This window comes from Pezoporus occidentalis, unplaced genomic scaffold (genome assembly GCF_034315485.1).
Source record: "Pezoporus occidentalis ecotype Australia unplaced genomic scaffold, CSIRO_AGI_Poc_V1 ctg37, whole genome shotgun sequence".
NCBI lineage: Eukaryota > Metazoa > Chordata > Aves > Psittaciformes > Psittacidae > Pezoporus > Pezoporus occidentalis.
In genome coordinates, this window is record NW_026915691.1 from 2,276,674 (window position 1) to 2,345,944 (window position 69,271).

General features: G+C 50.2%; 4 protein-coding genes across 14 annotated transcripts; 1 reads left to right on the top strand and 3 right to left on the bottom strand.

Moving 5' to 3' along the window:
• Positions 1-1,263: 1,263 nt before the first annotated feature.
• SIRT4 (sirtuin 4) lies at positions 1,264-8,842 on the top strand. 3 transcript variants are annotated; one of them, XM_062631198.1, is made up of 6 exons: positions 1,283-1,355; positions 4,157-4,379; positions 4,907-5,412; positions 6,060-6,354; positions 7,502-7,704; positions 8,079-8,842. In XM_062631198.1, the coding sequence occupies exons 3-5, from the start codon at positions 4,913-4,915 to the stop codon at positions 7,664-7,666; spliced, it is 960 nt and encodes a 319-aa protein (XP_062487182.1). In that variant the 5' UTR covers positions 1,283-1,355; positions 4,157-4,379; positions 4,907-4,912; the 3' UTR covers positions 7,667-7,704; positions 8,079-8,842. The 3 variants fall into 3 exon arrangements, with proteins under 3 accessions (XP_062487180.1, XP_062487182.1, XP_062487181.1); XM_062631196.1 differs by lacking the exon at positions 4,157-4,379 and having other exon boundaries at positions 1,264-1,355; XM_062631197.1 differs by lacking the exons at positions 1,283-1,355; positions 4,157-4,379 and adding an exon at positions 1,390-1,581.
• Positions 8,843-9,763: 921 nt separating this feature from the next.
• Positions 9,764-18,510, bottom strand: LOC134170112 (uncharacterized). The gene is made up of 6 exons (XM_062631199.1): positions 18,461-18,510; positions 17,540-17,861; positions 16,253-16,376; positions 11,447-11,589; positions 10,953-11,026; positions 9,764-9,984 (listed from the first exon to the last, which is right to left on the bottom strand). Exons 2-6 carry the CDS (start codon positions 17,756-17,758, stop codon positions 9,855-9,857), a joined length of 690 nt encoding a protein of 229 aa, XP_062487183.1. The 5' UTR covers positions 17,759-17,861; positions 18,461-18,510; the 3' UTR covers positions 9,764-9,854.
• A 300-nt stretch (positions 18,511-18,810) lies between these two features.
• On the bottom strand, positions 18,811-20,685 carry PLA2G1B (phospholipase A2 group IB). The gene is made up of 4 exons (XM_062631635.1): positions 20,563-20,685; positions 20,335-20,494; positions 19,513-19,640; positions 18,811-18,968 (listed from the first exon to the last, which is right to left on the bottom strand). Exons 1-4 carry the CDS (start codon positions 20,594-20,596, stop codon positions 18,847-18,849), a joined length of 444 nt encoding a protein of 147 aa, XP_062487619.1. The 5' UTR covers positions 20,597-20,685; the 3' UTR covers positions 18,811-18,846.
• Positions 20,686-22,873: 2,188 nt separating this feature from the next.
• On the bottom strand, positions 22,874-54,043 carry MSI1 (musashi RNA binding protein 1). Of its 9 annotated transcripts, none has more exons than XM_062631221.1 (15): positions 53,837-54,043; positions 53,534-53,574; positions 53,328-53,409; positions 53,130-53,214; positions 48,502-48,543; positions 46,703-46,795; positions 35,369-35,417; positions 33,342-33,424; positions 32,772-32,889; positions 31,167-31,247; positions 29,859-29,915; positions 26,900-26,968; positions 26,606-26,760; positions 26,104-26,169; positions 22,874-25,190 (listed from the first exon to the last, which is right to left on the bottom strand). In XM_062631221.1, the coding sequence occupies exons 1-14, from the start codon at positions 53,893-53,895 to the stop codon at positions 26,128-26,130; spliced, it is 1,056 nt and encodes a 351-aa protein (XP_062487205.1). In that variant the 5' UTR covers positions 53,896-54,043; the 3' UTR covers positions 22,874-25,190; positions 26,104-26,127. The 9 variants fall into 9 exon arrangements, with proteins under 9 accessions (XP_062487205.1, XP_062487203.1, XP_062487207.1 ...); XM_062631219.1 differs by having other exon boundaries at positions 26,606-26,778; XM_062631223.1 differs by lacking the exon at positions 29,859-29,915.
• Between the last annotated feature and the right edge of the window lie 15,228 nt (positions 54,044-69,271).

The window sequence follows — 69,271 nt, forward strand, 5'->3', positions numbered from 1 at the left end:
CATGTTGCAGTCTGGACTTCCTCCTGTTCAGATCTTCAGAAGAATAACACTCCTTTGGGAAGAAAAGGACCCCAAATCCCTTCTTGCCAAGCAATTGGTGCAGTTTATAGTGCAATTATTGAAGGCCTGCAGTTAAAAACCGTCTGTGTGGTGTCAGTGCTGGCCTGGACCACCAGTGTGTACACAGCACCATGTGGAACACGCGCACAAGGACAAAGTGAAGCCACCCCAAGCAGCCACCCCTGTGCACTTAGGAAGGAACTGGGTCAGCTGGAAAACACTGGAAGAAATCCCACCACCACCCGCTAAAGAGGCACAGAGGGGCAGGAGCAATTGGTACGGTTCTGCAAAGATGGGCTGCACTGATCCAGCAGCTCATTCCTGTGGAGAGGTGCTACCTCCACCCCACACTTCCAGTTCCCCTTCCACCCACTGTCAGGTTTCATGGGGTTGTCTCACCCAGCCAGTAGCTGCCCACCTCTAGCAGAGCAGTGATGGGTGATAGACTGAGCCTGGGAAGGAGATCGTGAACTGCACAGCCAGCACAAGCCCTTTGGGGGCAAAGAGTTGAATCCCAAAGTGGCTCAGGGTGCCTGACTGTGCCCTGGGAGAGGTACAGCCAGGCCAGAGGAACAACTGCCCTGCCGTTTTTCACCCATGCCTCCTCTGAAAGCTGGGCAGAGGTCACTTGCCCCACGCTGACCTCTCCGGTTTTGTCTGGCCACACTAACTGCAAGACCAGATTTTAATACTTGTCCATCCTTGTTGTCATGGGCCTTTTCCACATCTGTCTCCCAAATGTTTTTCCTGTCCTCCTAAATGTGCTTACCATGACCATTGAACTGCCAGACAGGTCCATCTCTCATGAGGCCAAGTGTAGGTACCACAGGAGGGCACCAGAACAGGCCAAATGTACCAGCCCAGTAACTCATATTGCCTCCAACAACTGACATCTCAGGGAATTCCTGCACAGAGAGAGATGCCCTTAACAGCCCTCGGTGGATTTTTCTCCCATTATTTGTTTAGCCACATTTTAGACCTGAAAGTGTCAGTGAAAAGGAAATGCATTTTTTACAAGGACAAAAATCTACAGTGCATTTTATCAAAGCTATCACTCGCATTTGTAACAAATCAAATCCAATCTCATCCTTGTGTCTCCTTGGTGGCAGCTGCAAAGCTCTTGGCTTCCTTTCAGCTTGGCTATCGGGTGTCAGGAACTCGTTTTTTTTTCCTTATTTGAAGCATGGGAATTGTAGTCTTTGGGCTTGCGGCTTAACTTCTTCGTGAACTACATTTCCCAGAACTCTCTGCTTCCGGCAGAGCGGCGCTTTCTGTCCGCGGCGGCGTCAGGGAAGGTAAGATTTGGGGTATTATTCCCCTACCACTCCATTCATTCCATTACACGTGCACGGGTCAGGGCCACCCCCCATCATTATTACAATACAAGAGACTGGGATGACGTGGGGTTCCTTCTGGGCTTCTGGCCTGGTACCATTGCTAGGAACATGTTTATCTCTTGCCCGGCACTTGTATGATCTCTGCCTGTGGAGCCCCTTGGATGCCAGCCTCAGATCTCGATAGGTGCGTTGGAAGAGTTTTTCTTGTTATAGAGAGCAGCTGTTATAATCTGAGCAGTTTCATTGTAAAAGCCGCTTTGCATTTCACAGGAAGCACTCTGTGTTTCCTCTCCTATCCTGCCCTGCTTCCTCACTTTACAGCAGCTCTCAAATTCATCTGTTATTTTCCTCTTCTGGGCAGACCCATGTTTTGTCTCCATTTCATTCTCTTCACAACATTTCTTTCTGAGAGATCTTTTAATGGAAAGGGACAGGAATTGAGAGTTTTCAACAGCTGAAGCAATTGAAATACTGTCAAACTGCCTTGACAGCCTCGAGAGCATCATGACAGAAGGTATTCTCAAAACAAATTAAAGGATTTGGGGGAGACTTTGTCCCTTCTAATTAACTCAGATGGAAAATTAAACCTCTTCAGAGCCTACCACAGCTCTTGCTAAACAACAAAACAAGGCAAAAATAATTGTGAACGGAATCCACTGCTTAGATTGAAAAAGTAATTCAGACTATGGAGGAAGTCAGATCTTCCCTGTAATTCAACTGATGATGACACAAAGATTTGAGAACAGGAGATTAACGGAGGCAAACCTGCTCTTTGCCACTAGCATCAATTTAGTGTCATGATACAGCTGAACACCCAGACTTTAAATGTATTTAAATATTGCTCCATTTATTGACAGAACTGGTACTGAGGGAAACTGGCAACTTGAGGCAAAGCCATTTAGACACAGCAGGAGTCTAAAAACCATCCAGGCACTGACACACACTTCATCACATGTACTTTGATGCAGCCTTTTAGACAAGTAAGTTCACCACTTGAATCCCTCCAACTTCCCAGAGCTGCCCCAGACTTCACAGGCACTGCAGGTTTCACAGAATCACAGAATCCTAAGGGTTGGAAGGGACCTCAAAAGATCATCTAGTCCAACCCTCCTGCAAGAGCAGGGTAACCTAGAGTACATCACACAGGAACTTGTCCAGGCAGGCCTTGAATATCTCCAACGTAGGAGACTCCACAACCCTCCTGGGCAACCTGTTCCAGTGATCTGTCACTCTCACAGTAAAGAAATTTTTCCTGATGTTCACATGGAACCTCCTATGCTCCAGTTTACACCCATTGCCCCTTGTCCTATCACTGGACATCACTGAAAAACACCTAGCTCCATCATCCTGACACTCACCCTTTACATATTTGTAAACATTGATGAGGTCACCCTTCAGTCTCCTCCAAGCTAAAGAGTCCCAGCTCCCTCAGCCTCTCCTCATAAGAGAGATGTTCCATTCCCTTAATCATCTTTGTAGCTCTGTGCTGGACTCTTTCAAGCAATTCCCTGTCCTTCTTGAACTGAGGGGCCCAGAACTGGACACAATATTCCAGATGCGGCCTCACCAAGGCAGAGTAGAGGGGGAGGAGGACCTCTCTTGACCTCCTAACCACACCTTTCTAATGCACCCTAGGATGCCATTGGCCTTCTTGGCCACAAGGGCACATTGTTGGCTCATGGTCATCCTCCTATCCACCAGGACCCCCAGGTCCCTTTCCCCTTCACTACTGTCCAGCAGGTCAGCCCCCAACCTGTACTGGTACATGGGGTTGTTCTTCCCCAGATGCAAGACTCTACACTTGTCCTTGTTGAATCTCATCAAGTTCCTCTCCGCCCAACTCTCCAGCCTGTCCAGGTCTCGCTGAATGGCAACACAGCCCTCTGGTGTGTCAGCCACTCCTCCCAGTTTAGTATCACCAGTGAACTTGCTGAGGGTACATTCAGTTCTGTCATCCAGGTCGTTGATGAAAATATTAAACAGCACTGGTCCCAGCACCAACTCCTGAGAGACTCCACTAGTCACAGACCTCCGGCTAGATTCTGCGCCATTGACCACAACTCTCTGTCTTCTTCCTTCCAACCAGTTCTTGATCCACCTCACTACCTGATCATCAAGCCCACACTTCCTTAGCTTTCCTGTAGGCAGCACCTATGGAACTGCCCACGTGCTTTGAGAGCTGACAAGCTGCACAGAGCCCTCCTTCAAACCACTGCCTGTGACACCTGAAGGGGACCTGAGGCTGGCTGAGGGCTCCCAGTGAGATCCAGTCCCTCAGGTGTCCTCCCTGTAATCTGTGATGAGGAGGGCAGGAGTGGCATTAATCTGCACTCAGGTGTCCCACATGACCACGCTAGCTTTAAGCACCAGACTATCAGGCATCTAAATAGCTCTGATAATTAAACTCCTTCCTCCATCTTCCAGATACCATACAAGCCCCCCGGCTAAGGGAGATGGTGGGAGGGAAAAATACCAGGCAGTCAATTCTCAGTACTGTTTCTTTCCAGACATTTTGTACTTTGTATGCAAAACCATGGAGAAGCCCAGAAAAATAGTTTTAAAAGAGTGAAAGGGAGAAAGGAGAACTGCAGACTGCTAGAAAAACCAGACAAAATCAAGCTCCAAACCAATCCACTCCTGTCACAACAGATCTTGCACACAGTTCCAGGCTACTTGTCAGCAAAGCCATCCTGCCTGTCCCCAGTAGGGCACACCAGTCCTCCCTTAAAGCAGGATATCCCTCCTTTCCTACCTGCCAGGCACATTTGGGTGATGCTCCTTTCTCAGCAAAGTCCCTGGTTTCTGCTGGAGAAGCAAAGCTCCCTCACCTTCCACTGACTCTGAGGAGGTGGCACCCACAAAGCAGGAGGTACCAGAGGCATTTAGGCAGTGTCTTAATCACCCGCAGCTCCACTTCAAGGACTGTTCTGCACCAGGAGTAACTCCAGTCAAGGTCTTTGTCCTGAAAAGCAATATTTCAAGGTTGGTTTTTGTTTTCCTTCCCACAACACGTGCAAAGGACTGAACTGGAACAAGCAGAATGTTAAAGAAGGCAGAGCAAGGGTCTTCCGGGGAGGAACCAGCCAGGGAGTGCCTCTGGGGTTGGGTGCTTGGCCTTCCTGCCATTTCTTCTCTGCCCTGTTGCACATACCTAGGAAAGACTTTGCATGCTTAGGGCTCTCTGGGCTCTTCACAAGTCCTGTTAGGCAGCTCTTCTTCACACCAGGATGCAAGACTGGGAATCCTGCGAGTCAGGGGTGCTTACTTTGTCCTTGTACCTTGAGTAGTCCTCAGTGTTGCCCTCAGTCAAAGGGACATGCAAACACTGTCCTCAGAGGTTAGGCCTTTAATTATTTAACATTTCCAAAATAAGTTGTGGTTTTTTACCAAAAAAAAGAAAAAAGCAAAGAATACTTAGCATAGTTTTCCAGAAAATCCCATGAAAATGGAATTAAGGACATGCGCTTTGCTTTCTTTTACTTGCCATGTGTTCTGTTCTTGACTTTTAGGTGAATATGTTCTCTGCTAGGAAGTTGCCTGGAATACACAGAACGATCAGCTTCCATAATTTCAGATCCCATTCTGCATCCAGAACCTCTCCAAACTTGGCTTTCGTGCCAACCTGCCTTCCCCCAGATCCTATAGAAGTAGAGAAGCTGCAGCACTTTGTTTCTAACTTCAAGAGGCTGTTTGTAATAACTGGAGCTGGGATCTCAACTGAATCAGGGATCCCAGATTACCGCTCTGAAGGCATTGGGCTCTATGCCAGGACAGACAGACGGCCCATGCAACATGCTGAGTTCATCCGGAGTGCCAGTGCCCGGCAGCGGTACTGGGCAAGGAACTTTGTGGGCTGGCCCCAGTTCTCCTCCTACCAGCCAAACATAGCACACTTGGTCCTAAGAGACTGGGAGAAGCTGGGGAAGCTGCACTGGCTGGTGACCCAGAACGTGGATGCCCTTCACACCAAGGCCGGGAGCCAGCGCCTGACAGAGCTGCACGGCTGCACGCACAGGTAATGTCTGGTGGTAGATGATGGTTGATCCTCTGGTCGCTTGTTCAGGGTGACTGTGTTAGATGCTGAGAAAGGAGGCACAATGTCAATGCTATGTTCCTGAACATGAGATGCTCAAAGGTGGTGTTTGGCTGGGGTGGAGGAAAAGATCACAGAACAGTGCTGTTCTCAGCACACTATTTAAGAAACATGACCACTACTCTGTCTTGTTAGAGCAGTGTTTGTATCATTTCCCCTGAAGCCTGAATCAGCCAGAAACTCCCCTTTCCTTGCTACAACAAACGTCCTCTTAGTGAAGAGGACAAAAGGATTATCCAGGGCTATGCAGCATGATAGTGCTAGAAAAGCACAGGATGAGTGGACTGGAGAAGGGCCACCACAGCCTGGCAGTGATCACACAGTTTCCAGATGCAAAAGCACGTCCTGAACTGGGAGAGAGGGTGCCGGTAGGGTTCAAAGTGCTTCCTTTAGAGCATTCCTACAGAGCAACAATGGGAGGTAGAAAGACAGCTGCTTGACCTGTACTATTTGGTAAATAAATGTGGATGATGACAATAGACCTTCCAGGCCTTCTAAGGAAAAAATAGCAGACTCCAGCTCTTCAGCTCACGTGGAACTCTCTGTTAAGACTTTCCTCTGAATTTCAGGGTTTTCTGTCTGGCCTGTGGAGACCAGATCTTGCGCTCTGAGCTTCAGGAGCAATTTGAAGCTCTGAATCCTACCTGGAAAGCTGAAGCATTCGGTGTGGCTCCAGATGGAGATGTCTTCCTGACGGATGAGCAAGTGTGTAATTTCCAAGTCCCAGCCTGCTGTAAATGTGGTGGAATCCTGAAGCCCGACGTAACATTCTTTGGAGACACAGTTTGCCCAGAGAAAGTGAATTTCGTGCATCAGCGCCTGGCAGAATCAGACTCCATGCTGGTGGCAGGATCCTCTATGCAGGTAAGTAGGTTTTCCTCACACACTGCATTTCCTGTTTCTGTGGTACTCTGCCTGCAACAATCCTTGCTCCCACGATTTAGGACTAGTGCTTGTGGATCCGAACAGCCTCTCCAGAGCTTCTTTGTATTTTACATTTACTCTGGTTGGGATCTGGCTTCACAGTTGGCCTGTTTGGGCTTCCCTGTCACTCTGTTGCCAGTCTACTTCATGCTGCTAGAAATAACTCCATTCAGATCTCTCTCTTGTGCCTCCTCCATCAGGAAATTGTAGGTTCACAGTTGTCCCTAAAGCCAAGATGCCTGATACAGTTCAGTCCCGCAGAGATCACCACCTCATATCTTTGTGCTTAGTTTTTTTAGCTTTTGGCAGCATTCTGGGCCTCATGGCACACTGTGTGAAATACCAGATTTTGGGTCCTCTAATTCCTAATTAAATGCTCAATAAGAGAGCAGAAATATCTCTGCTTTCTTCTTAGGATTGCCAGGATTGTCCTTTGTATCACAATGTGTTTTTTCCATTAGCCTCTTATCTATAAGGTAAGGTAGTTTAGAAACCCCTGTTGTTTAACCTGTGGAAGCTTTTGGAATAGAGTTTGTCTAAGAGCGTTTTCTTTCCAGGAACAAGTTCTACTACATTAAAAAAAAATACTCTTAACACCTCCCAGAACAAGGTAAAACCAAGGCTGCCTGATTGTTGATTCTCTTGGCTTCAGGATACTGGAGACAAATTCCTTGAACTTGCACTTCTTAAGCGTATAATCCTTTGTACAGGAATGATTGAAATGCCTTAGGTTCATTCTTGTCCTACCTAAGCTGAGCCATGTGAGAACCATCAAAGTAGAAGCGTTTAAGTGCCAGTGATAACTAATAAAAACTGCTGCAGAGATTTACTGAAAGACATTTCCCATTAATGCACTGTGAAGTTTCAATTTCTGTGAAACTGCAAATCCTGCACTGACAGAGGTTAAGAGCTTTTCTTTTCTATGCACTCCTGGATGACTTCCTGCCTGAACAACTGCCTAATACGGCATGTACATACAGCACCTTTTCCCACTGCCAACAGCAACTGGTTTTACTTTCCTTACTCCTTTCTGTAGCAGTTCTGCTGCCTAAGATGCTGGAAATTTTGTCTTCTGGTATTCCTGCAGGTATACTCTGGTTACAGGTTTGCTCTTGCTGCCCGGGATAAGCAGCTGCCAATTGCAATCCTTAACATTGGCCCCACAAGGTTAGATCACTTTGCGTCCTTAAAACTGAATGCCCGCTGTGGAGAGCTGCTGCCTTTGATTGTTGCGCCTGACCCAACAAGCTGAGCTTCAGGAGCCATCAGGGGTAAAATTATTCCTACAAGGTGAGTACCTGCCCTGGTCAGTCACCTTACAGGGTAAGAAGGTGGCTTCCCATCAAATGCTGAGACTGAGATGTGCTGATGGGCCTTGATACTGTTTCTCATGAGCTTAAACAGAAAGTGCTAACGTTATCAGAAAATAGAGCAAGAGTAGCCAGAAGACCCAGCAGCTTTGAGTTCCAATCCATTTATCTCTATCAGAAACCTTAAGGGGATCATCTGCAGATTCGGAGAACGTGATCAATACTCTTGCCTTTGCAACTGACAATTCAAAAGCTCTGCCTGGTTGAATTGATCCAGCTAATCCTCATCAAAACAATGCTGTTTAAAAGAATCAATTCCACCTATAAAGCAGCTTTTTCCCTCCTCTCCTGCAGGACTCATCGTCTTAAAAGGGGAAAACCTCAATGTAAGAGGCAGCTGAGATCCAACATACGGCCCTTGATAGCACCAGGAGAGGGCAGCAAGCCCCGCACATGTCAATCTGACCAGCTTTCTCCATTGAAGCTGTCTGCACTTACCAGGAAAAGAGGATAATAATGAAAAAACTTCTGGTTTTGAGGTTACTTTTGTTATGGTAAACAGTGCCTTTTCAATCACTGGGACAGGATAATCACACTATTGTATCTGATAACAAACTTCCTTTTTTATAACCGTCCCCAGGGAAGAACAAGGGACAGGGATTTTGACCTGGTAACTTGAGGCTATAGCACAGGCAGGCGATGTGGAAAACCACAGGCTCTGCTGAAGGATCCAGTACCACTAGTGGGAAACTGTAGAGCATGCAAAGAAAAGGAGGTAAAGGAACTGCAGTTGTCATTAAAATTAAAAAAAAGTTCAAAATAGAAGCTGAACAAGAATATTGCTCTTGTAAGATACTATTTAAAAGCACAGACTATAGCTGACATCTTTGGGAAGGAGGGGAGTCAGCATTTCTCTCCACTGGCAGTTGACAAGCTCAACTGCTTACTACCTGAACTGTTAAAAACTCGCATACTGGGGAGATGCCAGAGGAGTTACTTTAAGCTAATTTGACCAGCACTGCTTTCAGTGTGGCTGTGTCTTCCAGAATGCACTTCTTTAAAATGTTATTTAATTAATGAATATTTAAGTAGTGAATTAAAATTGTTTACAAGATTGATACTATTTGCATTGTAATTTCCTCTCCCTCCTATGATTGAAGTATAGTCTCAACAGCCAGTTCAGATTCATTTTTTCCATTGCAAAATGTAGGATGTAATTACTAACAGCTGATGAATTAAAGGCAAAATACAGCTAAATCTGTACAATAGGTCTCCCTCAGGAGGTAATCTGAAGCTATTAATAGATGTAATTTTCCACACTCCTAACAGGAGATCCCTCACTACTGAGTAACCACTTTTTGTTACTCCTTAGGGTGGTAATTTAAACCATATTAAACCATTTATGGGGTAAAAGACAGAATCTTGCTCAGACTGTAACACTTTGTGACCTGACCTTCTGCATAAATCTACCAATTCCCTCCTGGCTATGAAGGAGGATAATTGTTGGGGTCTTCCAAATGCCCCAGTCCTACTCTCCACATAACATATCCTGTATTAATATTTTGACAAGAACCATAACAAGCAATTGGAAATAAGGATGCCAGAGTCAGCTGCTGAAAGGTCAAGTAGCAAAGCAAGCACAACCGACCATGTCATGCAGAATTCTTTTTTGCTTTGCTGTTGGTTCAAATCCATGCCAGGCAGGAGGAAATAAAGCACAGAATCTGAGTGATACGGAGACACCCAGTTTCTGCAGAAGGTAGAGGGAAGTAAGATACATAATGCATTTCAAGATCTGGTTATTATGGGTCAGAGGAGAGATGGCTTCATTTAGAAGCCAAGCAAGGTAAGTTCAGAAGCCTTACTTGCATCCTGCTCTCGTTCAATGGAGATCTCACTTTCCAATGAGATGGCTATCCAGTGTTTGGTGGTGAAGAAAGCTCACAGAAATCACTCCATATTTAGCATAGTACAGCTGTCTGCTAAGCAAAGTTTTTGCAGAACCATTGCCAAGGCATAGCGGAGTCTCCACACACAGCCAGAGCACTTGCACAGAATGTTTATTCACGTATGTCTTTTCCACATAAGAAGAAACATTTATGCCTCCTTAGCAGAGGAACTGGGGCCAGGTTACTCGCTGTCTGTGTCCTCTTCTGTATCACCTTGAAACTTCCATGATGTAGATGTGTTAGAAACAGGGGCTGCAGGTTGAGTGCCAGTGGAGCCAGAAGACTGAGGTGTGGGAGCGTTTCCAGGAGGTCTAAAACAAGAAAACTTTCAGTGAGGACTTGGCATTGCCAATGTGACAGGTAACTAAACCTCCCTCAGCTCTCCCTGCCTCCAGTTCAGCAGCTGAGCCTGTAGGAGGGAGTCAGGGTCTCTTCAGCATCACTAATAAAACAGTAACATTACCCTGACCCTCCACTAATTATGCTATATACTTTTAAGTCACTAGGGCAATGACTTACAGTAAATGAACATTACAGTAAATTTCCTGTGTATGGTTTATGACTGTATGTTAATGAGCATATATACAACAAGTATATGAGGCTGAGATGAAGGAGTAAGGGGTTTTCTGCTAAGCTGATCCAGCAATATTAAAATTTACTTCTTTTAGAGCACTTCTCCCTTTAGCACGTTCTCCAAGACAACACTGAGTTTACTCAGCTGAGAAATGCCACAGAAAGCCTAAAGTTCCAAGAGCCAGATCTGCATCACTCTTAATGCTGAGTGACACCTTCCCCTGTCACTCCCTGGAGACTATCTGTGGGAAGATGCAATCCAGAGAGTTAGCAGCTATCAGAAGAGGCTACCTGCATTGCAGGTAGCTAGCAAAGACCTACCCTGAAAGTTTGTGTTTCTCAGCTTAATGGTCTACTTACTAGCCTGGAGAAAGCTATAGGTACCTCCAAGGCTGAGCGCTATAGGATGTGAATTAGCCATGCTGTGGGAAAACAACAAACTCAGTATTCAAACTAGTGTTCAGCTTTAGTCTCTCAGCCTATGGTGAATTTGGAAGGAAGACGGGGTTTTAAGGGGGGAGAAACATTGTTCCTAAAAGACAAAAGACGGTAATCTTGTTACTGGCTGAAACTGTAGAAAGATAGTGTTGCAGTGCCTGAGCAGGGTTGTCTTCCCCCATCACCCGGAAGGAAATGCAGATCCTTTCTACCTATCTTGTCTGCTTTAAGCCAGCCTTATCCTCCACATGATTCAATCCTTGCCTACCTTTTCTGGCTCACTGTTTTTAGACCAGTCCACCAGTATTTTAGATAAGGGCTTGAAGTTGAAGCTCTCTCCCCCTATGAAGAAAAGTACACATCAAACAGCACAAGGACAGGTTTTTACCATTAAATTAGTTGCATGAACAACTTATGCTCTTCCCTTTTCCTCACAGCTGTTCCTACTAGGACAAGCTCCTGAGGTTTGGATAAAGGAGCTTAGAGTGCCTTATAATGGATTTTTCTACCACTCCACTGAAAGCAGAGTTGGGTTTACCCAAAGCAAATAAAAGCTACTTCCTGTTTGGCAAATCTTGTCTCTCTGGGCAAATTCTCAGAGCAAACTGTAATCGGCTCCTGCAGCCTGAGAAGGGTATTTCACATGCTGTGCTCCAGTGAGGGCAGCATAGCCTGCAGGTGGCCCAGAGGATTTGTGCCTGGTGAGTATGGTGTAAGGGCAGCCTCCCACATCGAACAGTCAGATTGCTTCTACTGACAAACCTGCTTATTCATGACTTCTGGAAAAGGACCGAAGAACCTGGGCATGGTGAACTTGGGAGGTTCAGGAACCTTGGAATGAAGTTGATTTAATCTGTCTTGTAGAGCGTGCTTCTTCCGATGTTGCCCTCTCCCAGTCTTAGCGGCTGTGAGAAGGAAAAACAGTATTTGAAAGCAGTGCCAACTTCCTGGTTTCGTCAGGCTATTCCTTCAAAACTCATGGCTTGGGCAGGACAGATGGCGTCTTCCTCTCAACCTGTCCCAGGGCAGCCCCAGGTAAACAGCAACTGAACGCAACAGTCCTGTGAGGGTGTCCAGAGTCAATGGGGAAGGAATGAGGAGGGTCTCAGTCAAACTCAAAGTTTCTTATCACCACACCATTCTCTATGGTGTCTCAGTGCAGGGTCTTTGAGATCTGGATTAAGTTGGCCCTTCCAATTGTGGTTTTAGATTACAGAAAAGACAATAGTGGTGAGAGAGTAAATTTCCAACAGAGGACTTTACCTCCCCAGTCCTACTGGTCTGGCCATTTTCATCCCTGATAGATACTGTGAAAATACCTTTCAGATGCCAGATTCCTCCTGGCTGATGCTTTCTTTCCTGTAGGGACAGGAAATTCTGGTAAATAAGCTGTTAAACAGCTTTGATTTGGTTGGTTGGAGCCTTAAGAGATGGATGATGCGCTTGGAATAACAACACAAAGGATTTCCTCCTATCTTATTAGTTCTGTGGGCTGTTCTAACTGTTCTGTCACCTGTGCACCTAAGTCCTGATAGATACAGGAAATCATGCAGGGGATACAGATGGACAATAAGAGCTTCATACCCACTCAGGCAAAAAATAGGCTAAATATAAAAATTATAAATAAGAAATTATAAATAAAAATAGGCTAAAAATAAGGGGGAGAGCATTTTGTGTTAGAAGGCCTCACGATGTAGAGCTGTGACTTTTATACACTCCAGGGAAGCAGTTTGGAGTGAATGACCTAAGTGCTGCTTGCCCTTGTTCAGACCCAGAAACATATGCAGCTTCAGCATATGCAAATCAGAAACGATGCATTTTTGCTAATGGAAGCGGATTTCTGGGACATTCTGCTATCACTTTATCAGAAGACTCTTGCAAATAATAGTTTTTAAAAGTATAGAAAGATTTAGACACATGCTGCATCCAGACTTCCAGTGTGATCTCATAACTTCACATTGGCAAGGGCCAAGGAGAAGAAAATCCAACTGCACTCAGTAACTCTAAAGACTAAATATGTGCAACAAGTCAATCTGTGCCCCAGAATTCAGTGTCTGACACAAACTGCTGCTGGTGGGAGAGTAGCAGTGATTGGCTTCTCACTGAAGCAGGTGGCACATGACAAAAATCAGATGATACCCTCTTTAGCACTTGGCATGACAGAACTTAACTGGATTTGACAATCAGCTCCTGTGTCTGTGCACAGAACTGACCATGGCTGCAGCAAGGCTCCCACTATTTCTATAATAAAGAAGCTATGCCTGCAGGTAAGGGAAGCTAGAGGATCCTCAGGAAATTGAGGCTATCACACACGTGGGATTAAGGCTGCCTTCTCACTAAGATGACTCTCTGTTGCTTGGGGAAAAACAGCACTGGACTTGAGACAAGAAGCAAATGCTTTCTGATGTGCTTTCACAGCTTAGCATAAAGGGGAATACTAACCTCCATTTATTGGGTTGCACACAGCCAAATGGGTTGAAGACAATTCCAAAAGCTCTGACGGATTTATGGTGATTGGCCCTTTCAGTCAGAGGGAAATCTGGAGCTGTGAAAAGCCGATCAAAGAGGAAAGGTTTTAAAGGTGGTTGATGAAACATGGAGCTCACATGTCGTGAAAACCACAAAAAAAAATCCAGGAAATAAGATTTAGTGGTGCCCTGCAAAATGGAAGATAAATCAGATGTCTTGCAAAGCAAGGAAATACGTTTCTGCTGTAGAGACTTGCAATTGTAGTGTTTTCTGCTCAGGTGGTGATAAAAAAAGAGGCATATGCAATACTATACTCAGCAGAAAAACAGATGATCTGGGTTAATACCTTCTAAAAAGTCCACAGAATATCAGCCACCTTTCTGTGCTTTCCCTGAACTTCTGTAATTCATGCTGGCCATTCCCATGGAGAGAAGCCTTTGGGAGCAGCAACGAAGGCTGCAGGGCCATTTCAGCAAGGTGTGGGCTGGACCCTCCTCTGCCAGCACCCTCCAGTGACCAGAACCCATAACACTGAAGGCCTTTCCCTCTCCAGCTTCTCCTATTACACTTAACCGTCTGCTGAACTAGTTTACTATATGCTCTCAGGCTGTTACCAAACCCACAATACCATTGCTTTGCAGTTACAAAGACAGTACTTGCAAACAGCATTTAGCAGACAAATCATCTCAAACACTTTATACAGAAGGAGGTATAGCTCCTTCTCCATAATGGGCAGAGAAAGCCTTGCCCTGCTTTTATGGCACATACTATTGGGATGCAGAAGAACTGGAGTCAGTCTTACTGGTCACTAAAACAACACTACCCTTTGGTGCCTTGGGGAAGGGAGCAGAAGTCCTCTCAGCAGGCTTTTACCCACCTCCCGCATGCAGATACAGTGTGAGGGAAGCATATGCTAGTCATAGGCCAAAGCACAGGAAACAAGTGACCTACGAGTGAACCTCATCCTCACTGCCAAGAGATAACAGCAGCTCAAGGAGATAAGGCTGCATGACAGAGCAATTAAATCAACAGAATATCTAGGTTCTTTCTAGGCAGACTTAAGCAGTTCAGCTCAATGGGGCACAGGCAGCTGAGCATCTAAGCACTTGCTCAGCAAACCCTCACATTTAGGAAGCCAGGTTCATGGCTTGTACACACTGTTGCAAGCCATCACTTCTGCTCCCTCACTTGTAATAGTCTCCACTGATGCTCAGTTCTGTTCACACTGTCTTAAAAAGACTTCTGCCTATTAAACTGGAATAAATAGCATGCATGTACAAAAAGCCACAGCAGAAACAGTATTTCTATTTGTATTGAACCTGCTCTTTTCTCTCCAGGTGGCAAAGAGCATCTAGCTCTATGAGCAAGTATGTTTTAGTAGACATAAGCAGTCTGACACAATCCAGAAAGTCACTAAAAATGTCAGAGACAAGCTGGGTAAAGTTTTTGAGTTCCAGTCTTCAATAAACAGTCACTGGTCTCTCAAAAATGCCATGAAAGAAAGTATTCTGAGCCTTGTTCCTATCTCCATACTGCCTGTCTTTCCAAGGACCACTCTCCACAACAAAACAGGGTAAGAGAGGGTGACCTAAGAGACATATATGGTCCCCATTCCTATGCCAGCAGCACTGGAATCCCACACCCTTGGCATCCCACCAGCAGGCCCAGCCACCAGACCAAATGCATGACAAAATCTGTGGAGCACTCGCTTTGATAGCTGCTTATTTCACTTGATACCAGCAGAGCAGTGACTGGCTTTGAGGGTTTTTGCACATCACAGACTTCTCTATGTCTAGCACAGCTGGCTATTCCTATACTCCATCTTGGTGGGCTACAGGAGATTTTTGGTGTTGTGTACACAGTGTAAGCAGTGTGGTTTCTCACATTAGGCATACAGGTGGTGTCCAAGGAGCTGCAGGGTAGTGACACTCTCAACAGGAGCTGGGCCAGTCAGGAGAGTGGGGAGGAAGTGGATCAGGCCCCAGAGAGGAGAGACGCAGGGAAAAGCAGCTCTGCAACAGCTGGCATATGAACCACACAGGATCTGATTTATTTCACTGTGAGGGCCTTGCCCCACTGACCCAAACTGCAGGAACAGGCAGTACTGAAGAGGGATAATTGTCCAATTTCTTAGAGGCTTATATATACCCCCTATATGGCCTGGAAACTAAAAATCAGGCTTCGACCTGGGGCCAGAGAAGAAAGTACTGAACAGAGACCTAAGTTCTTCTTCTGACTCAAGGAATTTTTGATACAGACTTCAATAGCAGTAAGTTCTCTCTCTGAAATGAAAATCAAAGTAGTATTTTCAACTCAATGGTTTGCCGCCCCCTTCAGTGGGTGTGTTTTATTCTGTGCCTTGTTTGTGGAACACTAGCAGTAAGTGCTTTCAAAATGCTGCATATTTATTACTCAAACATTCTTCCATCTATTCTAATAAACATTGCTGCTCTAACAGATGCATATTCTTTACGTCTCTTATTTTCTGGGGCACCCAGCCCCAGAGGCCACAGGATAACCAAGAGGCACGCAGAGGAATCAAAGTGAAGAAGGAAACTTTGGTAGTGCTGCCCAGGGGGCAGGGCACTAGGCTTGGAAGGATGACACCAGAGTGAACTCCCAGTCCTTTGATTAATCCTGAAGTCACACTGTGACATTCAGAAAGGCACTTTGCCTCTCTGCATCTGTTCTCCACATTGCAATAGACATAATACTGTGGCCCATGCCTTTCCTGAGGTTTACTGAGAAAAACCACGAAAGACATGGTAGATAAACAGTACCACTATTCTGCCCCAGGTCTTTCCTGAATGATCAGGAATAAAACTGCTTTAGGAAAGTGAAAGACAGGGTCAAGCCAGTTGGGGTTTAAAACCACTCTTCCAGATACAGATGATATCTGCAGTTCAGAGTGCAGCACCCTGATCCTCTCTCTTCCCATTAAGGAAAGATACAAAATTACCACATTCTGCATTTTTTCTCTTCTGCATCACTAAAAAGACAGCGGCAGAGAAGAAGAGCTGAGCCTGAGAGGAAGAGCAACAGTACAAGTGTCTGCTATTGGTCTCCAGGCCCAAATAGAAACTGAAACACGCTCATTACCATGAGCATAGTTGTTTGCAATCTGCATGTCTTGTCTCAGCTGAAGCACTTTGTCTTTCATCTCTGCAACACCCATAGAGTTACAGTAATTCAGGTCTCTCTGCAGAACCCGAAAAATCTTGGCCTGGAAAACAACAATAGAGAAAAGAAAGATAAGAGACTAGGACTTCACTTCTGCAACACAGGGCCATCATCCCCCCAACATCTCACACACCGGCTGTGGGGGTGTGTGTAGGGTTTCAGAGCTCCCATGCTTGCAGAGCACCTGGTATTTGAGGCGCTCTGCTTCTGGCCTTGAAACAGAAACACAGACCAGGATGGCAGAAGATCTTCGCATTTGTACTCCCCACAAGCTGGCAGTAAGTCAGTTAAAGCAATCACTGGCCTGCTCTGAGGCTCTGGCCACAACATTCCTGCACAACCCCTTCAGCCTCCCCAGCTGCACCATTTATTAGGGCCTCCCACTTTACATGATGTGGGAGGATTCCCTGTCTATGGGCTGGCTCAGGGGGACTGTTTAAATTTACAGTTAGGTCCTTTGCGCTGCTAAAGTGACATGTAAATGTGAAACATCATCAAGGGACTAAACATAAGTGCAGGCTTATAAAAACCTGTATGGAGTCAGACCTAGAGAGTGAATTGGTGCCTTCATCTACCCATTGAGCTTAGTTAGGGAAGGCCAGCATGGCCCAAATGCTGGATACCAGGACATATACTACTCACCTCAAACCTAGAGAATTCCTACTACAAGGAAAAAATTATACCAATAGTTTCTGACATACTGCACCTCAGCTCTTCCCTGCTTGTGATGACAGAGCTCGAAAGGACCATGTTTCTTCTAGTAATGGTATTTTACTTCTTTCTCTACAATGGGATTTGTTATTTATCCCTACAAAGGTATTTCAGTAGCATTCACTTAGGACCTTTACTATTTTACAAACAGTTACGGACAGGAGACCTCATCTTGCACTTCCAGCTCTAGGAATGATTCATCTAAGCCAATGGTGGGAGTGCAGCCAGCATCCTCAGGATTGCTGTGTAGGACCCCAAAAGCTCAGTATCTCCAGGAAATTAAAACATTTTGTACAGTTTTGTACACAAACACCCAGGGAAAAATATGCAATGAATATTGGTATAAAACTAGGACTCAATCTGCCTGAAGATAGAGTACCCAGCTGAGACACACACTTTTTGTAAGAGGACAAAAAAGTGCAATTCACCATCTCATTATCATCCCAATGCCCCCAAAAAATCCCATGACCTTCACGAGGGAAGCATTGCGAGTACCTTCAAATAAGGTATCAAGCCAACTGCTTCCTTCTCCATCTGTTTCTGATTTCTCAGGGCCCTCTTGCAGATCCTTGGGCTCTGCTCCATGTCTTGAGTACAGTTCACGCAGGCATTGCTAGGTGTAGGCAAGGACTGCTCCTCAAATTCCTCTAATGAAATCAGCTTGCAAAATGATACACTGAGGGGATACTCGTCAAACTCATCCAAGGTCTCCATCCTGTACCTGATCAAAGATGACAGGGTGGGCTGTATGCTATTCTCCAGCTGGTGGAAGCAAGAGAGCTGTTTCCTGGTGATGAAGCATGGCCTTCCTCCTGCCCTGTCAGGAAGCAGGGTCACAACAGCCCCTGCCACAGCTCACCAACACCTTCCTGAAAGCCTCTGCCAGCAAAACCACCTTTGTAGTGTGACAGGACTAAGTCTGGGTGGAGACTTTGGCATAGGACCCTGTCAGGGCAGGAAAACTGGGGTAGATATGGTCCTTTAGAGAGGCTCCCTGCCCTCCTCTGGTTTCCAGGACAACGTCTCCCCTTTCCCTCCAGCTCCTGAGGACGCACAGCGCTAGACAGGCACAGGCCTCCCTCATAAGGGTCTCCCAGAGCAGCTAACAGCCAGAGGCTCAAGCCCCTCACACAGCCATGCCCCGAGGGATACACACCCCCAAGAGGGGCAGCAGCGCGGCAGGGGACACGGGGGCAGCCCGAGGGGCAGCGGCTGTGCTCCACGCTTCCCGGGAGGGTGAGGGAGGGCAGACCTGAAGAGACCCTGGCAAGGGTAAGCAGCCGCTGGGCCGCAGGTACCTTAGAAGAGAGCGCGGCCCCACGGGTACCTCAGGTGGGGAGCGCGGCCCCGCGGGTACCTCAGGTGGGGAGCGCGGCCCCGCGGGTACCTCAGGGGGGAGCGTGGCCCCGCCGGTACCTCAGAGGGGAGCGTGGCCCCGCGGGTACCTCAGAGGGGAGCGCGGCCCCGCGGGTACCTCAGAGGGGGGAGCGTGGCCCCGCCGGTACCTCAGGGGGGGAGCGCGGCCCCGCGGGTACCTCAGGGGGGGGAGCGCGACCCCGCGGGTACCTCAGCGGAGGTGGCGGGGCCGCGCAGGGAGGCGGGGCTGCCCCGCGGGGCGCACCTGCTCCCGCCGCCCGCTCCCATTGGGCAATCAGAGAGCGCGGGGCGGGGCCGCCGCAGTGGGCCGTTGGCAGAGACACGCCCCCATTCCCCCGCCCGCCATCCCCAGGCGCTCCCTCAGCGCGGCGCAGCGAGGCCCGCGGGCGTTGCAAGGTGTTTATTGCGGTGGGAGCGGCCCGGCGCTAGCGGCAGTACCGCTCCGTGTCCAGCCTGCTGTGCTCGGGGTGGTAGGTGGCCGTGGCGAAGCACATGGCGGCGGAGCGGTCGCAGTTGCAGATGAACATCTCGCACTCGTTGTTGCTGCCTGCAGGAGAGAGCAGGAGCGGTCAGACCCGCAGCTCCTCCCTTCGGCAGCCATGGCGGTACCTTTGTGCGGCCGGGGCGCAGCCCTCCCGCTGATGCCGTCGGTTTGGGGGTGCGACCGCAAAACTGAGCCAGACCCCCTCTTCTCCTTCCCCGCAGGCCTTTGCCAGCCTATCCGCTGTTCATCCCCATTCCAGTGCCCTTGGAAAGCTCCACCATTACATTAGGGATGCGACTTCCCAGTTAGCACGCTGATCTCTTAACTACTGCATTAAAGGACTAGCAGAAAAGTGCCACTCAATCCCCTGAAGAGGGGACAAGTTTCCCTATGTGCTGATACCATATATCTTAATAAACTTGGAACTGTGTGGTAGATGGACCATATCCACCCCAGTGCCTGTGTGAGGTGCCCTGTGTCTAACAACCAACCCCCTGGCAGGGACTTGCCCAGCACCATCGTGCCACAGAAGTGTGGAGTGTAACAGCCCCATTCCTTCAGAAGAGAGGCTGGAGTGATGGTTGGAGTGACATGGAAGTGGACATACTTTTACATGTAATCTGCCCGCTGGAGCAGCTGAAGCTGTATGAATTTGTGTAGGGGTTGTCCACCAGGAATCTGCAGGCTTCTAGTTTCTTTGCCTGCGAGTAGCAGTTATCATGTACTTGGCAGCACCTAGAAAACAAGGAGGGAAAGGTCAGAAAATACCAGAAACACATCTGAACTGTAAGACACATAAATACACTGATATTGCTTTGACTAGTCACTGAACACAAAAAGAGATACTCATTGGTAGGAGGGCAGATACAAAGGACCTCAAAGGGGCACAGTTATGCCAGCTAATGGTCCAGAAGATGCCTGGTACACATCTATTCAGTGGAACATCTTCACGGTGGTCTGCTGGGCACTAGGAAAGCAAAAGCCAGCATTTACCCTACGTGCTCTATTGGTGCCAGGTCACTGAAGAGCTGACAGCCAACACAACTCACTGCGTCCTGGCCATCAGACTTGGGTGATCTCTAAGCTGCTGCTTAGTGTTTTACAGCTCAGCCCTGCAGGTGTTGGTTGCTGTGCATGGAGCAGTGGGAGCAGAGCTGCATCCAGGCTCCTGGCCCAGCACTGCTGCATTAAAAAGAGCTGGAATAAGTGCAGCATAACTGCCACAGAAAACAGAGTTATTTGGATTATATTTTATCTTAGTAATACGGCATCAAGGTGTGAGACTGCACGTCTGTTTTTCCTTGAATCAGTCTCTGGGAGAGAGCTTCATTCACAGCAGCCAGAGAGTTGGGTGAACATTTATAGGCAGGGCCAGAACCATGAAAGCATAAGGAAGGAAAGGGGTTTGTAAAAGCGGAGTCCTACGAACCTGTCAAGGTTATCCACCGGCGTTCCGCTGCCTCCCAAGCCGCAGTAGCAGCCGTAGTCAGCAAGCTCCAGAAGAGGATGGCTGTCCGGCATGGTGCACTTGATCATGCTGCGGAACTCCCACACGGCCCGGGATAAGCCGGCACCGCTGGCTGCACCCACTGGGAAAAGACACAAAGGTTAGAGTGAGGAACGGTGTAACCAGTCCCGGCGAGTGCCACCTACCCACCAGACAGCACGAGGAGCAGGACCAGGGACTTCATTCTCAGAGGACTTGATGGAGAGGCTGGTGCTGAAGAAAGTTGGGGTTTTATACAAGCAGCTCACCTTGACATGGGTACAAGATAAGCAAGCCACTATTTATGTTACTAAATGCAGGCTCCTTCCATCGGAAGGCTGTGGACAGCAGGTTGTGACTTGACCAGTTGAAGGCCAGGGTAGTTAAATCTGTGAAAGCCAAGAAGGCAAATATTTGCTTTCTGGATTCTTGCTATCAAATTCTTCTAATGCTACTATTAGAAGCCAGCCTGAAAGTGAAAGATCTGGACATTTTTAAGGACTCTCTACTCAACAACAGTAGCAGTGTGGTAGTTATGTTGGAAATTGCTGGCACACACCATTAACAATCCTGCTAACACTGGCATCTTCTTTTATGGTGTCCCACTTAACCGGTTAATGCTGTATTTATCTATGGATTCTCCTTGCCTAATTCAGAGAACAGAGTACAAGTCATCCACTCACCCCAAATGACTATTTAGCATAAGCTGAACTGAAAAAAAACCCAAACTTTTTTATACTTTGAAACCATAGAGGAGATGGAGGTACTACTAGGCGTGAAACAAAGGCAACCTGGAAAGCCTCTGTGTCGGGCTTACACAAGGAGTAGTGCCTGGGTTTGCATGACTGTAAGAGAATTACACTGGAATTGAACTGGGCTTAGAAGTTTCAACACACAGTGGACTCAGTTTAGAGACAGCAGTTTCTCCATCACCAATGCAGAACTCAGTCAGGCCCTTTGGTTCTTCTCTATGCCAAGGCATGAGGCAAGTTGGGAACATTGAAAGATCAAAAAACGGGTAAGAAAAAGCTTTCTGGAGTCAGCTGGGGGCAAGTTCAAACACTGCACTTGCGTTTAGAGCCCAGAGGATCTAACACTGTCAAGGCTACAGGCTTGGCATTTTGACACACTCAAGATACAGATCCTAGGCAGCTCACTTGATAGCACCAAAAATACCTTCCATTTTTAAGAGCGGAGGAAGAGGCAAAGCCCACATTTCCACAACAGCCTAATAAACCAGAGTGCTTATTCAGGAGACCTGGGGTCCACCACCCTTCAGTAGGTTCAAATGCATGTTTCTGTAAGGGTCTGTAACTATGCTAGGGTGCCCATAACATCCACAGGATGTTGACATGTCCATAGGACATCTAGTTAAAGCTAGACATGCAACATTCTAACATTTTTGCTCTCTCCTAAGCTCTTTTTCTCTGGTATTCCCCACTTAGAGGTTACCTAAAGGCAAACAGATGCTGCGTTACAGAGTCAAGATTCTCATATCGTAATAGAACACTGAGCACACATTAAAGGCTGTGGTAAAGGACAGTCTGTATCACAGCTCAGAGAAAAGAATTTCATCTTTTGCCCACAGATCAACCTGCTGACTTTCCCTTCAATACCCACTGAAGTGTTTTCTTTCTCCTTTGCTGCTTTGGCCACCTTTACTCTTTTTAGAATTATTATTTCTCTGTTCTCCTACCTATGAACTTTAAGACCCTGGTTCCTCTTTCCTCACTTCTCAACGTCCAATTTATTATTGATATTGCCAAAAAACTTCCAATAAACTGGCTTTTTTTAAGTCACAAAGAAAAAAAAACTGCTGTATCTTGGCTTTCACTCATTTGTATTCAACCAGAGGATCACCAGGTGTGGGAAAGTGGCCGTGTGAGCATTATTAGAATGCCTCCTGAGAAAAATCCCAGCAGGGAAAAGCTTTTCACCAATGCTATTTTTGGCTTCCCCCAACCTGTGCTGCATACCAAGTCTCTGGTGCTTGGTATGCTTGTGAAGACATCCCAACTTACAGCTGGTTCCTAAACTTACAGGGTTGAGCCTTAAGGTATTTTTAAGACTTGTCTGTATTTAAGACCTGCTGTGCAGGGTTCCCTGCTATTTCACACTGTCACAATTCACCTTCCTCTTGCAGGGCTGTCTGTTAAGGACTTTTCTTCCCTTCCCATCTCCACATTTTACTGTCTTGGATCAAGCCTCCTTGGTCCACCAAACTGCCGAGCACCACAGTAGCTTCTCCCTTCTTCAATCTACATGTATCCATACAAAACCTCTGGAACATAAAGAAGAGACATGATCTGTTAAAACCAGACCTGCCGCACATCAGAAACTGGGCCACTCCAAAGACTGGGAGCAGAAGAGAGAGCCCTGCCTGGGGCTTTTATCCTAATGGCAGGATGTGAGTCTGGCTAGGTCCAAGTTCACCTGAGATGTCCATGTGAAAACCTCCCACCCCCAAATAATGACAGAGAAGGACAGTTTTCAAATAATTTATTAGGAATTTAAAACTGAAATCTGGAAAAAGGGTTACAGGTGTGGAGAGAACAAACACGGGAGTGTAATAACTTACTGGCTTAAAAACACAGCTTTTATTCCTTTAAAAAAAATGCCCACCCTGAAACCGGAGCCCCAGTCTCCAGGCAGCGGCAGCACTGGCCAGAGAGTGATCACAGCCCAGCAGCAGCACAACTGGCCTTGGATGTCTGGAGGGGGCACGGAAGCAGCTCAGCGCGTCTACCAAAGAGAGAGGAAAGCGCTGTCCGCAGACCCAAATTTGAAGTATATAGAATAAAAATAAACCCAATAAAATGCAGCTCTTCTTTAATTAGGAAATATTTAAAAAAACAGACATACAGACTCTTGTCTCAGTAACAAAAATTATTGCTTTGTGTTTTCAGTACTGATCTGTTACGTACCCTCTTTACCTAAACAGAACTCTCCAAACACATCGCCTGGGTCAGGACAAGCTCTGGCAGACAGGGAAAGGATGGAAGAGAAGAGGACCCTGTGAGCGCAGTGGCCCTCCCAGTCCTTTCCTAAATGCCCTTCTCCCTTACAGGGGCTCAGTTTGGTGGAAGAGAGGGAATGATTTTTAAAACTTAAGATGAAGCTGTTATTTCCCTGGGAAAAGAGTTTGGCTGCATCTTAATGAAAGGCTTAATCACCCCCCTTAACAAGGTCTTTGGTTCACTGAAATCCAGACCCAAACCTGCCCCGTGTACTGCTGCTGGAGACCTCCCCTGGCACAGTGTTTGTTAGCAGGGGCCTGGATCACACCAGGGGAAGCCCCAGCAGGTTCTGGAGAAGGGACCAGCTCACCCCTGGCACAGGAAGGGACAAATTCCCACAGTCTTTAGAACACAGAGTAAAGCAAACGGGAAGCTGCAATTCTATAATTCATATAATCCCTGAGAAGCCCTTAACCCGCCCCCAAATCACCACCCTAATGCTTTCCTCCCCCATTAATGACTCCCCAGCCCAGCGCCCTGCCCTTCAGAGAACAACCACCCAAACCTCCCCCTGGCCCTGGCTGAAACCCCTTCCAATACCCTCACCTCCAGAGGAGGAGCCCCTTCCCAGGAAATCTTGACACAAGCGATAGCATTTGGAGAGTGAATTCCTTTCAAAGTAACCAAGACAAGCAATGGCGTTAAAGCCCTTTACCTAAAGCCAAGCCAGAGGCTGGCACTACGGAGCCCAGTGATGGAGTCTGTACATCGAGCAATTGGAAGCAGCTTTAACCCGCTCAGCAAACCAGCCGATGGCTGGTACGTTTCACCCCCCCACCCCCCCTTTCATCTCAACAGAGGTCTTAAAATCTTACAGTAAAAGGTGTACAAAAAAAGAACGGAGTCCTGTCAGGATTCTGCTGGAGAGTATTGCTCACGCTGCGGCACCAGGTCCAGGACCTGGTGCTGCTCCTGGGAGCCAGGCTGCAGGCAGCAGCCAGGTTCAGCTCACAATATTTACATATTATACAGGAGGAGAAAGAAAACCCCACAGAAAACTAAACCTAAGGAAAAAAAAAAAACAAAACAACCCAAAAACCCCCAAGCTCTTCCAGCTGTAAGGATAGTGTTTCTCACTTAGCAAAATATACATTTGTTCTGTTCCATAGCTGTGTCCAACGCGTTCGGATCCTTGGAGTTTCACACTTTTCAAAGCCTCACATTTACAAAACAGAAACAATTAAAAACAGTTTCTTTTAAAAAAAAAAAAATAGAAATACAGCAGTTCCTCTCTGCCTTTGCTCTCTCTGCGTCTCTTCTCTTCCCTTCAGAACTGCATTCTTGTCACATACCGTGCTTTAAAAACACTGACGACAACAACACCAGAGTCGAAAATATTCCAAACAGTTTCAAAGCCAAATAAAAATACTCCTCAATAAAAACTACCTAACACAATCACAAAGCCAATTCATAAAATAGGTCTACTAGCTCGGGAAAGAGCAAACAACAAAAAGAAGGGGTAAGGGCCCCCCCTCCCCCCCAAAGATACAAAAATAAAAAAATAAACCTAACCACTACTAAAATAAATAAAAGAAGAATCAGTGGGCTGGGGGCGGGGGGGGAAGCGTAAACCGTCGGTGGTTAGTAAGAAAGCGAGATGATCTCCTTGGGTTCAGTCCAGTGTGGTCTGGTCAAGGGCAGAGATCAGGGCAGGGCGGCAGGAGCCTGGCAGCCAGCCGGCAGTGTGCAGTTTGATTCAAGAAAAACGTAACCTTGGCTCATCCCCCGAGGCTCACCCCATCCTCCAGCCGCTCGCTGTCCTCGGTTAGGTCACTGGGGAATCTGCGGGACACAGCAGGGGAGGGAAGTGATGGGATCGAGAACAACCAACAGCTTTTCTCTTGGGGTGTTCTCCCGGTGTGATCTCACAGAAACACGCAGCACCCAAACTTGCCCCAGCACAGGCTTGCCCTGCATCGCATGGGCACAGGGATGGGGCACAGCAGAGATGCTTCCACCTTTAATAGTGGAACAAGGCCCCACATGCTGCACAGCCTGCCTGGGCCTGTGGCACTGCTGGCCCCCGGGAGGCCTGTGACCTGCCAGGGTCCAGCCGCTTCTCCAGCGCTCCTGGAGTGTCCTGTTGGGACACTGCTTCCTGCAAGGTTTTGCCCTCCTTACTGAAAAGCTGGCAAAGGGGGTTAATTCATTTTCATCTTAAGCTAGCTAACTTGCAAAGCAGAGACCATCCCACCAGCTCCCTCTGAAGCCCATCCGAGGAGCAGAAACAGAACTGATCAGACTCAGATTTTCCTTCTGCCCTTCTCCTAGGCAGGAGAGGAAAAACCTCAATCCCACCTCAATCCTGGGAGACAGGGATCTCAGCAGCAGTGAGAACAACCAGCTGCATGGAGGAGGCTTCCCCAGCCATGCAAGTGAGCCAAACTTGTCCCTCAGGACCACTACTGGGTTGTGATTCTGGCCAACCCTGCAGACCTTTCCTCTTTCGGTGCTCCTGTTTCCACCCTCTCTGTACCCAGACACTAGGTGACCTCTGCAGCACTCCCAGCTTGAGAAGCATAAAGCAGAAACTCAACCTACAAGCTGCTGGTGCAGAAGGGAGCCCAGGCTGGGCACAGAACTCCTCCTGCACGCTGGGTCAGGCCAGGAAGCATCGCAGCAGCACCCAGAGTGCCCAAACATAGGGGCCAGCTCAGAACTTCTCTCATTACCCATTCCTGTTCGAAGCTCTTACCTCCTGCCTCCTTGGTCCCCAGCTTCAGTGATACCCATTGGTAAAAGCTGTTGCAATCAAGGGACCCTGTGAAAAGAGTTAAAACCCCACTCTTAAGAAGTGAAGCATTACGACCACATATCCAGTTATGCTGGGAAGGCTGGTTTCAGTTGGAGGTGCCGCATCTAAAGAGCGCAACACCCTGCATCAGGGCCAAGATGAGCTCTTAGGAAGTCTAGGCCAGATCACGGAAAGGTCTGGAAGTGAAGACCTTGAATGGTCAGGGAAAGCCAGCGGAGACCAGGGACACGAGCTCCAAGTGAACTGCTGCATTCTGCACTGTCCACCTGTGCTCTGGGCTCACCAGCAGTATAGCAAATGCTGTGGCAGGTGATGTTTCTTAACCAGAAAGCAGGCTGTGGGCTGAGAGCTGCCCACCTCCATCACCCCGTGGAGATGCAGCCCCTTCCCTGGCCATGCCACTTTCCATCTTCCTCCCCAGATCCTGGCAGAGAACACTCACCCCTAGGCTGTGGCCAAAGCCGGTGCTCGGGGCTGGACTGGCAGCACTGATGTAACTGCTGACCCCTGAGTCCTGGTTGGCGGCTCCATAAAGCTCTGCCATCGGCCCGGGGCTGGTGGTGCCCAGAAATCCACCGGTGCGACTGGGGGTGGAGCCTACAGGAGGCAGCAGAACTACAGAGTGAAGATCCCAAAAGTGCAACCCCGTTCCCACCCCCCTCCCACAGCCCATTGCAAACCTCCGTGACCGGACACTGTGACCGGGCACTGCGCTGGGGGGGAAGGTGGCAGTTACCTGTCCCTCGCACCACGGCTGCCGCAGCGGCTGCTGCTGCCATGGGTCCATACGCAGTGAGGGGGATTGCTGGAAAAGAAGAAACAGGCGCTTGAAGGGCACTGTGGCTGTGGGGAGCCCTCCTCAACAGGAGCCTTCATCTCCTGCTGCGAAATACCAGCCCCACACAGACGTATCAGCTTAGGGCATCACACAGACACATTGCTGACAATAGGAAAGTGCACAGCTTGCATTTATTGGGACCCTTTTGCACAGTGAATGTCCTGGGGAACACACTGGCTGTGCTCTGCTAAGCCCACATCCTAGTGCAGATGAGGGCACGATGTGGGAGAGCTGAACCAAAAGTGGGCAAATTCAGATGTATCCTGTCACTACTTAGCTTGCAAGATGCAGTTAATCTGAAGCTACAGATCCAGACTTTGGCTGTAAAGGTGAAGAAAGGCAGCAGCTCAGGGACAGCAGCTGTCAGCTCAGTGTCCCAAGTCTCAGCCCCTCCTCTCCATCCCTTGGTAGTATTCTTGAATAACAGTTTAATAGCCTCTTTCTCCTGATTTCTCTGCTCAAGACACACCATCCTCCGAGTTTTGCTCTGGAACGGTTCAAACCCTTGCTGTTCATTGCAGAAGAAAAGAAAACATATACCTAGGGAGCAGGAACTAGAAATGGCTTAATTGAAACGGTAAGTCTTAATTTATATGTAGCAGTTCCAATTCCCAACTCTACTACCGCAGGCATCCAGCCCTCAGGGCAGGAGGCATCTAGCCAGTATGTTTCTCTTTGCCCTTAAAATGACTGGGTCAGCATTTCATGCTTGAATGTGAAATTCACTGTGATGCTGTTTAGAGCACCATAAAAAGAGGTCAGAACAAATCAATCGCGTTAAGGCTGAAACTCAGACTAGCTTAGGAGGGAATATTTAGTAGCAGGCACCAGCCTGTTTCAAGCCAACGTCATAGGAGGCTTGTATCTGGGTTAGCTGCTCATTACAGGCCCTGGGCCAATGTGAGCATGTTGCTGCTTCGTATCACCCCCAAAGATGCTGTTCCATGGAGGAAAGGCTGCTGACAGCCACCCTCTTGCCCCATCATTGCTTCAAGTCTCCGACACACAGCTAAATTAATGTGGCCAGGTCCTCCTAAAAAAGACTGCAGTTCTTTTTTCCAAGTAAAAACCCTTCTTGCCTTTGCAGTCTATCTACTGAGACACCAGGTTAGCACCTGCATGTGAGCTCCCTGTGTGTTGGAGAAATCATCTCTGCTTGTGCCAGCCCCTCATCCCAGTTCCACTTGCCAAGCCCATGAAGCGCAGCCCATTGACACGCACGCACCCACTTGAAGGCACAAGGGCCCTCGAGCACTGCACAGCTCGCTGGGCCTTTGTAGGAGCAAAGGAGGCTCTGCCCTTCATGGGACCAACTCCAGCCTATACATGGGAACTGCAGCTCTGTGCCTGGCTAAGAGGCTGCACAGGGGCTGTTTAACAGTAGGTAAGCGTAGTGAGAAGGGAAGAATGCCACGATCCCCAGCTGGTCCTTCAGCAGACACTCAGGACTGTAAGCTAACGTGGCAACCAGCCAGGACAGCAGCATTAATAACTTCTTGTTGTACAGAGCTCTGGTGCACCCCAGCCACTGGTGACAGCCAGGCCCCGGGCAATTCACCTCTGCTAGCAAAAGCCACAGTGCTGGCAGGGGTGGGCCCCAGAGGGAAAATGACTTGTGCCAAGTGACCAACGTTCCTCTACAGATTTTAGGGGGTTTACTTGAAAAACAGATGTGTAAATAAACAACTGGACCCACATCTCCTTTGCCTGGCAACCAAAAGGCTCAGAGGTGGGGGTCAGGTGTGTACACAGCTGCACACATAGTGTAAGGGAAGGGTTTTATGAACAGTGAGCTAGGATTCAGTCTCCCCCTACCTCTGTCAGGGACATTTCTTCATTGGTGGCTGCCAACCTCAGCATCCTCAGGAACAGACTCCCTGAGGATCAAGATGATTCTGTGCCACAGAAACTCCCTTTCAAGCCTGTTTGTACCACTAATTCCAGGAGAGCTTCCCAGGAAGCTTTTCCACACCCCCACTGCAGAGAGATTCAGACCCTGAAACAGGTGGGGGCAAGGAAGCGCTGGGAGAAGGAACACCACGGAGATGAGATGGCACATGGGGAGCAGAGGGCTACATGAAGCTGCTTTTCTACAACAAAAACCATGGACAGGACAGAGCTGGGGAAAACATGGCCATGGAAGGGGGAGCAGACAGAACAAGCATCACCTAGGGAGAACACACTGCACACAACCCAGGATCCAGAGGGTAGCTGCACTGCGAAGACACTGAGCCAGGACTAGCCTCTGAGGAATGGTTGTCTGCCCCCATTTCATTCCACAGTTCCCTATAAGCACTGCAAGACTTGTGTACCATGCTTGCTTCTGCTTGGGAAGCTCATGTGGGAGTAGCTGGGGAGCTGCACCACCCAGAGTATGGAAAGCATTGCCTGCAGTCCCCCCTGCACAGGGAAATGGGATTAGAGCAACCAGGAGTGCCCCCATGCCCTCTCCCTCCTCCCAGCACTCCAAATCTTGTCCTTGCAGCAGCTCAGGTTAAGGTCATTTGTAGACCTCTGAGAAGTCCCCCTGCTCTCTGCAGTTTTCTGTATCTGGTTTACATCCAGCCTGGGGCAAGGAGCGAAAAACAAGGCAAGCAGCAGGAAATGCAATCTGAGGATTACAGGCCTTCATTTGGTATGACCTGCACTGCCCTTCTCAGAGGCAATACACATGGCTCTGATTGCCTCTCCATCTTCCCAGCCCCAGCTTTGAATGGAGCCCATACGGATGGCAGAGGAAACAAGGAACCCTTCCAGTGTAACTGCACCAGGCTGTGGAGCAGCGACACCACCGGAACAACCCAAAGTCCCCTTCTCCCCTTCCAGGCTGTGAGCGTAGGAAACAAGCGGGACTGACCTGTGAGCTCAGGGAGGACGGGGGCACTCGGGAGAGGGGTCCGCTCTACACGGAACTCTAAAAACGAAATGCAACACAGCTTAGGAACTGAGCAATGCCCCGAGGGAGACCCCACAGAGAGACAACAGCCAGGGTCTGCTGGGGGAGCAGCCTGTCACCAGGCCAGGGTCTTCTTTAAACTGATTTACAACTGTGCTGAAAGGTGCTGGACTCCTGCCCTGGAGACTGAAAGGATCCATTTATCTTTAGAATAAATCTCACTAAGGCACTGTGAGTGCAAGCTCCACCGTGCAGCCTCAGGTCTGCCCTGTAACACTGCTCTGTGACCCACCCAATCCGACCCATGGCTACAATGCCAGTGGGTGCTCAGTATGTGCCACCCTCATCTGGGCACGGGTTTACAATGAGGCACTTGAAGCCACTACAGGTGAGACCCATAAACTGGATTCATGAAGACCTTCCAGACACCTAGGAGGCAACAGCAACTTTCAGCCACAGTCAGCCTGGGCTTGCCTCAGGCGAAAAGGAAACTTCCCATTCCCAGCCCCTAACATCAAGACTTCATATATAAACCATCACACTGAGGGATGGAGGAAGGAAGGGATGCTCAGAGTTGCCACTTCTCTAGAAAACAGCAAGACAGTCTCTTCTCTGAGCATGCTCTGCCTCATTCCCCTGTCTCACAGAGAATGGGAGGGAGAAGAGGCCCCAGAGCAGCTGCAGCACAGCAGGTTCCAGCTATTGATCGCAAAATCCATGTTTTGAGCACATGGCCGTGTTTGGAGCTTGGAACCACCCAGGCTGGGGGGGATCTGCAGCCCCCTACCCCAGCAGATGCTTTCTGGAAGCTGGGAGTTGCCCAGGCACTGTTCATAACCCAACTGCAGCGCTGCAGGCTGTGGTTTGGGTGCCTGGGTCCATGGAAAACCATGGTTTAAAATTCTGTGCTACTCTGAGAGTAGTGACAACTCTGGTAGAGAGACAGAGATACACAAAGGCAGCGAGACAGGCGGAGCTGCAGGGGCCCTTCTGTGTCACAGCAGCAGCCCTACGGAGGGGCTAGCATAAGGGGAGTCAGAGCAGCCTTGGGCTTTTCCTGCCACTGGAGTGTGAGGATAATCCTAATGAAGGACAGGCTGTTCCCACCTATTCCAGGGATTCTCCCCTCCCCCTTCCACATCCACCTCCAATTTAATGAAAGACCAAACAGGGGAAAGGGTGAAGGGGGCAGAGCTCAGGTCACGGATCATTCCAGGGACTCCCATCACGTGAAGGCAAACCAAAAACCAGAGCAGGAGCACCACTCACCAGGGAACTGGTAAGTGTAGCCAGGTGCAATGCCAGTGTAACTCCGACTCGCATAGGTGGCAGCTTGGAAGCCTGGATAACCTGGGAGAAGAGAAAAGGGCTCTGTTACTGCAAGCTTGCAGGGATCATGTCCTCAGTGCCTGGCTGCTCACAAGCAGTGTGACCATTAGTGTTAGAAAGCACAAACAGGGCTAACAGCAGAAAGCCCAGGAAACTGCTGGGCAGATGCACAAACCGTGCAAGCCTGCAAGAGAGTTTTAGCAGGCCCATTCCATTTTTTCCTCACTCCAAACATGTAAGGACATGGAGATTTTCCTTCTCAGGAACTCACAGCTCTGCAGACTAAGGCTTTCTGATGCATCAGCTGGATTCAGGAGATCGGGGAGGTGGGGCATCTGAAGAACTGAATAGCTCTGAGTCACTTTGCAGTAGAAGTGCTGGCAAATGCAGGCAGAGCGCTCCTGCCTGGCGCCGGGCAGGAGGACAATCCCTGCTGCTCCCCAGGAAGCTGACCACCTATACAGAGCAAGCCTGGGAGAACCAGGGCATTGACTCAGAGATGAATATTTACTCTGAGATCTCCCCAGACATGAGTATGTGGATTTCCCAGTGACTCAGCTTGAGCCCTGCTGCTTTAAAATACAGACAAGGCAAACCCCAAAACCACAGGCTGGAGATTTATTTTCCTTCAATAAGTCAAGAGAAAACACTGGGGGGTAAAAAATGCCCTCTTTGGGGTTTTGTTCAGTGACTAACTGCTACTGGGCAGGCTTAGCAAGGAGGGTCAGGCTGAGTACACCCTGCCCAGCAACACCAGCCGTGATGCTGAGCAAACACTGTGCTCTTGGGGCAGCTCAAGCCTGGCCAGAATGTGGGGAGAGGAGCCAGGAACAGCACTATGCTGGAAGGATCATGCTTGACTCTCAGGTCCAGGCATGAGGGTTTGTAGAGCTGGAAATGGAGGCTAAAAAGGACTTTAAAAAAAGGATCTTTTATCTGAACACATCTGGCTGAGAATCAGTGACAGTCATGAACCCCAGCCTGACAGTCCCATGGTAAGTGTATGGTTTTCCCTGCAACACCAGACACTTGCTGGCCCTGAGAGGGAGGGAACAAAGTGAAACAAAGCTTAACTAGAACCCCAAGGGCATTTTTACAGTCTAGAAAAGGCAGCGAGGACATTTATATGTGCTGCTGATTCAAGTGGAAACTCAGAAGCTCTTTAACCAACGAATGTATCAGAAAGCCTGTAGAAGTGGGGGACGAAGCTGCCTGGGCACAGATCACCCCACGCTCGGTTCGCCCATGGATCCTGAGCCACGGGAGGCGCTGAAGAATCACAGCCCAAGTGCACTGCGGGGCCGTTAACGGAGCCGCGCTCAGCCCCGGGCCAGCTCCGGCTGTCGCAGGGCACCAGGGACAAGTTTGCAGTTTACTCAGGTGCCACCAGAGGGCAAGTTGCGATCGCAAACAGGTCCCGGCACCCCCCTCAGCGTCCCCGGCCTCGCTCCAGGGAGAGCTGCCCTTGGCCGCCCTCGGAATAAAACCTCTAAGCTGCTGCCTGGCACGACCGGGAGCTGGGAGGAGATGTGTCCTTGGGCTTACCCAGCATGCCGATCCCGAGCATGAAGGCATCCATCCCGTAAGGCATGACTCGGGATCGCCCTCGCGCCGAGCCCGTTGGGGACATCACCTCCTTCGGCTGAGCTTTTTTACACTCCACCTGCCACAAGAAAGCAAAGATGAGGCTGGGCCATGAGCACAAGGATTGGAGCACAGGCAGCTCCGGGGCTCTCCTGCTCCCTCTGCAGCCACCACAGGCAATGGGAACCTCAAACACTGATTTTTGGTGGTGGAGCATCAGCTCTGTCAGGCCCTGCACTGAATAAAGGTAAAACCTGCCCCATGGCAAGCCACCAGGAGTTTCATGTAACTTCAAAACCTCCGCAACAGCTCATGACAGTGCGCTCTTCTTAAAACCTCACTATTGTGCTGGTTCATTTCCACACTCTGTTTCCCAGACTGCCTCCTGTGATATGGGGGGAAAGACTCAATTCCCCACTGCAGAGAAAGTGTACTGGGACCCAACTGCCTCATTCCCTTGTGCCTGTGCCACTGCTCCACTCCATCCCGTAGCTCTGTCCCTTCTTCCCCAGCTCTGCCCCAGACACTCACCATTTTGTTGTTGATCTCATGGAAGTGGATTTCACACACTTTTTCCACAATGTCTTCGCTTTCAAATGTGACAAACCCAAACCCTGAAGAAAAGGCAAAAGACCTTGATCAGGTCAGAGCTCTGTACAGTTTGCACCCACTACCCACATCCTTTTACTGGCAGGAGAAGAGAAGGATGGTACAATCAGCCCTTTCTAAAACAGCTGCCACTCATCTTTCCCTCTCCTCATCTTGCTTTTATGCACAAGAACAACAGGACCAATCCCTTGCAGATTCCCCTTTCCTCATATTGTACTTCCCATCTTCTCTGAACCCAACAGCTCTCAAAACCAAGCTTTTGGATTTGGTTGGTTGACTTTGCTGGTTGAAGGCAAACCACATGGCTGGTAATGCTGGGGAGGATCCCAGCAGACACTCACACAAAGAGTCGGTGGAGAAACGAACAGCTGCTTGCCGGGACTTCACCATCCCTGCTGAACACACCCCACCAGCAGCAACACCCTGCACGTTTCCTCGCCAGTCACTGGCCATAAAGCCTTGTATAAGCAGGCAAATCTCAGCGACGCACTTGTACAGAGCAAGTCAGACACAAGCAAAGCGATCTGCAGTTTCACCAAAGTGAGGGTGGTATCTGGGGTAAGGCAGGACACCGTGTTCCTGGCTGCTGGCCCAAGCTCACATCTCCTTTCTCTCCCCAGCCCCTCTACTGACACTTCTGGCAAAGCCCAGCTCGGGTGCGCAGACTAATCTGCTCTCAGCTGACTGCAGGGCTTCCGGAAAACTGAGGCAGGTGGGAGGATGTCTTTAAACTTGCCTTATGAGCAAGCTGGGATTAAGCAGAGCTTTCAGGGGCTGGCCAATTCCATGGTGCTTTAAAATAACTTTCAAAAAAAGACAGGGATCCGCTGCCCAGAACCCCACTTTTTCTCCATACTCTCCATAAACTCCTGTCTGTGACCAGGTAGTTTCACACCACCCGTGAGCAGAGGAGATCAGGAATTCAAGAGCAAAACCCTGAATCCAAACCCAGTCCTGAATCCCATCAGACCCCCACCAGGCTGTTGCATCCTAGGCAGAGCCCCTCACTGCCAACACAGTGGCTGGGAGCAACCCCTGCTCCTTCCAAAATGCCCAACAGCTCTTTAATTGGACTAGTGGCTGGGAGGCACCCATGGAGGAACAGGGGTTAACACTCCTTCCCTTTTCAGATGAAGCTGCAAACATGTCAGAGGAGAGGCAATCAGATTAGATTTAATGTCTTTGGAAAAAAAAGCAAAAACCTGAAGGGCACACAATGTAGCAAGGGCAGAAAGGAGCGTTCCCTCGCTGATCCAGGGGCAAAGGTGCTTGGAAGTGCTTCAAACACCAGACAGACATGAATGAGAGCGGCCTAGCACAGGGCTGTTGCTGGCCCTGATTTCGAGGACGCTCAAGCTACGTTTGCAGGTTACGCTGTCGGCAGTAAATCCCAGAGCTGGTACAAGGCCTGTGTGGAGCAATGCCATGCCACAGGGTGGTTGGAGTAAGGATTCAGCAGGAAAGCGGGAGGTTGGGACGCCCATGGGTGGGCTGGGTTTGACCAGGGCAAATATTACAGCTTTGCTCCCATCCTGTAACCAGACTCCTCCAGCAAGACTCGGGTAAGAAAAGGTGACCTGGGAGCACAAGCGGGCTGCAGGCCGAGGAAGAGGCGAGGAGCAGGCACTCTTCAGGCTCTCGTGTCAGCTTTCCCCGAGCTCAGATTACTCGGGACAAGGTAAGACACACACTGCGGGCTGCAGCCATGGAGGTAAGCGGGCAGGGGAGGGGGCCGTCTCCTCTCACATATCTGCAACTCGGCAAGTTTACAGCACAGGAAACGCACTGGACAAAAGCTCTCTGTGCTGCAGGGACGCTGGTAAAGGATGCAGATGCAAAAGAATGGGGTGACTGGAGGCAAGATAAAGAGCAGCTGCGCCCCATATCCCCTGCTGCTGGGATACAAACCCTCCCAGTTCCCTCTCCTGCAGCAGGAAGACCGCTCTCACCTCGGTGTCTGTTAGTTGTCTTGTCAAACATCAGCATCGCATCATCCACCTGCAAAGAGAAGGGCTCTGATCAGATTATTGTATTGCCACGAGCATCCTCTGACACATTTGCACAGACCTTCCCAGGACTCCCCAGACCTGAGGGGATTAAGATAAGACCTCCTATCTCCACGAAGGCAAAAGGATGTGCACACCCACGTCAGCTACCACAACCAGGCGCTTCCCAGGCCACCACCAGCATGGTCCCCCACCAGCCCAGGGCAGGTGCTGCTGAGCTGAGCCCCCTCAGCCCAGCCCCTGGCAGCAAGGACCTGCCTGCCTGTGGCTCCAGCGGGCGGGCAAGGAGCAGGGAAGGCATTGTTCCCAAATCCCGGCCTCAAAGGAGTGGAGAATTAAAGAGGGGGGAGAGAAGCAAAGCTGGAGAGGGGAGAGGAATAAGGGGCCTCCCAGCGACAGGGGAAGCGGAGGCCTCAGACAACAGAGCCTGCCTGGGAAAGCTGGGAAGCGCCCCTGCCCCCACCCCAGAGGAGCCTTTCCTCTAAGTGAGGTTTCCCACTGCTGGAGGCTGTAATTAGAGCAAATTTACTGCAAGGCCTGAGCAGGGCTGCCTTCCCGGGGGGAGGGGCGGCCGGCTCCCATCCCCCCGCCGGCCTGGGGCTGCTCTCCTCCCCGGCGAGCACATCATCACCGAGCGCATCACCGAGCGCAGCACCGCCTGGTGCCACTTCCCCCCCCATCCTCCCGCCGGGTGCCGCCGCGCAGAGCCGCATCTGCACCGCTCCGCGGGTCAGGCCGAGCAGGGTTAAAATAGACACTTCAATCCCCTCCGTGTAAGCCCCAGTGTAAACCTGTCCCACTGACCCATCCCTCCTCTCTAATACCACTGCCTTAATCCGATTATGAAACTGGACGTGCAAGTGCTCAGGGGAGGAGGCAGCAGTCTCCAGCCAGCAGCTGCCCCGGCCCTCCTCATCCTCCTCCTCCATGCAAGACAGCCGCCCCCTGAGCAGGCAGCTCCGCGGGAGGATGGATTACTTCCATTCCTCGTTCCCAGGAAGCATCTGCATCGCTGCCTTCTACAGAACAGCCCACCAGGGAGGGTAGAGCGCTGCCCGTACCCTGGAGCCGGCAGCCACTGGCTTTGCTGGTGAAGAGCTCACAGCTCCATCAGGAACAGGAGAGGGCTCCTGGCCTCAGCCCCCCCGGACAAGGTGGGACATCCGGTGCCACCTCAGCGCCACGAAGATGGGAGGAGCCCTTGCTAACGTTTCCAATGCCATCATGAGCAGACAGAGATCGTCTCTGATGCCCTTGGGCTTGTCCAACACGTCCACCTCAGGTGATAACAGAACCTGGCTCCTGCTCATCTCCTGCTCTTCCAGTCCCAGCTCAGCCTCCCTCAGCCAAGTCAACAGGCACCTGAGAAACACGCCAGGCATCCAGCTGGAGCCATGGGGGATGTAATACTGCACACAGACCCAAAGCAAATCTGATGTGGCTTAAAAATACTTCAAGTATTACTGTCTAATTTTGTTCATTTATTAGCTAGATCTATTCCTCCATCCAGATCACAAAAAGGCTGGGCACGTAACTATCCTCCTCCCCAGTAAACACTGGGAGAAAGCTGTGTCAACATCACTCTGCAGCGGTGGCACTCCCAGTGACTTCAACTCAGGCAATTGAGCCCGCAAACCTCCCATCCGATCATGATGAGAGACGGGCACAAGGAAGAAAAACCCAGCACGGATGAGCACAGCCCAGCTGCTGACTTACTCTGCCCAACTAGCCCCAGCAACAACCTCTTCTTTGCAGAGCCTGCAAAGTGGGAGCAACTGCAAGTGGCAGCGGCCTGCACACATCCCCACACAAACCCACCTCCCAGCAGCATCCCAGAGACAATGCCTGGGCACTCCTTAATCCCAAACTGCGCTCCATACACCAAGAGAAGAGCTGCAGCCTTCCTCCATCCGAACCTTCTGAGTTTCTGCTGGTGCGTCGAGATCAGGTGTCAGCACCCCAAACGGCACTCATCTTGCAAAATCATATTTACAGTAACACACACACTCTATTTGAAAGCCAGTTCCTGGCATGAACTGCATGTATGATAAACAGATATGTAAGTGTATACACACATAATGTATGAATAGTCTCGCTCCACTCAACTCTAGAGTCTCAACTCTGCATATGGCTATAACTCGTGGGTTTTATTGCCAACAAAACCTACACAAGCATCTTCTCATCCCCTTCCAAGGCAACAGGTGAGGCGAGTTGGGTGGTATCAGACAACACAGAGCCAGTGCTGTGAGGCAAACTGGGGACCTGCAACCGGGAGAATTAGTGCTGGAGCCTACAAAGGCCAGCGGGACACTGCAGAGCCAGGAGAAAGGCCTCACTTGTGTCCACAGAGAGCAAGCCATTTCCAGCACCCTGCCAATGGGGTGCCCCAGATTGCCCCTAGCTCTTGCTAGGTGAAGGGATCGGGACCAGCTGCTGCAGAGATTCCTGAGGCCCAGAACTATCAGAGCCTTGCATGAAGCATTGAACACCAAGGTGATGGAGGTACCATGGCTGAGGGGACGGAGGTACCATGGCCGAGGGGACGGGGGTACCACGGCCGGCTCCCACCAAACCCCGGCGGCCCCAGGCTGGGGGCAAGCCGGGCCTGCACCGACCTCACAGCCACAGCCGGGCCTGAGTGGCAGCCCCCGGCGGGCCGCTATTGTGGCAGCGAACCGACCCCCCCCGCCGCCACCGCCGCGCCGGGCCCCAACAAAGGCGGCCGCCGGCGGGGCCGTCACCACGGCAACGGGCCCGCCAATAGCAGCTGCGGCCCGGATTAGCGCCGCGCACAAAGCCGCCCCGCTGCGCCCGCCCCGCCAGCGGCGGCGCCCTCACACGCACCGCAGCCTGCGCCGGGCTGCGGGAGGGCAGCGGCGGGGACCGAGCCCCTGCGCGCCTCGGGGTGCCTGCCCGCAGCCCGGCACCGGAGAGGAACCGACACACACCGACCGAACCACTGCACACCGACCGAACCACCGCACACCGACCGAACCAAACCAAACCACCACCGCACATCGACCAAACCACACCGAACCAAACCACCACCACACACCAACCAAACCACACCAAACCAAACCACCACCGCACACCGACCAAACCAAACCACACCGACCAAACCACCACCGCATACCGACCAAACCAAACCACCACCACACATCAACCAAACCACACCAAACCAAACCACCACCGCACATCGACCACCACCGCACACCAACCAAACCAAACCACCACCGCACATCAACCACCACCGCACACCAACCAAACCACCACCGCACATCAACCAAACCACACCAAACCAAACCACCACCGCACACCAACCAAACCACCACCGCACACCAACCAAACCACCACCGCACACCAACCAAACCTCACCAAACCACCACCGCACACCAACCAAACCACACCAAACCACCACCGCACACCAACCAAACCACCACCGCACACCAACCAAACCACCACCGCACACCAACCAAACCACCACCGCACACCAACCAAACCACCACCGCACACCAACCAAACCACACCGAACCAACCACCGCACACCGACCAAACCACCACCGCATACCGACCAAACCAAACCACCACCACACACCAACCAAACCACACCAAACCAAACCACCACCGCACATCGACCACCACCGCACACCAACCAAACCAAACCACCACCACACATCAACCAAACCAAACCACACCAAACCAAACCACCACCTCACACCAACCAAACCACACCAAACCACCACCACCAACCGACCAAACCACCACCGCACACCAACCAAACCACACCAAACCACCACCGCACACCAAAACCACCACCGCACACCAACCACACCAAACCACCACAGTGCACCAACCACGACAGCACACCAACCACCACCGCACATCAGGGACTCTCCCACAAGGTCTCACAGTGAGACCCCTCCCGCACTGACTTTGTGCCCCTCCTCATGCGGGACAGTGGTGCCACCATCTTGGCTCCCGCCTCAGAGGGAGGCAGGGGGTGTGGGCTGAGGCAGGTCGTGAGGGACTGAACGGGCACAGGGCAGGGGTGTGGTGGTGTGAAGGATGGGAACAGGGATATCTGGAGCAGGGATATCCGAGGCAGAGATAAGACAGGTCAAATACCAGAGAACTGGATGCGGAAGCGAGGAGAACAGCACTGAAGAGTCCCAGAAACACCACTTGAGTTCATTTGTAATGGGATTGGGAAATAACCAACGGTCATGACTGCACCTTAACAAAGGATTTTTTACCGGGTGAACTGTCTTTCTTCCCATTCTCCCTTCTCCCCCTTAAATAAATATTTGTTTCACTTCTTCAAACAGAGTTAAAGCAGCAGATCACTTTCCTAGCAAACTGTTTAGCTTAGTGGTCAAGGCTCTCTCTCAGGGAGAGATGCAACTTGCTGTCCAAGCCTTACCTATGCAACACTTGAAGTTAGAAGTTCAAGGTTTGTTCATTTTAAGGGCTGAAGTCTCTCCCCACATTTAGCCATGAGGGTTAAAAACACTGAGGCAGACAGATGGGGTCCCAAGAGCAGTGACCTGCTCTCTAGGTGGAACCTTCCCAAGGAACCCTACCACAGCGAACCTCTCCTTTGGCAGGTATTTGGCTGCTCAGGGACAGCCACCAGACCTCTGAGCCTTACACCCAAGCTGCCCAGCATCATCTCCTCTCAGCTCTGTCTCCAGCAGCTCTCCCTAGCTTTGGAAAACCAAATGGGAGTGGAATAAAGATAAAGGCTTTGGCTCAGCAGAGGTAACGCATTCAGAAAGTGAGGAAAGGTCTGTCCCTGGGAATGAAGCTCTCCTAATCCCTCTTGGATTTGCCACTGCTGAGACCTCCTGCAGCCGGGCAGCAAGCAGCACCTTCCCAAGGAGGGGATGGGCCCTTCTCAAACCAGCACCTGCTTTTGATGAGAGCAGTGTGGTGGTGACAGGAACAAAACATGACAGTCGCATGTTGCAGAGACACTCCATCAAAGCGGCCCTCAGCCTAGCTGAAACATGAGGCATTTCACACCAAAACAGAGCACGCTTCGATCCACCTGGCCTTGGCCAAAAGGCCTGATGTGTTAAAATGGCTTCAGTCTTGCTCTAATATCTTTAAATATTCCTGGGACTGTCACAGATGTCTGCAAAAGAGGAAGCCAATGAAAGCCTCATGTAGATTTAAAGTAAATAATGATGATATTTCCAATCCAAGTGTGATGATGTCTGTTGGATGCACTTCCGCATGGGCAGATCTTGAAGAATGCTGTAAATGTTCAAGCAAAGGCTGTGCAGAGATAGGCATCTTCCACCTGAACAGCAGCTAAAGATGGCTGGGCTGGGCCTGCAAAGGACCATGGCAACACACTTGTAGAAAAATCAGGCAGAAGGATAACAACTGCTGAAACAGCTTCAACATGGGAAATGCAAACCAAATGATCTAGAAGCGATCCAGTCAAAAGAGGGCACTGCGAGGTTCTCCCAGCTGCTCAAACAGGACAGGTTGATTCCGGGGTATATACAGTGACCCAGAGCCCAGGTGTGCTGCATGGCTCCAGGAGGACCCTCCTTACCCTGCTCTGCAGGCCCGATCCCAAAACTCTGGGAATGGGACTCATCCAAGGGACAGATCTCGCTCCGTGCCACAGGTGAGCAGGACAGCCTGTCCAGGTGTCCCTGCCTGCTCTTGCACCGTGCTGTGGGCACCTGGCAAATATCAAATGAACCACTGAAGACCTGAATGACCATTACTGCTGCGGCATTTTTGGCTATCTGCCTACCAGATGCGGAGCACAGAGAACCCTTTGTTCCAGAGGCATTGTTACCACAAGCCAAACTGCCTACTGCCGCAAGAGAGGTGATCAGATTCCCCTTCTCCTCCCTTCCCCATCTGTTCATTGCAACTGTGTTACGCGTGAGAATTTGCATAAATTGCCCTCTGATCTGTGGAAGAAAATCCAAAATCCAGTTTGGAAGCCCACAGCAGGTTGACAAGTAGCTAGAAAATTCCAGAGAGCAGCAGATTAAGGATTAATTCATTAACATTCTCCTGATCCAAAGTGGGGGAAATCGTGCCCGCTGTAAGCATAGGAACAAGTCTTCCTTTAAAGAAATCCCCCAGCAGTCTCTGAAGGTTCTCCAATTAGTCGGCAAGGGAAACTTATTCTATATAACCAAGTCAACCACATCATTTTCCTGGCAGGTGCACATGAATATGCATTTGTGACAGACACACAAACCCTCATCAAACCCAGTGCCTCGGATACGGTGGTTTCCCCTTGTTTGGGACAGTACCAGAGTTGTTGCTCAAGTGAGATCTCAGAACCTGTCTCAGGCAAGCGGTCCAGAATCTGGACTGAGTATTAGATGGCAGCCTAAAGGTCAGAACCGTCCTCAGACCTCGGCAGATCTTTTTTCTTGTTTGCTTCTAGGATATTTTTAGAGAGCAGATCTCTCTGCAGGCATGATCTTGCCTCAGAGAGGCTGAGCTTTCCTGACCGACTCATCCACATCACCTGCAGGCCCACGGAGGGATGCAGGCTGGTTTAAAGCACTTCTCCAGCACCCTTGGAGCCACAACTGATGAGTGAGTCATGCAAAGACGTCACTGTGAGTATATTTCTTGCACTGCTGCTTCATGAAATGCAAAATCACCCAAGAAAACCATGAGTTCAAACACCCAAACTGGGTCCAGACCCCATTTCTTCCAGTACTTCTGCATTCCTACTTCCCAACAGGATCAACTTCTCTCCTAATGACAAACTAAAGACTGGCTGCACCAAGTGAGAGCAGAGGTCGACCTTGCCCAACACACTCCAAGGTACCAACAACAGACACCTTTGGAAGAAGACAAAAGCAAGGCAAGGATATTACAACAGACCCCAGAGAAGTCCATCATCTCCCAGGCCATTTGTGACTTGGGGACTTCCTGAACTCAAAGGGGTGTCTGCATATTTAAAACACCTTCCATGGATTTGTCCAATCCTTTTGGAGCCTATGCAAATTTCAGCAACAACATCCTGGGGCAAAGGTTTCACATCTTTAATAAAGTCCATAACAAAAAGACCTTATTTGTTCTGAGCTTCCTATCTCACATTTTACTTTACCACAAAACCTCATCAGACCCAGCTGAAAAAGAAAGATGATCCAAGTTCTTTCAGTTATGATTTAAAACAAATAACCTTGCTTACAAGATCAGAGACCCAATGGTCCAAAGCAATTTTATAGACAAACCCTTTCCCCCTAATAGAGAACTTGTTCCCGCAGGTTGAAGTAGAAAATGGGGAAGCTGGGACCCATGCTCCTGAGACACCCTCATATGTGTTGAACTAGACAGAGGACTAGCTGTGCCTGAGGTGGTAGGCACAAGACATCCTCCTCCTCCTCCTGTCTTTCTGTTTCAGGTTTCAGCGAGGGTGGTAGCCTGAATCTAGACAGGCTGTTGAAATCCTTCCTTGTGCACTCTAAAGATCTCCAGCACCATCCAACTTAAGCCAAGACACTTGGCTACACATACTGCAAATGCAAGTCTTTCCAGGACTTCTGTCCTACGGTTTAAAAAATAATCTCCTTTAGAAAGCACGTCCATGGCCTTAGCTTGCATCTCAGAGAAATCTGGGGTTTGGAGCCAGAAGGGTTTCCTAGAGATCCCACTATGTTCAAAGCCCTAGCAGCTGCACCTGACAAATCACAGCCAGCTCGAGAGCACTTCTCTCAATCACTGAACTAAAAAAACAAACCAAAAAAAAACCCAAACACTCCGTGTTTTCTTCCTCAGGAAAACAGCCCATGTTTGTCAATCCCAGTTGAAAGTGGAAAGAAAAAAGACGGGATCCTCCTCTGAAGCAGAGAAACTCACACTGCTTCACCTTTTGGGCCTGTTAAAACCAAATACTTTAATACGCAGAACTGGGGGGCCAGCCTCTCCCTCTCCTCCCTTATCCCTGAAGTCTTACTCCCGGGTTTCCTCCTCACACATTTTCATTTTGATTTTGCAACTTCCGTGTTACGAAGCTGAGAGGAGGTTTTGGACACAGCAAGGAAAGAAAACAAAACCAAACCAAAACCAGGAGAGCAAGTGGAAATGCCGAGATGGAAAAATGAGCCTTGGGAATTCTGTTTTATGACATGGGAAACCATTTCATCTCCAGCCCAACCAAACTCCCATTTTTCTTCCTGCTAACGGACACACGAGGCACGTTGCTTCTGAGCCAAGATGCACTGACACCAGCTACCTTGGTAGACTTGGAAACTGCAGTTCACGGATTTGGACTGAAGAGAACATTATGATAATCTAATTTGACCTCATCTGTACTGCAGGCACAGCGCTTCCTCTCCTAATTCCTACAGCATGTGCATGCTTTCTGTCTGGACTAAAATGTAGTTTTCAAAAAGCATCTATCCTAATTTAAAGGCCTTAAGTGGTGGCAAATCTAACACGCACTTAGGCTTGTGGCCCCAGGGTTACCTACAAGACAACCTTCATGCACAACCCATTTAGCAGTCTGTACTCCCTTGTCCTTAGAAGCAGAGGATGATCCATCCCTGAAGCCCAGATCCAAACTGAGCTTGCCACTGGATTCTCAAAGACTGGCTAAAAATCATTCCCAGAAACCCAGTACTTTGATGTTGAGGAATCAAGCCAGGATGACTTAGTGGTGCCTGCTCGCTCCTCTCTAAATCCTAAGTGTTCCCAAGCTTCTCTGGACAGGCAGGAGGAAAGGGGAATGTCTCCTCCTGCCACATCCTAGAAAACTCAGAAGATGGAACACAGACAAAGCCATTTCCTCAGTCTCAGTCCTCCAAGGAAATGCTTTAAAAATCCACCCTTAACAATTCCTTTTCACACTGTTCCAGAATTCCAGAAGTAATACTGGCCCAAATGGCTTGGAAAATATCTTCTTAATCAGGATAACGTGACTGAAGCTTCATCATGTCTCACTTGAAAATGAAGACCACAGAATCAGGTGCCAAGAGTACCTCTAAAGAAGGGATCCTAGGAGACCTCTGAAAGCTAGGAGGCCCTTGAGTATCAGGAACTTACACCAAAAGAACCTGTGTATCAAAATCATGCTCTCCAGAAGTCACATCTGAGCCCATCATTCTCAGCCTTACCAACCAGAGTGGTACATTCAGAGCTCAGAACCCCAGTGCTGATGGCCACGGAGGCTTCCCTCTGAATCACACCTTCCCCCTGATCCTGCTCATCATCCATACAGAGCTACCAATTGGAAAGCAAGCATGTCTCAGGCAACAGCTCTCCTGGCCTTTGGTGAATTATTTGAGGCTTAGCCTGGAAACTGGTTAAAGGCCAGGTACGGCGGTTGATACAAGAGCTCTGTGGAGTCTCTCCTCAGCTGAAGCGTCCAGATGAGTCAGGAAACTGCCCCAAACACAGAGGTTCAATCTGCCCAGCCCTTGAAACTCCCCAGAGCCAAGAGGCCACCTGCATCAGCCTCATGCAGACCGTGAGCCCCGGATGTGTCCAGGATGCTGGCTCTTCAGCAATGCAGAACTCCCTTCTGCCCAGGCCCCAAGAAAACAATCTGACACAACCAGTTCTTGCCAGTCTTCTGACGTCAGGACAGCTTTCAGCACATGACCATTAAACTAGAGGAAGACAGCAGCATGACACCCCAAAAGAACTGGAAAGTACTTCTCAAAGTACAGCAACTGTAACCACTTGTAAACAGAGTGCTACATGACATGCTTCTGCTTCAAATCAGCAGAGGTACAGGAAGGTTAACAGGAGATTACGCCCAAGACACTTTGTTTTCCTACCAAATACATCCACCAGCAGCATAGGAGCACATGCAAGTCAAACTAACAATCTGCAGACTACAGAGACACATGGACACCACCACCTTTGGCGTCAGTGGTGGTGTCCTTCAGTGACACCATGTAAAAGCTCCTGGGGACACAACAGAGTTTGCTTGTTTCTTACAGAAAACAAAACCACACAAAGCCAACGACTAGCAAACATAGGGGCTATGTGAGCACATCTGCTATTGCCACTTACTCTTAGGGCTGAACGGAAAAACAAAGGAGCCCCACTCTGTAGTCATCGTCACGTACCACGACATGCAGATTTGACTTTAGAAGCTGAACAAAGGTACTGAGCAAATGTTTGTTCCAAACTTTCTGCCCAGAAGTTTCAACATGGCAAACCCAGTTACGAAACTCCATTTCACCAGGCAGTTAATGTCCCCTAACATCACAGCACCTTTTTGCAATCTTCTTTCAGAAGCAAATTAAGATGAAAGCCTTCATCCCTTACAATCTGCAGTTCTCTCCACATCCACGATGCTATGTCCTGGCCAGATTACCACCCAGCAAACTGTGTTCTGCCCCCACTGGCCAGGCAGGGAGGTCCCAACAGGTACAGAATCCAACACTTCCTTCCCCAAAGAGCAAACCCCATGGACAACACCACTGAACAACAGTGAAACAGTCACAATTTCCTGTCCCAGAGGTGACCACATACAGCATTCAGGTACAATGATCCCCTTCAGGTCCTAATCCCATTAGAAATCTTGGGATCCTTCAGTCTAATACTGAGAATGGCCTTGGGGATGCTCACAACCGCCTATGCAGCTGAAAGGCCAAGACTGAGACCCCTTCTATCCTCCAATTCCGTCCCGACTCACGGTTTGCACACCTGGCTGTCATGGATTATGGCACAAGTGACTTCCATCCACAGAAGCCCACCCTCCCCTAAGCCATCAGCTGGCCCAGAAGAACCAGACCAACACAAGGTCCGGCCAGAGCACCAAACTTTCTCCAAACATCCAAAACTAACATCACCACTTGCCCAAGACTCAGCACAAGTTTCAGGTCCAAAAGGCTTACTTTTAATAAAGGATAACTGAAACATCAATCACAAGGTTTCAAGTTAGAAACAGGCCAAAACTTCACAGATCTGAAGCTGCAGCTGCTCTGTTAGGAGCGTCTACAAACCTGCCTCCAGTGTTTGAACAAAGCGTAAATCTGGGGGCCACAGGAGGCCTCTGGGTAGGGAAAAACTGGAAAACCCTTTCCCTTAGCCCAGGTTCTGCCAACTCCAGGAACAAGCACAAACTCTTTGCTTCAAATCACCACAGGGCAGGAGTCACTGGTTGTTGCCCAAACAAAGACATGACAGCATCCAGTGTCTGTAACTGACCTTCAATCTACTTAACCCCATGCAAAAGACTTGCAAGCTCCTAATCCCGCCTCCACAGAGGTTCAGGAAACTCCTTTCTGCCTCAGAACGTAACAGCTTTGATCCAACAGCACTCAAGAGACTTACCTTCCCAAACTGCTCGAAATACTGTTTCACATCCTCCACAGTAGTGTTCACGGACAGACCACCCACAAATATCTTCTTCGTTCGGGTCACCATCTGGAAAAGGGAAGGACAGGAATTCACCGATTAAACCCAGAGCGAGCAGAGAACAAGATTCAAAAGGCCACTAACCCCCCCTGCGCTGACAGGAAGTGCCTGCCCTGTTACTGCAGCTGAGCATCCACCTTCTTGAAGCCCTCTGGCCAAACACAGCTGGCAGACCTGTCCCAAGTCAGAGCCCAACTCATGCTCTCACCCTCACACCATCCCATCGTGCTTGCCAGCGCCCAGCCACCTCCTCATCAGACAGCACGTTTCCAGCCTCTCTCCCCGCTAACCTGCTGCTGCTCCCTTGGCATCTTGACACCACCGCAAATGCAAGGGGCAGGACTGTCCACATGCCAGCCCTGCCACTTTGCCAGGCTCTCCCAGAGATTCCTGCTCTGCTTCCCATAGTGGAAGGACAGGCAGAAAGCCTGCAGCACAGACAGGCTTCCCCAGGCTTTGCCCTTCCTAGCTCACAAATCACATAGCACCCAGTCTTGAATAAAATAAGCTTCATTTCACACTCATTCCCCAGTCACTTAAATGGAGGCTAGTCAACTCCCAGTTAAATCTCTTTTGCCTTTGCAAGAAGGTAAAGAGAAGATCCCTCTGCCACTTGTCACTCTTACAGCTGGGACAAGGAAGAACACTAACTACCCAGAGAGGGGCCACTGCTACCCGGCTGAGGCACACCAACATCCTTTGAACCAGCTCTCCAGCTGCATCCTCCCCTTAGCTGCTTGGCTACACCCCTGCTCTCAGAGGAACACATGGTCCTAATTACCCCAAGGAGCACAGGGCTAATCCGCAGCAATTCCCTGGCTTGGAGACCAGCCCGTTCTAACACTAAAGCACCTTCTGTCACCAAACTGCTTAATGGAATTAACCCAATTCCTACCATGTGCTTCCTGGCTCCAGTTACTTGGGATACCTGCTCACCAATTGTTCTCAGTGCCTGATCCCCCTTACTTCCCTCTCAGCATCAGTCTCCTCTTCCCTCTCTGCTTCTCAACACTGTTTGTCCCCAGTTCTTTCTCTCGTGACAGCACCTGGAATAGAGACTCTAAACTTTAAAACTCCCATCCAAGGGCAAAGTTGAAGGGAGACCCAAAGCCTAAAGGCAGTGTCCAGCCTGCTGCTGGCTCCTCAGATAAAAGTTTCTAGCTGCACGCCTGGAAAAAGTTTCTGCAACTGCTCATTTCACTGCCAGAGCCTCCTGTAGATAAGGTCAAACACCAAACTCTTGCCTTTTCCAGTGCTGAAGCACACAAGGCCATTTCACAACATGAAATCCTCCTCCCTGTCCCTGCCATACACCTATTCATGCACATGTGCATACATATGACCCCCTTCCTGCTGTATCATACAGCATCACGGAGCTGTTCCGCATCTCTTAAGGTCTGAAACTTCCAGACACTGGCTGCAACCTCAGAAGGATGAGGTCCACCCTGGGCAGCATTTATTTCATCAGCTCTAACTAGTGCATCCTAAAGTACAATAGAGGGGCCTCCTGGTTCCCCCAGTGCCGTGCAGACCCCCAGGGGCACGCTGCAAGCCTGACAGGAGCACACCACAGCACAGGACACCAAAGTGCTCCTGCTCCAGGTGGGTCCTGAGCAAACCCCAGGGAGCAATTCCATTGCATGCACTGGTAACCCTGCACAGAGGGACAAGATCTACCATCCTTTGGGGTGGCGAGGGCTGCCTGCAGTGCTTACCTTGGGCTGTGCTCGGCGGGGGAACGCTACCTTCGGGTCAATCTGAAAGAGATGATGGGAAGAACATGTGAACACGCTTTCACTGCCTATTTACAGGCACAGGGTTCCCTCCAAGCACACGGCTGTCTCTACCCACGTGGCACCTTGCTAAAACCCCAGAGAATCTACCTGATGTGCATAAAATGAAGCTGGCTGCAGACATCTTTCCTTCGCGGTAAGGTATAATCCAGGGAGACTACAAGTCCCAGCATGCAGCGGTCTGCCTCCAGCTGAGCGCTGGCCAGACGCACCCGAGAGCCCATCACATGCTGGGATTAACAGCTTGGGCTGCACCCTCCCGCTCAGCCTGCCCCGGGTGCCCTGCACCACCGGCCTCACATTAAAAGTGCTTTCTTTTGCCTTTTTGCTCTCCCCCTTCACCCCACCTGCAAGTAGAGAGCTCACCTGGGTACTAACAGAACAGAAAAGAGGCAGCGCACAAAAACCCCAACATTTCATCCCACAAAACACAGGGTGAAGACATAAAAGAGCAGACAGGACAGCACCAATGACCCCAGGGAGGCCAGAGTCCCCCGCCTGCGGGCGCAGGGCAGCGTGCTGCCCCCGTCCCCGGGCTGCGCCACACACAATGCCGCGCTGCCTCCCTCCATTGTGCCTGTGCAGCTCCTCCGTGCACCCGCTGGGGCCGCAGCGGCCGGCCCCACACCGACATGCAGGTGCCTTTTGCTGGGCTCAGCACCGACGAGCGTGTGGCCACACTGGCCTCACACCACCAGCAGCACAAAAGCAGGGGCAACACTCATGCAGCTGCAAGCCAAATACCCACAAAGGCTCCTCTCCTCAGCCACCACCTTTCTTTATAGCCTATTTTTACAGCAACTCCCGTAAAGTTACATCACATCGGGGATGATCCAGACCTACAAATCAGCTTACAAAGACCTGTGTTAAAGGCAGGTCTGGCTCATCCCTGCACTTGGACAAGCTGCAGCTGGGAGGGCAGCCTGGAGCCTTGTCCCATCTGCCCGGCCGCTCAATCAGCCCAAAAAGAAGCTGTGTTTCTCCAGCTCCTCTCATTGCTTTGTTCAGCTTTCCAGCCTGGCCGTCCTCCTGTCCCGCATCCTTTCACTTGTCACACAACCCAGGAGCTCGGCCTCCCTGCACCCTTCCACCAGCTTCTCTCCCTGCCTTCCCCACCTCCATCCTGACTCACAGCCTACAACATAAATAAACTCGGCACGTAAGTAAACAGAGGCAAAAGTGAAGAGCACAAATAAACTCAAAAATAAACCTCCCTCCCCTTGCTCCAAGAGATCAGCATACCCTCCCCTCCGCTGCCTCCCTGGGGCATCTGAACCTCCGTCCCTCCCCTCCTCTCACACACCCCCACCACCGCTTCCTGGCTAGTGCAGACACCCACAGCGAATTCTGAGGACAGGGGACGGCAGGAGACCAGGAGGTTGATGGTAGATAATAAGCAAAAACAATAATCTACTGTCTTTTACTTCTCAGCCAGTGTCATTCAGCTCCTGCCAATAAGATGCTTTCATACTCAGCAATGCTAAGCTCAGCCTCATTTTCTCATTACCCTGAGTGTGATCAACTGGGCAGAGATAACGTGTCCTCCTGGCTGGAGGGAGCAGGCAGTCATTGCCCAAATTCTTCTGCACAACCAGCTATTGTTGCAGGTAGAGGGAGGCCGGGGCAGCCCACTGCAGGGGCAGCCCTGGGACCGTGCAGAGGGGAGCGAGTTCAGTGCCAGACTCAAGTTACTCAAACTGGACTGCTCCTCGGTGCCTGAAGTCTTTCTAATTAAAGGAAAGGTGCTGGTACCTTGTTCCCTCCTTTCTGGTGTTAAAACAAACAGCCCTGGAGGAGTTGTGTTTCAGTGTCACCCACTGACGTCATGGATCCCTTTGACAAACCTAGATAGAAATCTGCTAAGATCATAAGAGCATTCAGAACTGCTCAGATTGTATCCAAAAAAAACAAAACCCTGAGACCAGGCTGCAGTGAGTGGAAGTCACTTGAGCTCAAACTGCTTCCACTTCACCCCACAAGACTCTGGGGAGGAGGCATCCCACTGATGTTGCAGGTGTACCAGCAAGCCAGCCAGGCTCCTCCATAACGCTCTTCAGGCCACCTACAGCACCATTTAATAGCTCAGAGCACTTAATTCCTGCGTTAACCCTGCTGGTGTCAGTGCCCCAAAGCAGGGGGAGCAGAGGGAAGGACCTGCAAGACCTCAGGACTGGGTCTGTTCATTCATCACACCTCCAGTCCCTTCATTCTGCTCATGCACTGTTCCCTGCACCACAAAAGATAAACCCAGCAAAAACTCAGCAACAAAGAACCACCAGGATGGCCCAGCGCTGCCAAGCCCGCTCTTCCCCAGCACATAAAGGAGCAGCTCAAGGCAATGGCCAGCTGCAGCTTTACAAAGTCACGCAAATCTTTTACCTTGAGCCTGCAAAAACAATTCTCACACCAAGCATTTTCACCAATAACCCTGTAGGCTCCTGTTATCTAGCTTACAAACAAAGAGAAGGCTGATAAGCACAAGGTTTCCCCAGAGAATCAGGCCAACAGCCCTCGCTAGGTTAGGAAGAACCAGAAAACAATGAAGCAACAAGTTGGGCAGACACTGTCTATCAAGCGCTGCCTGCCAGAAGGCACCAAGCCTGTAGAGAAGGCTGTCCTTTCAGGACACCGGCCTTTTCCTGCAAAGTTTCGGGAAACCCTAAATTAGGATTCAGATGAGTTTGTGTCATTTAACCCATGACTCGCAGCAGAGCCTTTCAGCTCAGTGTTTGGAAGCTCCCCGCGGTACCACAAGACCAACCTCTCACCAGGCAAAACACCACAAAACATCTGACCCGGACGAAAACCACGCTAATTACAAAATCAAAAGGAAGAGGGGGAGAGGATGGAAGTTCCTAACAAAGGAAGGACCTGGCGAAACTGCCCCATTCTCTCTGGGGCAGCGGCAGGGCGAGCGGAGCAGACGCAGATGGGAATTTCAATGGCCGGTCCCCACGCGCCCTGCGCCACGAGGCCCGTCTGTTGCCCGGCAGCGCCCGTCCGGCCACCCTGCCCAGCCCTCCCCGCCTCGTGGGCCACACAGTGGGCTGCAGTTCCGGGAGAAGAATGGAGCCCATGGGCTCCAGCCCGCTCCTGGCCCCAGAAACGCTTTGGGGATTAGTACTACAACGGACATCCATCACTTGCCTTTCCAAGAGGGGTCTATGCCAGCCCACAGACTCATGATGGGACTGGCTCAGCAGACACCGTGTTTACACAGGCTAGTGAAAAAAAAAAAAAAGAAAGAAAGAGAAAAAAAGAAAGCCCTGGGCCCTCCTCAAAAGACTTCATCATAACCCTCCCCCAGAGCAAAACTCACTTTACATCACTCCTGAAAGGAGGAGGGCTGTGAGTCCTGGGGACCCAGCCTGGGCCAGGAAGGCTGGGGTAGGTTTAACCGGGAGCTCCCGTGGGGAGGAAGGACCTGTGCACATCAAAGGGAGCGATCCAGGCAGTTAAACAGGAACAGACATAAATCTCACTGCAACTCACGCCGTAAACCCTAAGGAAGGGGGTCTCGCTCTCCCGCCCTCTCCCTTCTGCCAAGATAAAGGCTGGACACCCGAGCCACGCGCTGCAAGAAATGAAGTTGCTCATTTGGACTCCTCAGCAGCCCGTGCCAGGAGCCAGAACATATCCCCTCACCATGCCACCCCCCCGCGGCCCCCACCACTCCCCCATCCCTACCCTCACCTTCACCCCGGGGCAGCAATAAGGAAAAGGAATTCAGGGGCAGGCAAGTCACTAAAACTAAAGAGAAGGGACCTCCCACTCAGACACCTCACCCCCACCCCCAAAACAGCCTGCACATCTCCCGAGCGCCACAGATTTACAAGGCAGGACCGGGCATGATATGCCACCAACCCACAGAGCCACTAAAATCTCCCTGCTGGCCCAGCCGGGGCTCCCAATCAGCCCCCACTTGCAGAGCAAGGGCTGGAGTTGCAGCCACTCCAAGAGGCCAGTGGTAGCCCGCATGGGCGGGTGCTGGCCACATCGGAAACAATAAAGTCCTGAACCTCCATGACCGTTACAAAAACTTCACCAGGGGAAACCACAGCAGAGTCCTGGGGCAGCAGCACGAAGGGTCTCTGCCGGGGGCACAGGCCACCATGGCCAGGGGAAGCAGAGCCTGGGCTCTGAGGAGCAGCACCCCTGGGGAGGGAGCTGTACTCAGCAGCACATGGGGGAAGGGGCGGCTCCCGTTCACGCAAACACAACCGCATCCATTTCCCACTGTGAACCCCAAAAGCGCTCAGGTGTCCCAGCTCCGAGAGAGCCACGGTCACTCCTTGGAGGGGCAGGAGGAAAACTATCAGCGGTATACACAGACCCACATAAGCACATCGGCCCTGGGCCAGCAGCAAGCGCGGTTCGGGCGGCAGCCAGTACCCGCCGGTGAGCGGGACAGAGAAAGGACCAATTGATCCGTATCAGGAACCGATAGTTTACAACCTCTAACTAGAAATCAAACACCGCAATCAACGGCTGCTCCGAGCACAGCCGCTCCGCCGGCAAATGCACCCCTGAGATGAGAGAAGTCATCTCACCGTCTTGGAGTCCAGTTCGTGTCTGGATTGGGCCAGGACCTTGTCGACGCCAGCCTGGTCCATGAACGTGACGAACCCGAAGCCCCTGAGCCCCGCAGCCCGGGCAGGAGAGGGGATGCGGAGAGAAGAGAGAAAGTTGGTTAAAGTGGCGGCCGGGCCGCGGCGGGGGCGAAGGGAGGCGCGGGCCCGGCCTCTCACCTGGATCTCTTTGTCAGCGGGTCCCGCATCACCAGGCACTCCTTCACCTCGCCGAACTGGCTGAAGTACTCCCGCAAGCCCTCTGCAAGCACAGCGCCCATCGTGGGTGTCGCGGCCCGGCCCCGCCGCCCCCACCGGGCTCGGCCCGGCCCCGGCCCCGCCACCCCCGGCCCCGGCGGCAGGTGCGGGTCCGCCGCGGCGCTCACCTTGCGTGGTCTGCCAGCTCAGTCCCCCGATGAACATCTTGCTGCGGGAGGAATGGGAGAGCCGTGAGCGGGGCCGCGCCGGGGGGCCGCGGCGCCCCGCGGGGGTGGCGGCGGCGGCAGCGGCGGGGCCGGGCGGGGAGGGGAGGGCGCGGATCGGCCATGTTGGCAGCGGCACCGCCGCCGCCGCGGCTGCCCGGGCCGGGCGGCTGTGTCCGGGGGGAGGGGGCGGCCAAGGCCGGGGCCTGAGGGGAGGAGGGAGAAGGTTGGGGGGGGAGGCGGTGGGGGCGGCCGCCGCGGCGGTACCAGGGGTCGTGCGGGGAGTCCGGGGAGGCGAGGCCGGGCTGGCTGCCGTCTGTCTCCATTCGGACCTCTTCTCCCTGCGAGGAGCGGCGCCGCACTCCCGGGGCAGATGAGCGCTGGAAAAGGGGCCGGACGGACAGGCCATGCTGCCCCCTCCCCCGACCCCTCTCCGCCGGGCGGGGAGGGAGCGAGGGAGGAGGGCCCGGCGGGCACAACCTGCCCGGCTCCTCCCACCCCCGCCGGCCCGCCGGCCGCCCTGCGCATAAAACCCGCCGGCGGCGCCGGGGCCGAGCGCCGGGAGCCGCGCCCGCACCGCGTTGGGGGAGCGCGCCCGGGCACGGCGGCGGCAGCGGCGGGAGCAGCAGCCCGGGAGCCCGCGGACGCTTTGTCCCCGGCCGCGCCGCCCGCACCTGCCCCGGGGCGGCGGACAAAGGGCGGCGGGCGCAGCTCCCGGCGCGGCGATGCCGGAGCCAGGCCCGACCCCGTGTGCTCGGGCTCGCCACGGCGGAAACCGGACACCTCGGCCCGGACCGCCGGCACCGGGCGGGTTAAAGCCGGCGCGGGGAGGGCCCGGGACCGGCCTCCGCCACCATCCTCTTCACCGAAGGCGCTTCCAGGGCGGGACCGGGGGCTGCCCTCCTCACCCCGGTACCCGGGCCGGGCAGAGGCGAGCCCCGGAGCCCGCTCGCAGCCCGCGGGGACCGGAGGCTGCCAGCCCCGCATGGGGCGGCGGGCCCCGGGCTAGGCTGGCGCTAGGTACGGCCATGGAGCCCCCGGAGACACCGGCCCAGCCTGCTCCGGCCTCTGCCCACGGTGCTCCGGGGAGGGCGGCCGGGCTGGCCCCGAGGCCACCGCGCAGCTCCTCGCTCACTGAGATTGCCACAGAGCCGTGCCAAGCTCCAGCCTCTCACCACTGCCACACAAGTTCATCCACACGCTGATGGCTTCGGGAGCAGGTCTGTGCGCTCTGCCTCTGCTCTTGGGCAACCCGGCCCAGGTGCTTGGAAGGAGCTTGGTGAGGAGCAAACGCAATACTTTTAAAGCTAAAGTCAGATGAGAGTTGGAGCCTGTCCTGACTGTGCCATGCATCACTCCGAGAGAAAGCACTTGCTTGCATCTGTGGCACATCAGAACACAGCAGTGCAAAAAACCTCTGGTGATGGTCACTGTGAGCACCTCTCATTGCAGAAGGGTATCACAAGATGCCAGGTTCTATGCTGCCAAATACTCCCCACGCACATCTTTGGCTCTGCTCCTTCCAGCAGAAGTCTCCCCTGCACCCTCTTAGTGCCTACAGCAAGGCACTGACAGCACTCGGGTCAGTGTCATCCTCATTTGACCTCTCTCATGACTGCCAATGCACCTTATCTCCCTCCTGAAGAAGAACTGGGACACCTTTGTTCTAACAGTACTTTGTGATAGTATCTTTCATTACATGGGCTCATCCTGAGGCTACGACTCCGAGTTAAATTCATCCTCTGCCCGTTACCTCTGCCAAACCACCACCCACCCACTCCATTTCCTGAGCTGGGTCACTGACACTTTCCCGGCTCCTGGACCTGTAGGTGGGCTCAACAACACAACACCAGACACTCTGTAGCCATCGCTGAGCTACACAACATCCCAGCTCTGAGAGCTGTGGCCATGGAGCACCTCCAGCTCCCACTGCCACCCATCCAAGCTGATCTCCTTCTCCAGAAGGAGCTAGTCATCATTCTACAGGGCTGAAATCACCACTTTGGATGGAGGTTCTGGGCTGGTGCAGAAGAGAAATACAAGTAACAGCATACAGAGATGGCTCTGCAGTGGGCAGCAATGGGGAAGGGCTGTGTGACCAGTGGAAGCAGCGGAGCTGAGGCAGCATCCCAGCCACCTCCCCTTGTAGATCCCAAGAAACCTGGACGATAGAAGTGCTGTCAGGAAGCCACCCCTGCTTCTGGCCACGCTGCCCACACTCACTGCTGCTGCACTGCCTCCTGGCACTGCTCCCTCCAATCTGGATGGCAAATACTGCAAAGGGGGAGGACTAATGTTTTCAAGTTGCCTGGCATAGGTTTCATGCTGCATAAGTGCCCAATGTAGGCACAGTACTAATGCTAAGTAAACAAAAGATAGACAAAAGACACAAGAGCTCAGTGCTGGACACACTAAAAGATAACATCTCTTGGTTTACCACCAGTGCATTGCTCTCTTTTAAATGTCTGTTATTTCCGAGACAGGCAAAGTAGAGCAATCTGTGGGACACAGTGTTAAAAAGTTTCATTGCACCTTTTTTGCATGATGCTGTTTTATTCTTGCTCTCCACCAAAACAATACTGGAGAAGGGAGAACAGGATCAATGTGAGTTAACATCTGTGAACACCAGAGGAAAAAAAAAAAAGAGTGAGCCTTCAGGAGGATCTGGATGAAGGATGTGGTTGGACTTGCATCACTGGGAATGACACTATACCATGTAACTTATTCCAAGGCCCTTTCCAAAACATACATGCAATATTTTGTGTTTCCACCTTAGGACCCCAAACTGCTTTGTAAATACCAATTCATTTCTCTCTGTAACACACAAGACAGTGGGTCTTGAAAAAATCTGTTGATTAGTGACAGTAGGAAGCTTTCCTCATAGAGAAGTAAATATATAAAACATTCCAGACCTTATGATTAGAAAGATGATCTGCTGAATATCAGATAATGCAGCATTGTGTTCCTGGGGCTGCAGACAGACAGCTGTAGTGCCTCTGTGGCTGCTGCTGAGAGGTTGCCAAACACCAGCCGCATTAACAAAACTGCTCAGTTTTCTTGCTGCTATTCAGTGTCTCGTGTGTGGTAGAGTGACACTATCAAAATCATGTCCACTTCCTGCTGAGGAGGATGACTGGCAAAGCTCTGCCCAGCACCAGTGGCAGACACTGGAGTTATTCATGGTGAGAGGGAGGTTCCAAAAAGTGGAGGTTAGGGGAGGGGCAGCAGCGGCCTCTTTTCCTCCCTCATCGTATAAGGCTTAAGGAGAGACTGTGTCTTGGAGCCCTGTCTCTAGCCAGGAGGTTTTGGCAGTCAGGTACTACGAGATGTTTCACTTTTCATTTAGTTTGGGCAGTTGATAAGCAAACTTGAACTGGTATTCAAATCATTTTTGTAATATTTGTGTTATGATGCTTGACATGCAAACCTGGAAGATGTTAACCACAGCCTGGGGGCAATGCCAGCCTCTGGCAGCAGCTTCCAGTGGTGCTCAGGCCTGCTTTGGGAGGGATGCTGACCCTCTGGAAAGGCTGGTGGCAAAACCTCCCTGCTAGCTCTTGCCCAAGCCAGCCAGGGGTGTCTGTGCCTCCAAGGGAACCCACTGCTCAGCCAGCTCCTTGCTTCGGGCAAGTGTCAGGCACTTTAGATTTAGAGAAATCTAAACATCTAGGCTCCTCTAAGGTGGGGGAACAACAACATGTTGGCAACAGGAAGAGAGGAATGGCTGCAAAGGTGCCAAGGATTTCTTTGCTTCATGTAAGAAACCTCATGGAGATTTGCAATGGGAAAACAAGCTGCGTGGTGCAGAACATGGAAGAGCAGAGTGGGAGAGAACAGAGAGGAACAGGGCTGCATGCAAGGAAAAGAGAAACAGCCGTGGGTGAATAAAAAGCAGGAGAAAGAGGAGTACGAAGAGTAAATAAAGACAACTGGGATAACTGGAAGAAAGGAAGGAGGGAGAGAGGAGGACAGCACCCACACGACAGCAAGAGGGACGGGAGAAGAAAGAGAATAAAACTAAAAGAAGTCTGCATGGGATGTAAGTAAACCAGCAAGAGAACTTGTAGTGTGGTGAACAGGGACTAAGCATAAAACAGCAAAAAGGAGAGGTCTGTGAAGGACAGGAGGAGATTACATGCTTCCACTCACTGTCCTGGGAAGGATGGCTAAGGAAAAAAAATAAATCACAAAGCCCTTCCTGCTATTCTCCTTCTCTGCAAGCTCTAAAAACTACTACATGGTGTCCAGTCCCCATTCTCCTATCTAAACTGGTCCAGCAAACAAGGGAGGAAACAATGACTGCTCAGCCCTAACACTGCAGCTGCTCTGTACACCGAGAGTGCTCAGCACCACACCAGCTTGGTGCCACCTCCCTGCAGCAGCCTGCAAAGGGTGCCCTCTCCAAAGAGGAGCTCAAACATTTTCACTTCCCATTAACTTTTTTTCTTAACCCAACACTCCAGGGATTGCACATAAGGTGACAGAGAGAAACACCAGGTTTAAAAATGAACCCTCTCTCCTGGAAGGTGCCCTGAGCTCCACCTCCCCTCTAACTAATTCATTGCCATTTGTCACAGTCTGCTTTCTGCTCCATCCTTACTCCTACCTAACCTCTCCCCAGTCCTCACTCCAGCAACCCATAGAAAGGGGACCTTTCCTGCAGCATCTGCTTTTAAAAGGCTCTTTCCCACCTTGGAAGCTGACCATTAACTCCTGCTCTTCCCTTCCTTGCCTAGAAGTTCAGAGCTTCCCACGGGGTGATGCAGAGGGATCCATTTCCCACCTCTAGAAAAGAGAGGTGAGGACAGATGCTACAGAAATCCACCAGATGTGCTGGACTGTTTTGAACACAGTATTGATTAAACTGTTCCTTGTGCTCATTGAGGATAAGGCAATTTGTTCAGCTGGCACAGGAGAAAAAGGTTAGATATTAGGAGAAATGTAGTAACTATGAGGATGGTTAAAGGTGGGAGAGGTCAGCCAGGAAGGCCAAGGAACCCCCATACACAAAGACTTTAAAGAACAAATTAAGCCAACATTAGTTTGGTCAGGTTCTGTTTTGTCCTTGCCTGTTACAGAGGAGACCTCTGGGCACCACTTTCAATCCTCAGTTTCTAAGTTTCAGGTGAGGTGAAAGGACAGAAAGAGTTTGGAGTAAAGGAGGCAAAAGTGAGGTCTTGCGTAATAGAAAGGGGAGTTCTGAGTACGTTCCAATGCATGGACAGAGCTTTACATTGCAAAGATGTGCCTGTGGACCACAACCTTTACTTGTCAGGGCAAGGAACAGTGCAGTACAGGGCCGGGCTGCACCAAACCCCACTGGGACTGGAAGAAAGGTCTGAGTCTGAGGCAGCTAAATAGAAGTGACAGAACAAAGTCTGCATCAGGTGTGAGAGCATCAGCCAGCGCAACAGCTCCCAAGTATCTCAGACAAAATGAGTTTCTGTATTAACAGTTTTTAAAAGTATTAAAGTTCCCTATTAAATGTAGAATCCTGTGTCCCAGGCAGGGGAAAGACAAAACTCCCAGACACAACACCACACTGAACATAGCTTTCACAGTGCCTCCCTGCAGTGACACTGCTTGGTTCCCTCACAGCCCAGTCCTCTGGGCCTCCAGGGACCAGGTTCCGAGGCAGGGACCAGTGATGCTGCACTATCAGTTGATCTGCACATCCTCTGCAGGTCTGACGCATGTGTGAATTATTAATCTGGAGCTGAAGTCAGCACCATGTCAAGGACCTCTCAAATCTACCTTAATAACAGCAGAGTCCAAGGGAATAGGGGAGCAAGGGGAGAACAGGGCTCTGGGGAAGGAGGACTGGATCCTCCACCAAGATGTTTGCAGGAGGCAGAAAATCTAGGTGCTGGCCCTGTCCCAGAGCAGCATCAGGAGCAAGAGGCACTTACAGGAGCAGAGAACTTTTCCCTCCCCACATGAAGACGAGCTGAGCAAGCAGAAGCTGTTTCTTCATCCCTTCTCTTTCAGGACATAATCAATTTCCTACCTCTGCTATAACACTCATACTGGCTTTTAACTCTCCCATTTCTTCAAGACTTATTTTCTAATCTAAGATGACGGGACCTTAGCTCCAAAAATCCCAACAGCGCTTCTCAAAGACAACTTTGCATCATTCTGATACTAAGGTGGTGTAAAGTGACTGGGACTACACTGTTAACGGCACAGAATTGAGCAGGTTTACAGATTATTTAAAGGTATAGACAGAAAAGAGCATCTTTAAAATCCAGGGTGCATGCTGGAGCTCCTGAGACAGGAAAGGTTCAAATCAAGGCAAGTGTACAGGACAGAAATACACTCTGTAAATCTCCTTAAGCAGCTCAGCCTGTCCTGGTTCCTCAAGGTTTTGCCAAGGTATTTTGTTTGTACTTGTCACATGACTTGCATCAGGCATCACATCCTAATCAAGACAGACATGAGTGTCTTCCCAGGCAAAGCTCCCATCCCCAGATTGCAGGAGCAGCTTAGCTACTTTGTACACACAACTCCCACCTGAGCCTCCTCCCTGCTGCACGGGGAAGGGAGGCATGAGAGGCTCCAGGTGCAGTTGTCATCTCCGGTTGCTCTTCTCTTTGCCATACAAGAATACTCTATAGCAAGGCAGAGACTCACCCAGTGGGTGTTGTACTTAAAAGAACTCCTGTTTTCCTCCAGCATCGAGCCCGGAACAGATGCTCTGGGGCCAGGAGTGGTATCCTCCAGAGAGGGAGGGTTTCCCCACCCCAGGGCATAACATCTTCACTCAGGCTTACAGACTCCCAATCCTTCCATTCTAGGGAATGTGAAATGAGATGGCTGTTACTAAGTACTCCAGCTGCAGCAACCTGCACCAGCTTAAATGCATTGAGTTTGGAACTGGAAAAGGTTTAAAATCTGTTCTTTGGTTCCAAGACACAGCAATTTCTCCTGCCCACAGACCCAGTGAGCTGACCTCTAGATGAAGACAAGCTCTGATTCTGCGCTGCTCATAGTCTAGTGGGAAATACCTTGCTCCTGCTGCTACTTGTCTATTCTTGCCTCTCTTTTTCTCACTTTTCACAGCCTTTAAGCATTCATCTTTTCACGCCTTTGCCTGCTCTGTATTTCCCTCAAGGCTGATTTCGATACATTAGGGTCCTGATGCCATTTTCTTTTGTTTGGGTGTTTTCTGGTCCGAGGCAGAATTTTCCCCACCTACCTCACCCCCATGTGGTTCCATGAGCTGAAGTAAACTGAGGAACTGACCCCTTTCCCAGCAGGAGCAAGCAGTGATTCACAAACCATACTCAGAGCTCCCTGCCAGCTGGTGGCCAAACCCCCTCAACAGCTGAGGACCAGCTCCCTCCAAAGTAACTGTCCAAGGCATTATTCAGTGCAAAGCTGGGACACAAGCAACATGGAGACACTGTCAAAAGTGGGGGGAAGCAGAGGAGCAGCAGGAAACCTCTCTCACAGTGGAGGCACACAATATATATTGGAAATATCCCTTTATAAAAGTAGCAATGAAACAGTAACCTCTGCAATTCAAAGTTTCTGTCAGGTACATGCATCAAAATGGGGAACATTGAAAAAAAAAAAAGGCCATACTTAAGGTTCCTACAAAAAATTAATCTAATTAAATGTTTTTAAGATTTTAGTTCCATTTACTTGCCATTTTAAACTAAAAGAGGGTGGATTTGGGGAGTTGGACTAGAAGACCTTTGAAAGTCCCTTCCAACCCAAGTTATTCTATATTTTTGATCAATCAATGAGCATATTCTACTCTCCAGTTTGCAGGAAAGACCAGTGCAGCTCTGGAGACACCAGAAGAGGGGAATCTCATGAGTTACACTGGAAATAGTGGGATCATACTCGGGGGTTGTGACATCCTGACTCACCGGATTTGTAATCTGATTATACGGGTGTTTTTGGAAGCCCTGTGCAGTATGTCCTGCCCTGCTCCACTCTGGGGATCACCAAGTTTGCTGCTTCACAGTCACCCTTGGGGTCTGGAAACTGCCCACTTGTGATGGATGGAAACAGTGAGGTATCTTCCAAAACTTCCCATCGATACCAGGCACTTGACTCAAAAGCTGGGGATGCAGGAAACATTCCTCTTTCCACTCAAGGCCCACAGAAGCTCAACTCACAGCATCCCCTTCAAAACAAACACGTGGTGGCTCAAGGTGGGCACATGAGATCTGTGTTTCCTTACACACAGTCAACTAATTGAAAGCATAACACTCAATTTATAACTTTTCTATGTTTTTAACCACAATAACACCCTGTTCTGTGTTTACTGCTAGACACCAAGAAAGCTAGTACAAGCCTTTTCCCATACAAGCATTTTCCTGTATCAAAAGTTATCCTGTTACTGTGACAAAGTATATTTAAAACAAATCCATTTTGGAGAATGAATCTTAAAGAGCCTCTCTGGTGCCTGAAGAAAACTAGGGATAGAAGAAATGTTTGCTGGGAGAGCAGCTCTGGAGCCAAGCAAGTGTTTGAAGTAGGAAAACTCTTACCCCTGCTAGTCAGACAAAACATGCTCAAGTTTGTTGGTCATTCAGGAGCCTTGAAAGCAATGCTGCATCTGGTAAATTCATTCCCAGATGCTGGGGGAACAAGGGTTTCTGGGAGACAGTACAGGAGAGGGAGGGATTTACTGCAGAGCAGAGAAAAAGCAAATCAATAGAAGTTTGTTCAGCCTTACTTCCCTTTTGGCTTTGTGCTTTTTTAGTGAGGCTGCAGTAGGAGAAATTCTGGCATTTTATGCTTGTGTTGCTTTAAGGAAGGAATGCTGGAAACGGAGGTATTTGATACCTTTGCTGCTAATTACAGTGCAAGCTCCCAGTGTCCTGACAATGCCCTTGTCCCTGACCTGGAGGGGCCTCACTGTCTCAGGGTCAGCTGTAATTCAGTTTTAGGTCAGACCTGGGACTCTCCTGCCAAACGAACTGCACTTTGTTTTGAAGTAGAAACCATTTCCTAGCAAGTCTGAGACCATCCAACTCATTTCACTAATGAGAAACAGGAACAAAGTGCAGAGCCCCAGAGACGAAGGTCAGTGGATACAAGAAGAGCTCAGCTGCATCACGAAGGAAGGGGCTGTTCTGCCCACCAAGCCATGCACCCTTAGCCCAGATCTGCTGCTGCCTTCAATTCAGCATGTTTATTACACAGAAACCTAGGGGCAAACTAAGCTCTGCAAGGCCCCAAGCAGGCACAAGGGTGCTGCCAGCCCCTCACCTCAAAGAGTTCAGTACACAGTTGCTGCTTCTCACAAGAGGCTCAAGAAAGAGGTCCAAGCTCTTCAGTAAAGCTCATGAGTTACTGGTGCTGCTTCTACCTCTTATCACAGATTGGCTGGGTGATTTGGGACAAGAAAACTCTGGTTTTCTACTTGAAAACTGAGGGGTTTCTCCCTTACCTCAAGAAGAAAAAGCTTTGAGATCTTGAGAGAGAACATGCTGCAGAAAATAACCCCAGAGCTGTAAAAGGAAATACTTTCCACTTCCTCTGAATAATCAGCACTCTAACTCGAAGGGAATGAAGTATTTTCTCAAACCAACAGATTTTGATCTGATCTTCTTCCCCCTCACCATATTCATGGACAGAGATTATACTGTCACGATACCACACTGCATTACCTGACATGAACTTGTCGCCTAAAGAGTCCTTCTTTACCATTTGTGGGTTCATCTTTGCCCAGTGCATCCTGCACATTTGCAGAGTCCCTGCTCTTTGGCATGAATGTAGATACAGGGCTGGGTTTGCTAAGGGAAAACCTATCCAGAGAACAATTTCTTTCCAACTCCACATATCGCTGCAAAAAGAGACCAACTTGCACTTGCAGGAAAAAGCTGGATGTAAAATTCGTGCTAGTTTACTAAACAGTAAAAAAGTCTTTTGACCGCAAAGGAGGATTTTGTGTGCAAATCCATAAGCACACAAATGAGATGGAGAAGTATAGAACCAAAGACACTCTTAGGGAGCAGTAAAATAGATTCAGTGCCAGATTCAGCTGGCCACAGTTGGGGTTGGTGATCAGATGCAAGAGAGACCACAGCTATAGCTGGAAATAGGACCACTGAGGGATGCTCAAGTCTTTCTTCCATAAAGGTTGACTAGAAGATGCAGCACACCCTGATGTGCATTAACACTCAATCGCTGTCATGTCCAACAGCTGCAAGGCAGCGTGGCAGAAAGAATTACTAGCTCTACAGACTGGAGATGAGTTCACAATGCAATACCCCTGTTGTCAGACACCATAGGTCCCTAACAACACGTAAATTCAAATCACTCCTCTCACCACTGGTGCCTCTGCAAATATCAAACTAGCTTCCAAGAGCTCATCTTAATTGCCAGAGCTCTTTGTAGGACAGGTCATAGAGCCATAGAATGGTCTGGGTTGGAAAGGACCTTCAGATCATCCAGTTCCAACCCCCTTCTGTGGGCAGGGACATCTCACACTAGACCACGTCACCACCCAAGGCTTGTCCAACCTGGCCTTGACCACCACCAGGGATGGAGCATTTACCCCTTTTTTTGGGCAACCTGTGCCAGTGCCTCATCACCCCCACAGTAATGAACTTCTTCCTTTTATCTAACCTGAACTTCCCCTGTTTCAGTTTGAACCCATCACCCCTTGTCCTGTCACTACAGTCCCTGATGAAGAGCCCCTCTCCAGAATCCTTGTAGGCCCCCTTCAGACACTGGAAGGCTGCTATGAGGTCACCGTGCAGCTTCTCTTCTCCTGGTCCCATCTATCCAAGAGCTGGTGCCTCCTTCATGACCCTCTGAGAAAGCCCTAAGTTCCAGGAGCAATGCTACTGCCATGTACCAGCACAAGGCTCTGGAGCAGAGCAGATAGCTTCCTTGGCAGCTAGCCTGCAGTGCTGGAGCTCCCAGGAGAGATTAGAGGGAGTAAAAACCTCCCTGCATCAGAGCAGAGCACTCAACCTGCTCCTACCACAGATTTCTCACAAGAGCAAGGAAAAAAATAATCCAAAACCCCAAATGTGTCTCTACAAATAGGAGGCTGCAGGAAGAGGGAAAAGATAACCCAGTTAATGTCATGCATACAGCTTTGCTAACAGCTCGGGTGACACTGATCAGTAAAGGACAGGCAAAAGCTCTGAGCAGAGCCTGTTTTACACCTGGAAAATTACTTGACTAACATCTGGACAGAGAATTGCCTCCCTACATGAAGTCACCCAAACCTCAGACCTGCAGCTGCAAAGCTTTCAAGTGAGGTTTTTAACTGTGGAAGCTGAATAGCATGAAATATATTCTTTCCCCCAGACGACCTTATTCAAGCCTCTTTTTTTATTCTCAAGGCAGAGGACAGAAGCTACCCTCAGGTTCCCAGGTAGCACAATTTATACCCTGAGGCAGATTAAAGTACAAACTACTTTGACTCACTTAGACTGTGTGTGCTTTTGGACTCCCCTGCTATTTCAGATGTCACCACATCTGTGTAATGCCTACAGTGAAGAGGACAGGAGAGGGTTTTCGCTGGTTTCAAGGAAGGCAAAGCTCTGCCCATACACAAGGTAACTTTCTGTCTACATGCAGAGGAGACTGCACAGATAAGCTCTTTCTCATGAGCACAACAGAGCCCCTTCAGAGGCAGCTCCCAGGGCTGGAGCTCCTGTGCTGCAGGACATGATGTGAGCTCTCCCCCCAGCCCAGCAGGCTCCTGGGGACAGGGCCATAAAGACCATGGACTGCCCAGTTAACCTTATGGAAGTCATCTCCTGCTCTCTGCTGCACTGGAACAGGGCAGAGCTCTGCAAGGTGGAGTGTGAACCCTGGGCAGGGCTGTGCGGGTGGCAGCCCAGCCTGGGAACTCAGGAGCAGCAAGGAAGGAGAGGATGCTGGAGTGGAAGTGATTTGAATTAGAACAAACTGGCTGCTGAATAGAAGCTTTTATTCCAGCATGGAGAAGGCTTTGTTAGTCAAGCACATGTGATGCACAAAAGCCTCCACTTGAATTCATTGAGTTTTAATTGGTTCTCAGGTGGGGGAGGAGATGGGTGTTAGGAATTAGGGATTCCTTAAAGAGGCAATATCATTAAATCTTAACGCCTCCTCCCTCTCACCCCCAGCTTCGGCTTAGGAGTCTGGCCTCATTCAATTGTCTTATGTTAGAGAATCAGAAAAACTGAGGCAGAGAAAGGGTGGGAGGGGGAGTCACTAATAAAGCCTAAAGGGAGATCAATGAACAAGGAGGGTGAAGGGCAGGGGGAAGACTGAAAAAGAAAGAGCCTGGTTGGGAGAGGAGGGAGGTCACAGGCAGGGAAGGCAGGAGAACCTCAAAGGGAAGAGGGAAAGAGAATGATGCCATTTGAGTCAGGCTTTCTTTTCTTCCTGCATTCCTTCTTCTATTGAACACTTAAAACTTCCCTTGGAGATCCTCTAGCTTAGCTCTGCAAGTCTGTGCTCCAAAATAACAGAGTCAATCAGCACAAGGAAGGAAGCAAATCCTGGGATGGGCAACGGGGTGCGTGTGCATGAGGAACGATAGCAGTGAGAGAAACCTGTTTGGAAGGACCTCGCAAGAGCTGCTGCTTGCTTTGCCAGACACAGCACGTTTCAGACAGAAGTTTTACTACCAAGAGCCAGCCACAGATGTAGCTGGATCAAGATCCTTGTGAGTGAAAGAGAAAGGAAGTAAATCGGGAGCTAAGGAGATTTCACAGTCGGCGTGGTAGAAGGTGCAGCACACTGCCCGGCTTACAACAGGGACCCTGGGTACCTGCAAGCCAGACCCTGCCAGACAACTGCTACACTGTGATGGGGAACACACCTCTCGCTAATGTATAATGATTTCCACCACAGCAGTACATCACAGGAGAATGAATTAATGTTGTTTTACCCATTGCATTTGGAATTTAGATCGGTAAGTGAATGACATACCCAACACACTGCCAGCAAACACCAACTCCAACGTGTTTTCTTTCAGAGTTCCCGACAGAAGAACGCTGCTTCTATATTTAAGCCAGACAGTTTATCCTGTATGAAGCCATACACAGTAGATACTCTTTGCAGGAAGCACTGCCTACTGTTTTACTATAATTCTTCATTACAAAATTAGACTGCACAGTCTCTGCTTGTAGACACTGTGGCACTAATCCCCCCAAAAACAGGGCACAGTAACCAATTACTATACAGACTCAAATGGGAGGTCTCTGCCTTCTGTTCCAGGATAGTGTGGGATGCTGAAAACAGCATTCCCATGGTGGTTCTCTCTAAGAGACTGTCTGATCCAAGTCACTTACTGTGGTGTGAAATGCAAAGGAAACAAAAGATCCTTGGCTGACACAGCTGTGGTTCGGGGCAGCTCTCACATACACGTGGGTTACTCAAGTATTTCAGAGCACAGGAGGGGGAAAAAAAAGAAAGATCAGGGAATTCACTCATTGAAAGTGTCATAGGATCCATTTTTCCTACCCCCTTCCCTGAAACACAAGCCTAAGTATCATTTAGACGTGACACAGAGACCAAAGTCTCATTTGGTTCTTAACTCCAACCACAAGCAGACGTGGTCTCCACCTGGCAAAGGCATTTGCGAGCAGTGGGCCGCAACAGTGCCTGGCACCAGCTACACAGAAAGCATTTAACCACACATGGAGAAGAGCTAACGCTGCTTGCCTTGATTTTTAATGCTGCAAAGTCCACACTCTGACTCAGCCAAGCTGCCTATTGTCACCACTTGACCAGTGACAGCCCCCTAGAGCCCTGCCCTACAGGAGCTGCACGGCTTTCCTCCAACAAGGGAGACTCTCCCTTGCATGGCTCCTATAGGAAAACACGAACAAAAAAACCTGCAAATCATATTAGAGAGATATTTTTCTCCCTTCTAAGCAATGTTCCTTGTGTGTTTCGGTTTGTCTCGCATAGTGCACCTGCATTACAGGTAGCACACACACTGCAGACAGATTTATCTCCATTCTGTATCTTACAAGGTTTAATTAACCCACAGGCATCATTTCAAATGATAAGCTGATTCACTTGAAGCAACCAGCTGCTTCCACCATCAAGAGCAACGTTTCTGAGTCCCTCTTACTATGCATAGTTCTAAATATGATCCCTGCCTCATCAGAAAGGACTAAGCAAGTGCACCTTCTCCCAAAATCCTGTGTTGAATGTTAGAGCAATTCCTGCGACTATCTTCCCAGTAAGAAAATGTAGGGAAAGGCTGTGTGGTAAGGATGGGCAAGGTCATGCCTCCAAAACTGTTCCCTATATTTATTCCAGACGTGTTGCCCTGGGTGTATTTGCCCTCCTCCCAGTGGTTTTCTAGTAACAGCCTTTCCTGTAATCGTTTCCTTCTCTTTCAGTTTATACTTCAGTGTTGGAGTATTGGTTTTCCTGATACCACTTTCTCCACGGTCCCCTATTTTCTAGCTTCCAATAGGATCAGAGCAAATGCCATTTGTGCCTTTGGGAAGAAAAACAATTACAAAAGAAATCTCCCAGTATACTCAAGCATCTTGCTGCTCTCCTATGGCTTTCTGTAGACACCTTTGGTAGTTGGGATCCTCTCACAACATTTCTCCTAGAAAGTACCATTTCCACAGCCTTTTGGTATGCGACAGCAGGCACTTCTGAACTGCTTCACTACACAAGCCACAGATTTGTCTGTCACAAACAGTGTCAGCTATCACAGCATCAAATTTGCTGTGTGCAGCAGGTCTCCAAGCCTGCCATGAATTGAAAATTGTTTTGCTACCTCTTCTCAATGCCTGATGGAACAGGTATCTCTGCAATCAGCAGTGGCTTTGGGGTAAAGTGTGACTGACACATCTGTATCAGCTATCCAGTTAATTTTATTCCCAGCCTGTTTTGCTACATTAAACCTCAAGATGTTCACTGTATTTCCTCCTTTCCAAGCAGGAGAGATAGCAAACACATCCTTTTGACTCCAGAAATTTAGCCACAGCTGCTCCACCAATTGGACTGATTTCACCTCTCAGATCCTCCTGTCACCAGGAGATTGCCTCTTTCTTTGCCAGTACTAACATTACATAAATGAACAAAATTCAGCACTAACAAGGTATTGCTGCCAATTTCAACAGGACCACAACAGATATGTCCTGTAAAAGGTTATTCACAAGGATTTGCTTTCTGTTAGCCTCTGTGAAGGGGCAGATTTACGTGGCTGCAGACAGAGTTTCAAGAATTATAGCATGAAGACCACCTACAGCACAGGTCTTTACAAGGCTGCTCAAATGCATGCTCTGCTCTCCTTGGAAATCACCTCCAGTGGAGGAGCACTTGAGAGGACCTTGGGAACGCCCATTCTTTGCTGATGGCAACATCAGCACCCAGCGCTTAGCCCCAGGGTTTCCTGCAGCCTGCCTGGCAGTGAGACTGCTGCTTCAACCAAAGCTGCGACCCCCTAGCAGGCTCCTGCTCCAGCCCATGCCTGGGCTGTAGCTGCTGCAGGACCAGACATCAGAGCATCCACAGCTTCTCTGGGACCAAAGGCCACATCCAAGTTTGTGCAGGAAGAGGCCAGAGCTACACTAGAGCCAGGCACTACACATTCCAGAGACAGAATGAGGCTAGGATGACTAATGAGGGAAGCCAGTGCGGCAGAAGCTTTCCAGCCCAGTGCCCTCACAGGTTTTTGTGCGAGGGTAATACTTTGCACATTTAGTGGTGTAATATTGCACACTTACTCTTCCTTCAACTTGCACAAACCCACACCTCCACGGT

Excerpts from the sequence above, each read along its gene's own strand:
- PLA2G1B (XM_062631635.1), bottom strand. The coding sequence starts at position 20,596 with ATGAAGTCCCTGGTCCTGCTCCTCGTGCTGTCTG. Across the intron at positions 20,495-20,562 it reads CCTGCTCCTCGTGCTGTCTG|TGGGTGCAGCCAGCGGTGCC; the intron begins GTGGGTAGGTGG and ends GTCTTTTCCCAG. Across the intron at positions 19,641-20,334 it reads CCGGTGGATAACCTTGACAG|GTGCTGCCAAGTACATGATA; the intron begins GTTCGTAGGACT and ends CTTGTTTTCTAG.
- LOC134170112 (XM_062631199.1), bottom strand. The coding sequence starts at position 17,758 with ATGGAGACCTTGGATGAGTTTGACGAGTATCCCCTCAGTGTATCATTT. Across the intron at positions 11,590-16,252 it reads TGCAAACAACTATGCTCATG|CCGCTAAGACTGGGAGAGGG; the intron begins GTAATGAGCGTG and ends TCCTTCTCACAG. Across the intron at positions 9,985-10,952 it reads AAAACAGTGAGCCAGAAAAG|ACCTCCTGGAAACGCTCCCA; the intron begins GTAGGCAAGGAT and ends TTCTTGTTTTAG.
- MSI1 (XM_062631226.1), bottom strand. The coding sequence starts at position 48,999 with ATGAAATGTTGGGGTTTTTGTGCGCTGCCTCTTTTCTGTTCTGTTAGT. Across the intron at positions 48,544-48,669 it reads CTTCATTTTATGCACATCAG|ATTGACCCGAAGGTAGCGTT; the intron begins GTAGATTCTCTG and ends CATCTCTTTCAG. Across the intron at positions 46,796-48,501 it reads CCCGCCGAGCACAGCCCAAG|ATGGTGACCCGAACGAAGAA; the intron begins GTAAGCACTGCA and ends TCCCTTTTCCAG.
- SIRT4 (XM_062631196.1), top strand. The coding sequence starts at position 4,913 with ATGTTCTCTGCTAGGAAGTTGCCTGGAATACACAGAACGATCAGCTTC. Across the intron at positions 5,413-6,059 it reads CTGCACGGCTGCACGCACAG|GGTTTTCTGTCTGGCCTGTG; the intron begins GTAATGTCTGGT and ends TCTGAATTTCAG. Across the intron at positions 6,355-7,501 it reads TGGCAGGATCCTCTATGCAG|GTATACTCTGGTTACAGGTT; the intron begins GTAAGTAGGTTT and ends GTATTCCTGCAG.